The sequence below is a fragment of the Pipistrellus kuhlii genome, unplaced genomic scaffold (assembly GCF_014108245.1).
Source record: "Pipistrellus kuhlii isolate mPipKuh1 unplaced genomic scaffold, mPipKuh1.p scaffold_m20_p_2, whole genome shotgun sequence".
In the NCBI taxonomy this organism is placed as follows: Eukaryota; Metazoa; Chordata; class Mammalia; order Chiroptera; family Vespertilionidae; genus Pipistrellus; species Pipistrellus kuhlii.
In genome coordinates, this window is record NW_023425515.1 from 67,574,014 (window position 1) to 67,646,102 (window position 72,089).

A 72,089-nucleotide genomic window follows, 5' to 3' on the forward strand; every position below is an offset into this window, starting at 1 on the left:
TATCAGCTAAGTAGCTAAGTGTTAATTTTTTCTCATTGTTTTGTAATGCCAATAATTTTTTTTTCAAACTAATCATTTGGTAGCATTTTTATGATACTTTTTGCCATTTGAAAGGGGTACATTCAAAATATTTATTCTACCATATCTCTGGAAGAGAAATCTGTGATTGTTTATTTTTCTTATCTCCAGTTAAATCTTCCCTTTTTTTGAGAGGCCTGCCCTGATTTCTAAATTAGGTTAATTCCCTCTGTGTAATGTTCTGCCTTTCCCAATGCTTCTCAGAGAATTACTTAAGGTTTGTTTTCTCTGACAGACATTAAACTCCTTGCAACCATTGACCATATACCTTTATCTCTTGCTCATATGTCATGGTATGCAGGAAACTTAGTTTATTGAGTTGAGTTTGCATAAACTAAATTCAGTAGATTTTGACTGGTGGTTTATCTAAAGGTAACAATCCTTTATATATTAAAAGCCTAATATGCTAAGTGTTCGGTTGTCTAGTTACTGGTTGACTGTTAAATCAATCAAAGCGTAATATGTTCAAGATATGCTAAGGCTTCTCAACTGCTTACTATGACATGCACTGACCACCAGGAAGCGGATGCTCTGACTGGTAGGTTAGCTTGCTGCTGGGGTCCAGATGATCAGGACTGAGCAAGAAGGGCCAGACATGCCTTAGAGCCCTCCTGAGGTCCCTCCCTGGCTGGCCAACCTCATGCATCCCTCCCCAATGGACTGGGGAGGCCAGACATACCCTGGAGCCCTCCTGCAATTCCTCCCAGTCCTGATTGTGCATTGTGGGGTCCCTCAGTCTGGCCTGCACCATCTTACAATCCGGGGCCTCTCAAGGGATGTCGGAGAACTTGTTTTGGCCATATCCCACAGCCCACTCCCCTTGGGAGGGTGCCAGAAGGGTGGCTGGGGAGCACTGCTGCATTGGCCAAGCCTCTCCCTATTGGGACTGATTAGGCGTAAGCCCATGGCAGGCACAATGGGGCCAGGATGAGTGGGAGCAGCAGGTAGGAACTGCACGCAGCATTGGACTGCAGGTTTCAGCCTGATCCCCACAGGCCACCCAGAGAGACCCCACCTATACACAAATTTGTGCACTGGCCTTCTAGTAGCAATATAAGACATTACAGAAAATCAAAATCAAGTAAGCTAAAATTGTTCAAATCTATAGTTGAGTACAAAATAATAATCTATTGTTTAGCTGAGAGGTGCTATCATGGGAGTTCCCTGAAATATCAGGAGAATTTTGAAGGGGTCTGGAGTTTCTGAGGAAAGGTAAGCATAGTGAAAGAAGTAATGATTTTATGATCCTCTGTTATCTTTAAACTTGTTTGCCCAGGGAAACATTGGTAACTTAATCACAGCCATTCTGAGCTGAGGGAACTTGCTATTTTCTTTCATTGAACTAGAAAATTTAGTGTTCTGATCCCAGCACATTCTTGCTTCACATTTTACAGTTTTAAAATAAATTAGTGACCTTACAGGAATTCCAATATTCTATTGAAAAGAAGCATGTTTGTCACTAAAAATATTACATTATTAGCCAGTTTTAGAACATACTGAATTTTAAATACTGAGCAATATAGTGTATCATTTATATAAATAGTCTTTTCAAATTATTCGATATTACATAATAAGTTTTAATTTTTTTATTATAGCATTAGATTTTTCTGATGAATGTTAGGAAATGACAGGTACATCTCAATGAGCCAAACTTTTACTTCAACTGCTATCTTATCTGTATAATGGAGAACTAAAAACAATATTTCTTTCTCTGCTTTTAAGTAACGAGTTCTGTTCATGCTTTATCAGGTTTTTAAAGTTTCTTGAATGTGAATTCATTTCCATCTTTCTCGATGCAATCATTTCATCTTTTAATACTTGAATTTGAGCTCCCATATCTTCTATAGTTTTTATGATCATAGAAGATTACATATGGTTTTCATAGGCAAAACTGATGCATTTTCCAGCCTAGAATACCCAGTCTTAGACTGACTTAAGGGTTAGAATGAATTCAAGAAAGTGGAAACAGGAACTACACTGGTGTTTCCTAAAAACCTGGAAAGCCACAGCTTGAGCAGATGACACTAACCCTTTCCTCTGAATAGACCACAGTTAGTATTTCTCCCTTTAACCATTTATAGGGAAGAATTAACACAAAGATAAAAGAAATAACGTGGAAGCCCTGGCAATGCTAAAATTAAGCAGATATAAGCAACTACAGAGACCTTTTTCTAGACAGGGAAATGTCCTGGAAATGCTCACATAAATAGGAAGGAAAGATAGCCTGAATTGGAAGTCACTCTATAGAGGCACTGATGACATTGTTGACAAGTTCAGAAAGTGGTTGTCATCTTTCTTTCCATAGATATACCCTATGAAAGCCCAAAGTATTCTGTAGACTTGCTAAGAAGATATGAGGCAAGATTAATGAGGAAGAGAATAATTGCCTAATAAACACTATTTCCCTTTTCAAGTATCCTATATAATAAAAGCATAGGTAGCATCGCCACAAGATGGCCACCACAAGATGGCCGACAGGGGAGGGCAGTTTGGGTGATCTGGCCAGCAGGGTAAGTCAGTTGGGGGGTAAACAGGCCTGCAGGGGAAGATAGGGCTGGACAGTTGGGGGAGATCATGCCAGCAGGAGAGTAGTTAGGCATAATCATGCCCATGGGGGAGTGGTTAGGGGGCAGGCAGGCAGGCAGGCAGGCGAGTGGTTAAGAGCCATCAGTCCAAAACATCCCAGATTGGAGAGGGTGCAGGCCAGGCTAAGGGACATTCCCCCCACATTCAAATTTCATGCACCAGGCCTCTAGTATTGATTATAATATTGTCATAGAACTCACTTCAAGTATGTATATTTCTCTACATTCCTAACACTTTGCACATGCACAAAAGTATTTAAAATTGCTTATAAATTAAAAATATTTCTACATTTAGAATAAGAGTGTCAATAGTCTGGTTAGTGTTATTTATTATTTATTTTTCTCATCTTATACTAGGGGTGTCGAACTCAATCAGAGAAGGGGCCAAAATCTAAAATCCAGCCTAAATCGCGGGCCAAATGGTTTACTGAACAGTCATAAACTGTCATTATGATGGAAACGCAGCGGAGTGCAGTGATGACAGTGCGGTGCGGGCCACATTGCAAGGCCTGGGGGGACGGATTTGGCCCTCGGGCCTTGTGTTTGACACATGTGTCTTATACAGTAGGATTTGGGTTATGAATAATTGTGCAATAATATAAATATAAAAATCTATATTACCTAAAATTTGTGTGTGTGTGCGGGGTGAGGATGGGAGGGGAGAATCCACTATGTACAAATAATCTTAATTTGTATTTTTTTAAATTCTGAAATCATTGTTCAGTTTTGAATACTCTCATACATGAGCATAAATGAGTGGGATGAGTAAAAATGTGTATGCTATGTACACTGAATAAACTGTGGAATCTTTTACCGCATTTGTAATTAATATTGCAATAAGAATATTTAAAAGTTACTCTGTTAGTATAGAAAGGAGATAAAGGTATATAAGTTAAAATTAACTTAATTTTATAAAATCATTAGCCTTTATTTATTCAAAGCTCTGGCATCTGCACTACAAATTCAAGACTTGAAGAAATACTAAGTGGCTAACTAGTTAATGTACAAATAGTAAACTGCTCATATCACTATTTGGATAAATGACTTTTTAAACTTAGAGGAATATCTCTAGGATCAAGCTGGGCTCTGGGATAACAAGAGCATGAGGTTCTTATAGTGCTCTACATAGGCTTTTATTCTTCCTCTTTTAAAAACTGACATTTTAAATAGAGTTTTTAGAAGTTCATAAAGATAAAGCATACCTTTTCCAGCAGTAGTTTCCTATCATTCCAAAAATAGATTCAGACAAATTCAAATTTGTATTTTTTTTATCTTTCCCAAGTGTCTAACATTATAAAATTAATTGGAACACATTTCATGTTTGTGGTCAGGTAGAAGCAGTATGAAAAGTCTAGCAATTTACCACTTTTGTTTTTAAAAATTCCCAGTTAAAATAGATTGTAATTTCTAGATTTAAAGTAAAAAACAACAACAACAAAACAAAATAAAACAAAAAACAGAACAAAAAAACAACTTCTGTCAGTGTCTTCTCTATTTCTAATGGACAAAAATGTACTTATTAACTATAATAATAGTGGAAGAGATATTTTCCTAACACTCTACCAACATAAATTAAAAGTATGTAAACTAAAAGTATGTTAACTGATTTTCATCTAGGCAATTTTAAGTCAGTTTTGATATTGGTGAAACCAAAAACAGAAAGTGAGAAGACCTAAAGGCTAGAAAGTCATCATTAGCCTAAAATTAGAAAACATCTAATTAGAGGTTTAATCAGCACCACATCTCATGAATCATTAACTATATTTTAAACATCTGCATATCCAATGACAGGTGGGTCTTCATAGTCATTATCCTGGGAATTCAGAGTCTACATCAGATCATTGCCAAAATTTAGGACACTGATAATGACACTGATTTGCATATGTCTAGTGCATTCTGCTGTACAATGAGTCATAACCATCATATTTATGCCTTTGGTCAAACTGGTGGTGGAACAAGGGGCTTTGAAGAAAACAGGTGAAGTGAATAGGGCTCTGAGAAACCAAATCATTTTCCTATGTCATTAATAATTAAGAATACAGGTGTTCTGACTCTCTGGCTTTCTCATCACCAACATATTGACTGCTAAATAAACTGATTCATCAACTACACTACCTAAAACTTCTGATTTGTTTTGGCCGCACACTTAAAATAGCTAATAAGGAAAACAGGCAAAAGAAAGCACTCCACATTTTTAAATATAAGGTTAAAACTATTTTGCATTTTTAAATATAAGGTTTAAAAAAAAAAAAAAAACACCCTGACACAAAACCTCCACTTGACATAAATTCAAAGCTAGAATTCTTTATCTTTTTTGTCACAGATCCTCAATCCCATCTTTCCTCCAATCCCCAACAACCACATAACCTTCCAATTCCTTATTCTACTTTAATTAAAGAAGGAACTCATGGTATCAAACTCCGAATATCTTCTTACTGATTCATTTTAAAGTTATCTCTCTCCCCTCCCCCTCCCTTTGGTTTTGTTTGCTTTTAGTTGCCATGGTACACATTCATGTTTTTGATATGTAAGCTGTCCTTCTCTTTCTGTTATGGTAGATTTTTTGTTTTATTATCTAGAAGAATAAGAAACATCTCTGGGTTCTAATCTCAGTCTTATTTCTAAGGATAGGGAAGCAATTGAATATAATTCCCTTTTTACTTTTTATGTGTCCCTCTCTAAATGTAGGCTAATGATTTGTTGCAAAAATGCACTGAGATTAATTACAAAGCATTTAACAGCCTATGAAATTTAACACAAATTCTTTTGGAACACAAGCAGGAGACATTCTTAAACATTATCTTTATGGGTACATGTTTCCTGGAACTCTGAAGATGCTGGTTCCTGTTAAGACTTTACTGAATGTGCTTTCTCTCCTTTAGGCTGAAGTAACCTTTACAGGACGAGGTCCAATTACTCAATCATTCACTCCAAGTTTGCTTTTTGTCTTCCTTTTGACATAAATACAATTGTTTTTGATTATTAAATGGATATATATTTTTTAATGCATTATAATCTCTATTTAAATTTAACCAAAGTAAGAATCTTACTAGTGTACATTTTTGCTTGCCTTGTTTTGGGATCCAATGTAGGAAAAGTTAGTAAATGAGTTAATTGTCCTTTAAGAACCAATTTGAAAGAGTGAAAGGGGAATTGGGCAAGAAAACTATGACACCTCCCCAAGTTTCTCTGTGACTCTAACCCTTTCTCTTTCTCTTCGAAACAAGAAGATTCCAAATAAGATGAATGGAAGAGTAATATTTCAATTATATATAGAAATAACCTGCAAGATCCTTAAGGATAATTTATTTATTTATTTTATCTCAGATAATTATATCAAGTACACAGATACCATGCTCTAAGAACTAAGAAGGAATCTAGCACAGATCAGTGTTTTCCCAATATACCACATTCGATAGACATCATTGTTAAAGTGACCTTAAAAAGAGGTACGAGACAAAGCATTATTGAAAACTTATATGTTTTTAACTTGAAAAGTGTCACATATATTTTATAAATATTGAATGTGTACCATCCAAAGACCATAACATACTGGTGGATTGCACTGTTTATTTAGGTAGAGTGTGGCTTTGTTTGTTTGTTTGTTTGTTTGTTTGTTTTTTAAGGGAAGTGAGGCTAGATCAATGTAGTTTCTTATTCTCCTTACACACAAAAAGTTGGAGCTGGGATGATCGGATTTAATAGATTAAAAAAAGAAAACAATCTTATTACTGGCTTAGGTGGAGTAGTTAATCTACACAAGCACCAGAAAGAAACTCGTAAGAAAAAAAATTAAATGTAAAGCATAATAAGAATACATAATATTATGTGAGTAATGTGTTCATACTTGAGTATATAAGTTGTAAATCATTATCATTTTTCTTAATAATATGATTAGGAGAATAAAGATAAGTCTTTCATATCAATAATTAATTAATTGTCTAGCATCTATTGTAGATATAATTTTAATAACTGTTTTAAAAAATGTTCCAAGTAATCCACTTGCAAGGCCAAATCACTTCAGAAAGAAGATAATGTTCTACATTTGGTGGGATCAGGAAGGTGTGGTGTAGTATGAACTCCTAAAACCAGGTGAAACCATTAATACTGATCACTATTGATCACAAATAATCAATTTTTAAAAAATATATTTTATTGATTTTTAACAGAGAGGAAGGGAGAGAGATAGAGAGATAGAAACGTCGATGAGAGAGAAACATCGGCCAGCTGCCTCTTGCACATTCCCTACCGGGGATGTGCCCGCAACCAAGGTACATGCCCTTGACCAGAATCGAACCTGGGACCTTTCAGTCTGCAGATCAATGCTCTACCACTGAGCCAAACCGGCTTGGGCACAAATAATCAATTTTAACCACACTTTGAACATAAAATAACAAGAACGGACCAGAAGACACAGCAGAGTAATTTTGCTTCATGATAATGCACCATCACACACTTCAAAATCAGTTAAAGACATGTTAAAAGATCTTGCCTGGGAAGTATTTTTAAAGTTTTTTTTCTTTCCTGTTAGTCATAACCACTCACTGATAGTGGACATATTTTCAATACTTTATCTTTCTATTGGATTTCTTCTAATTTTCTTAGAGTTTAAATTTTGTTGTTGTTGTTTTTATAAAATTCAAAGTGTGTGTGTGTGTGTGTGTGTGTGTGTGTGTGTGTGTGTGTATCCTGGGGAATAGATTAGGAAATGAGCTGTGCATCCAATACATGATCTGCTGTTGTTGTTGTTCTCTGTTTAAACTTGCAACATATATTTTGACTATTCTGATAATTTTACTTCCTGTCTGGGTTTGTGAGCTTTGTTCTTATCTTAGTTATTATACTACTTGTATGTAGATGTTAGTTTATTATCAATATAATTAAAAGAGAAAAGTAGTGCTAGTCATTGAAATCAAGTTGTTTTATCAGTTTAATTAAAAAATAAAATCAAGTCAATTTATTTGTTTTAATTAAATTTATATGAATCAAAATATCTGCATTTGTAGATTTATACACTTCTTCAGAATTTTCAGGTTTATCTACTCACAAATTTTAGTCTATTATATCCTAGGAAGATCTTCAAACAAATAAACAAAAAATATTAACTTTTGTTTTGGTTCTTTGACCAAGAACACATTGCTTTTCTTTTAGAGATGTATTCCTCTACCTAGCTTTTTCCCAATGTCCTTGTAAGTTATATTGCCACCTACTGGCAGCCTCCCACATGGCAGCCATGCTTTTAATCCCCAAACTACATACACTTCTCTTTTAAACAAAAATTTAGGCCCAGCTGGGTGTGGTTCAGCTGTTGAGCATCAACCTAGGAACAAAGAGGTATAGGTTTGATTCTAAGTCAGGGCCTATGGCTGGGTTGCAGACTTGGTCCCCAGTAAGGGCCTGTAGAAAGCAGAAAATTGATGATTCACTGTCATCATTGATATTTCTCTCTCCCTTTACTTTCCTCTCTGAAGTTATAAAAATGTATTTAAGACAAAAACTTGGCTATTAATATTATAAGAAAAATACTCTAATCATTTTGCTAACTATATGCATGATGCAGTGAAATATATTAAATATTCCTGGACTTCTTAAAAAAAATTTGTACAAAGAGCCTCCAAACATTTGTAACTCTATTTTATGATTGATGGAATAATATTTATTTTACATCTTTCTTCTATGCACTTTTTAAATAGTACTTTATGATATAACCTGATTTGTTGATTGATAAGAAGCTTCCTTTTTCTTCTGTGTTTGTTGAAATATAAGTTGTGGGGAACAAAGATAAAATTATAATACCTTGTTAATTTTAGATTTAGAAAGAGAATATTCTAAAATATATTTAAAATAGAGTTATTTTTAATTTATAATTCACATATCTGCTTTGGGTAACATAATAATATCAAATCCAAAGGAAATTTTCAGAACAAAAATAAAGCAATTACCTCTAAAATGATGAGAGTTGTGTCAACTCTTTGAAGTCATAAAATAATTCCTTATTTTACTTTTAATGTAACGGCTACAAGGCTTAGATAATTCTGAGAATATCAAAATCCCATGGGTTGAGAGAGAAGATTGAAGTAAATTCACTTATTTTAGTTGGAGCACAAATACATTTACTCACAACCTTTAATTATTATGGACCATGAAACATTGTTCATTTTGAAAGTATCTTATTAAATATAATTAATGTGTTTAAAAGTTCTTTCCCTTTTCCCAAAAATATTAACCTGGAGTAAGTGTAATTAAGTTATAAAACTTCACTTAAGAAATCAACAAATACTTTGGAGGGTAATCTCAGAGAGATGACTTTAATATCATCCTTTCAGAGCTAGGCAAAATAAAATAAGTAGCAAGAACATAATGCAAATGCAAATAAGAATTCAGCTTTCATCTTCATTTTTAAGACAGATAATTTTTAAATAAAATTCAGAATGCATTTTCTCATTTTCCACCTATATACTAATGCACTGGCTGCTTTATTATATTCTTTATATTACTCTAAATGCATTTTTAAGAAACATCATATCTAAACAACTGTTTTTCTTTCAAATTCAACCTTTTTCTTTTAAAAACATTTTTCAATATCTGTTTTTGCTCTTTTCTTTCACTTTTTATTACAACTTTCTCATGAATTATATAACTTCTTTTAAGAAAGAGGTGGTTTCTTTTCTTGTAAAACATTCTCAATATGTAAGGATTAAAGTCAAGTAAGAAGATGTATTTAAATATAAAGTCATTTCCCTTAAACAATTCTTTTTTTTATTTTTGCATTTTTCAAAATAGGGGAAAAAGGATTCACTGTTTGAATATTCAATTATATCAGCATAAAATGCATTGAGATTAAAAAGTGTTCTGTTTGGAGAGAGTCTAAGTGATCATTTTCTTTTTATTTCTGTGTATTTTTCTAATTTTCCAACCATGCATGAATAATAGTCTCATAATAAAAAAAAGTACACATTGCTCTATTCTTTCTGCTATAATGAAATAATTCTGCTATCTGGATTACTTACACGTATATAAAAATGGTCTAAAGAAAAGTTTCAGTCTTCAGCCTTTGACCCAGTTTGGCAGTCACCTTACATTCTCTGTCTTTTTATTGACTTTAGAGAGAGGAAGGGAGGGAGAAGAAGAGAGAGAGAGACATCAATGTGAAGAGAAACATTGATTGGTTGCCTTCCTCAAATGTCCCAACTGGGGATTAAACCCCAAACCTAAGTATGTACCTGATCAGAAATTGAACTTAAAATCCCTTTTGGTGTACAGGATGACACTCCAATCAACTTAGCCATCCTGCCAGGACCACTTTCTCTTCCTTCCTTCCTTCCTTCCTTCCTTCCTTCCTTCCTTCCTTCCTTCCTTCCTTCCTTCCTTCCTGACTACCTTCCTTCCTTCCTTTTCTTTCGCCACTTAGCTGCTAAGACTCCACATTCTTCTAGTAACCCATTTACTTCCTTCATCTCTTCTCTTTATGTATGTATGTATGTAAAAATGTATGTATGTATGTATGTATGTATCTATCTATCTACTTATTTAATTTAATTTTTTCTCTTCATTTATTTTTCTGGCCCCTCCTCTTCCCATTCTCCAAATTTGGAGTTCTTTGGAATTTTATCCTTAAACTTTATCTTTCCATCCGTACTCATCTTTTAAATGATCACAATTAGCTCTCATGGCTCTCAGTATCTTTTCTAAACCACCAAGCTCTCAGTTAAAAAATCTTCAATTCCCAGGACTCCAGACATTATTTTGAACTTCCAATTCATTAATATTTAAACATCTAAAGGTTTCTCAAACTTTATTTTATTGATCTCAATTTTATAAAATGGAATCACCTGTCACCTACTTGGTTATTTAGCTGCCCCAAATTTGAGAAATATGTGGCCAGATATTCTCACTACTCTTTGCAAACAAATTTGACTCATAAGGCTTACATTTAAAGATGTACTCAAGACAAAAGTCACTCATGGGATCATTTTTATCACTCAGTTAAGAGTTAACAATGAACTTTTTCCTATATATTTATTTGCCCATTTTCTTTAAAATTTCCCTCAAAGGCTGATTTGGAGAGGATTTAGAAATCTCATCACTTTCAGGTGGTATGGTTTTAGTTCTCAAATGTTCCTTTGGCCAATGTTCAATGTAATGAGACATCTTTCAGAAGTGCTTAAAACATCTTATATTTTATAATTTACTGGAAAGAAACAAAAAAGATACACATATATTTTCATGGCCTAACTTTTCCCCAGAGTTCTATAGAGTATTCTCTATATCGTTCCTTTACATATTGTTAGATGGGACATGTAACTGGATAATATCAGATGGAGAAAGACCTTTCACCACCATTGTGGGCACTTGGGCATTTTCCTGGACTGTTTTCAGTGGTAGGCCTGGCCAGGAAACAGCTGAAAATGTTGCAATGTTGCATTTTAATGATAAGAAAACCATGTTAGCAGCAGAATCACATTTTTAATTTGGTGCTGTAAAAGTAGGTGTTTTCTATATTGTCTTTTTTAATTCTTAAATTAGAGAGTTTTTGCTTTCTAAAGGGATCATTTGAAGGAGAAAGCTTTTTTTTTTTTTGTCTATTTAGAACAAAGACTATTAATTTTTTTTCAGATTCTGTTCATGCCAAGCTTAATGCATGAAAGGATAAGGGAATCAAGATAAGGAAAAATGTCAGCAGAAAATTATCACTTTTTATATATACTTGTACTTGCTGACTGCCAATAAGGATCTGCATTATACCTTTCTTTTGTGTACCTTGTTATGCCTAACATTCCAATGCAACAGAAGTGGGATGAAGGATAGCCTAGCTTGATGCCTTTTCAAAATTACAATATCATGAAAGTCATTCCATTCAGACAGATATGTGTAGACAATACCCTGCCTTCAGTGAAATTGATGCATGCAGCCCTGAATGCAAAAATATATATTGAGTGGCAAAGAAAAAAAAATGATACTTCACATTTGAAGTTTTCATACTGCTTTTGTGCTTTGTGTATGTTCTGAATTCATTATCAAATACATTCTTTCAGAATCAACTCAAAGAGCTGCCAAGGGATAATTTAGGGCAGGGAGAAACAAAGTGAAAACACAGTTGTTTAGTGTTTAAACAATACATCATTTTCAAATAAAATGTCTATAGTAAATTGCAGATTGAGGGAGAAAATGATTATATTCTATGATTGAGTTTTTAAGCTACAGGGCTTTTATGATGAGAAAGGGCATCTACATAAAATGTAAATGAAAGATAAACGTGTATGTAATCACACAATCTTCTATTTTGAGGTGTTTTGTGTATGATTCTGAGTTTGTTTGCTGTGCGTGCATGTGTGTGTGTGTGTGCCTATTTCAGAAGGCATTGTTTTAATTGCCTCCATAACTTCTCTTATAAACCTATCTGGATCCAATTGTACTAACATTTTGCTCACCTTTCAACTTCTTTAATGTTACTCCCTGGTTTGAGACAACATAAATTTGGCTTCCTCATCAAGAAGCTCATTTAGCTGCAGCTTGATTGCAAGTAATTTGCCCTAAGTAGCTCCATCTTTTAATTGTCTGTGCCTTTTTCCAATCTATAAACTGTAACTCCAGGCAGGCCATTTTTGTCTGACTATTTCCTCCTTAGAAAAGCATATCTAATAATCCCTACATTCTGTCGCTTTAGGCGTCCTTCACCACTTAAACAGAAGGAATAGGATTTTCATGCAGCTTTAATTGATTTACAAAATAAATCCCCAAATTTTTGGTATCTGGAAAGATGTAATTCAAATATGATCCACAAAAGTTAATGTTGTATCGATATCTTCTGTTATTTTAAGGAGAATATATAAGAAGACAAAGGGAACATCGGTCTCTATGATTACTAATGACAACAGTTAGAAAGTTCTCATTGATATTATAGAAGTTGTAAGAAGGAATTTCTTTTCTTTCAAATACCAGCTTAGATACTCCCTAAATTCTTATTTTATTCTGAGACTAAACAAAGTGTTGGCGGCATTTGGAACAGGCATAATTTTCTCTAATAGAGACATAATAAGATATCATTACATATCTGGGTTTTCTCAAGTTTATGCATAAAACACTGTTTTTAGGATAATTTCATTGAAGCTCTATGATATAAAGTACTGTTTGCAAAACCATTTATTTCTTTCAACTAATCCAGCTACCTAGAATATACCATAAATAGTGTTCATGAGATAGATATATATTCAGAAATAAACCATTCTAAAAATGTAAACTGTACTTTTTTGTGATCTATACTTTTGTTTACTTTATTCTACAGCTAAGTAATAAGATATAAAACATTCTTCTTATCCTCCTAAAAATATGAAGAGCAATTAATGCATATTTATTCACTTCTTTATACTCTTAGTAACAGAAATGTTCTTACTTTTTTTGTTCTCCAAACAAGTGAGGGTTTTTTTGTTTGTTTGTTTTTTGTTTTTGTTTTACTTTTTTTATGCTTTAGAGGCCACTGCTGGACACTTCAAAGGTCTGAGCTTCATAATTCTAAATAAAGTCATAAATAGGATTTCTGTCAATAGCATGAATCTGTTTTTAAAAAGAGTTAGGATATAGGAATTAGCATTTTAACATTTTATTACAAACTTAATAAAGAGGGTTAGAAATTTTACAAGCCAAATATTTTAAAAGTTGAATAAACATTTAGTTAGCCATTCCCTAGCATATTCTTGTTTTTCTTTTTTTAAGTAAATTTAAAGAAATGCCATTGGGATAAGAAAAAAGGTCTACCTATGCTAGAAGGTCCAGTTTACCATTTTAGTTTTTATATACATTTTGAAATACCAGCCAAGTGAGAACAAGCCCTGGTTTACCTTAACTAGTTGGTTTAGACTAATAGAAAAATACTTTGAAATTTTTATTTTTCTACAAAATATCTGAATCTTAAGCTTGACAATATCAGAAACTCTCTGAATAATAGCATCAGTCTTTTAATACAGGTCCTTGCAGGAAAAATAACCAAGTAACAATTTTATTTATCCATTATTAAGTGATGAATATCAAAACTACTTTGATTTTAGAGGTGAGTTCTGAAATATTGTTCTTTTACCTAATCCAAGTGTCTCTCTCTGAGCATATTGCTAATTTACCTTCTATAAACTTATGATATTTTTCTTTGTAAATTTGGGCATTACAAAAGCAAAAGCCTATGGGATAGATCAACAAATGGATGACACATCATACACTCAAGATCATATCACTATGTGTGTGACAGTTGTGCAACTGATATTGAACTCTGCTATGTTGACAGATTAGATAAAAACTTGACAGCCTTTCCTTAAGATGAAATGAATATGTGGTTCTGTTCCAAGAGATTCAGGAAATAAGTTTCTTGGAAATGCAGTTGTTAAAAATAAATATATCATGCCCTCACCAGTTTGGCTCAGTGGGGAGAGTGTCCACCTGTGGGGCAAAGGGTTCCAGGTTTGATTCTAGTCAAGGGCAGGTATCTTGGTTTCAGGCTCCTTCTCAGCCCTACCCCTTTAGAAGGCACCAATTGATGTTCTTCTTTCACACCAATGTTTCTCTCTGTCTTTCACTCTCTCTTCTACTCTCCCTAAAAATCAATTAAAAATATTCTCTGGTGAGGTTTAATAAATATAAATAAATAAATAAATAAATAAATATATCATAACATGTAAGTATATAGTTAATAATAAAGAGAAAAAAACTCTAGCAATGCTACATATCAACATAATCTTTTGGAAAAGAGTAACCAGATTGATCATTCATTCATTCATTTAGCCATTCTAGAAAAACTTACTGTGAGCACCTACTATGAGCAAGACTCAAAGGATACAGAGTTGAACACAATAGATAGGGCTAGAAACTTCACAAGACAAATATTTTGCTGAAAAAGACTGAGATCAATTACTGATTGCATGACGGTAGCTTTGTCTGGATGGTTGTCAAGTGAATCCTTTTACAAAGTTTATTTAGGGATAGTCTCCTAGAACTGGTAATATTTCAGTTCAGATTTGAAGGGTAAGGAAGAGCCAGATAAATAAATTATCTTAGGCAAAGATTAAAAGTACACATGCTGCCACTTGCTCTACCACTTACAGAGTCACAGAGCCACCGTGCAGTGCCACTATACTGTAGTTGTCGTTATACCACACACCTTTCATTTTACCCCAAGTTGGCTTGGCGTTTTTGTTCTTTTCTGTTATTTACCCCTCTTTTTTTTTTTCCTTTGCTATCCTCTTACCTCTTCTATCCAAAATCAAATAGGTTGTTGAAAAAAACAATGATAATATTTGTGTGTGTTTTTTTTCACATCATTAAATCAATATATAATGAAAAACATTTGCTTCCCCCCTTCCTAATGCACATAAGCTGTACATGTCAGCTCAATGAGACAAGAGACCACATTTCTGCTTCTTTTGTAGCTCACGTTAATCTGCATACAGGGATGTACAGATATCACAACTCAAAGCCTACATCTTATTTCAGTGAAAAGCTATGTAAATGAACAAAAAAATGATTTACTAAATGCTATTGTTAAGAAACCATGCAGGTAATTTGTTGCTAACACACAAGAGACTTATATGAACAATCATTGGCCCTTAGAAAATACAAACTTTTTAACATAAGCAATTTCATATTTAGAACTGAAATTAACATCTGATCTCAAATTTTCACTTTTACGCCTGTAGACCATCTTGCAAACATCCTGGACAGGTTGAAATACTAGCAAAATCTACTGTGGAGAGTGCTGAAGCATCTTACTGGTAAGTCTCGCAACACAGTTATTTTTGGATAAGCATCAGATGTTTGAGGATATTATCTGACTATTCAAACAACTTAGATAACAGGTGGCAAACGTTGCAGATCTTATTTCTTATCAAGTCTGCCCCAAACTGAAATATCAGGAATGCAATAATATTTTCCTCTGGAGTCTTGTATTTTTCCATTAGTTGGAATATATTTTTTAATTTTTTTAATTCTCCAGCTCAAGGTATTTGATAAAAAAATTATTGGAATCTGCACTTGATTATGAGTCTCACTCTTGCAACAGCAAGGATCCTGTTTTCTTGGAAATATTTGAGACAGCCTCATGGTGAGCTATAAAGTTATTAATGTTGCTTGATATTTGCTTTGACAGCTGCTCTATACTCTCTTTAATCATCTTCATCATGGTTCATAGCTCTTTTTTCCCTCCATTTCACTTTTGTCTATGCTTCTTAGAAAGGAGGATGCACACAGAAACCCTGATAAGCCCCCTTTCCCTTTATATCCCTCCTGATTTTTCTATTCTACAAATTTAACTTTGTTCTTTCATTCATACATTTAGTCATCCAATAAATATGTATTCAACATCTCTTCTAGGCAAGGTCCTAAATAAGAGGATGATATAAAGATATGTTACATAAAAACATAATTCATTCTTTAAGTAAATGTATTAATAAATTAACAGGCTAAGGCAGACTCCAGACAGGTCAGTAGCCTGTGACAAGACCCTTAACACGGAGGCTAACACTGTGGGTTTTGGAGTCAAGTAGATGTAGATTTGAACCTGATTTCATGACTCACTAGCTAGGAACTACTAAGGTACTTAACAGCTTCCTGTATATCCCCAAACTTTAGTTTTCTCATCTGTAAGTGGGAATAACATAATACCTTCTTTATGAAGATTGAATGAATATGAGATTTAGGTCATAGTAAAGCTTTAATAAATTATGGTAACAAATATGGTGAAAGAAGTGTTAATACAAGTATTAAAAACTATAACAAAATTAATTATAATAATAAGGTAAGGGACCTGATAGAGATTTAGAAATCAGAGATAGTGGAACTGGCTGTGTCAGAGGAAACCTTGCTTTGAGATAATAGGCATGAACCTTCAAAATTGAAAATTGCAGAAACAAGTGTGTAACTGATTGGAGAGACTGAAAAGAGGTTGTACTTACCTTCATTGAATAACTTCACAATAAATATCCCAGACCAGGAACCCAGCATATATTGCTTCATTTAATCCTTACATCAACCCGATAGGTAACTATAGTTCTTCCTCTCTGTAGTCACTATTTTACAAATGGGCAACTGAGACACAAAGAGTTAAGTCTCTTGTGCAATTGCCCATCTAGGAAGAAGTGGAGCAACAATATTAACAAAGATTAACTTCCCAACATACTATAGGAGGTGTTAGAAGGAGGGGAAAAAAAACATTTCAGTTTAGTAAACATTATATTTTAGGGCACCTGGTAGATTATGGAATACATTGTTTTACATTCATGTTTGTTTAACAACATGTGCTGGTTGTTTGAAGAGGTTGAGCCCTGATTACAGAGTTCAAGTCTCTGAGCTTTGCATGGAAAGGAACAGAGCCTTTGTATAGAAAACTAGAAATCTTCTCACTGGTGTTCATAACAGACTGAAAAGTTGGACACTGCTTGTGGAAAGCAATCTAAAAGATATCTCTAGGTATGTAGGAGGCAAGAAATGCAGTTTCTGTGTGGGCAGGCAATAAAGGCAACAAATAGGATTGAATAGATGGGGAGATGTCGGACATTGACCTTTTCATAAACCTAGATGACCAGATGTGTTGTTAAAATAACCATGTACTGTTCAAAAACAACAACAAAAGGCACTGCAGGAGAGAGGAAGAAGGGAAGAGTTATTGTACGGTGGAGAGTAAGGAATTTTGGTTTTTAACCTGTTGCCTTTTGAATAGCAGGGAAAATACCTAATTATTTACTAAGTAGCTGGAAGTGAAGCCCTGGAGCTCAGGAGCATAGTAAGTCTGTGAATGCAAATTTGAAAGTTTTCAGTATAAAAGTGATTTTTGCAAAGCAGAAGTGATTAATTTCTAAAGGAGCTTGCATTTCTACTGTAAAGCTTCATTATTTATTCCTTCAGGTTAAGCCATATCTCAGAAGAGTGATATACACATGAAAGTCTTGGTTGAACTTTGTTCCTTGGTTTGAAACAAGCCATGAAATTCAAGTATGCTTGTGAAATGCAAAAACATTTTATTTATTCATAAGCACTCAAAATCAAGGTCAAATCCCTTATTTAAACAAATAATTGGCTGTGGATATCATAGTTTAAAGGAGTTAATTAGCAGGCTTTAGAATTTCCCTTTCCTGCTGCAGACTTTAGCTTTTATACAGCCTTGACTTCACTTGCAAAAAAGGTATTAAATACCCTTTGATTTTGCTAGTCTGAAAAGGACGCTACTCTCTTAAGTAACATGAATCAAGGTCCGAGGTTTCACTGTCTTTGCTCCTCCTCTGAGGACAAGCAAGTCTTTAAAGGAAAATTCCTGCTGTGCAACTCTGGGCTTTGCTCTCTCACAATGTTGCTGGTAAAGCCAATAAACATCTCAGCTGAGACACAGCATTTTGCCTCTTAGGGAACAGATGTGTTGCTGTTTGCATAGCTTCCAGGGGTTCTGCCAACTAGTGGGCCTTATTATGGAAAATAACACTAGAAGCTCTTTAAAACACTCTTGCTGGGAGGCAGGCTTAGTGCTGCTGCTCCTCGTACAACAGCTTTTTCTGTGTGTAGTTATATTGGGAACCATAATTATCCTGGAAACGTAATAGAATCTGTTAAACCGAGCTGTGTTCAAACAGAATTAGGGGAGAGTTTCAGATCTAATTGAGATTTCTATACACAATTTTCAGGTATTGAAAAGGAATAAGTACAAACTAAATATATCACTGCACTCATCATTATAATAATGGGGTATCCATAAAGAAAATGTTACGGTATGGTGTGTCTTAAAATGATTATGGAGAAATATTATTATATTTTTCATAGAAGATTAATGTGGCAGGATAACATTTTTAGTGAACATAGTCTCAACTTTTATATTTTTATAGTTATTAAACATTTATTAGAGAATTATGCGTTTCTTATTTTTAGTAAATTGCTACCTAAAAACACCAGGAACCAAACATTTTATGTGAAGTTCCAGGGGACTTTAGAAGACACACAAGGAATCGGAGATCCCCAGGACTGAATCCTTGACATTGATATAATGCCTCTGGCAAATAAATCCAAAGCATAAACAAAAGTTTATCTTGAACACGTGGCAACAGGTTTTGCTTTATTGTCCCAACAGTGAGACTTTGCAGTTCTCAGTGATAGCATTGTGAATCATCTACCTTTTGTTTTCCTAATTAATTTTCATTGTGCTACTCGGTAGCTAATTAATCTGAACAGAAGATAAGCTGCCCACGATTAATTTTAACTTTGACTGGCTGACTTACAAGACTGGAGTTATTAGTAAACATCTCACGTGGTAGATGGAGCCAGAATGACCTCGAATTCTGCACATTGTCCAGAACCTCTTATTCTCCTTGAGAAATGTCTTATCCTATGGCCAGATGATGGCTCTGTCCTAGTGGCTCACTCATTTTTCAGACTTTTAAAAATGATGTTCTTGGATGCACATTAAAAGATTATTAAATGATTAACAGGGAAAGGGCTAGAAAGGTTACATAAGAACACAGAGAGAGGCCTGTTTCTCATTATTCTTGGCTTACAAGACATTCTACCAAATTAAGTACATTTTATGGTCTGGATTTATTCATTGATAAAAATTCATGGGAAAACACTGTTTGAACTTTTAATCAATACACAATTTGTTACTACTACTAGTAATACCACTTTTACTACTGTGCGCCAAGAATATACCATCAACCTTCTGCCCCTGAAATCCCCTTAGAAATCACTGGGAGAAAGCCAGTGAGTCTGTGCTTAATTAGAGCCCTGTGTGCTTTACACTGCCCTCCCCCAGCCCTCACCCCCAAGAAGGAGCTAATCTGTGGACAGAGCTACTTGCTATTTCTGGTTCAGTTAGCATTCTCCCAGTGCAGTCTTGACTAAGACAGCAATAGAAGGAACACTGAAAACAACAGTTTCCTCCTATTTTCAGTTAAAGACTCTGAGGACAACTCCAGACATGATTATTTGACTGATGAAATGTAATGAGGAAGAGGAAGAGAGTGAGAAAGAAAGGTCAATCAAAATTATTTGGAAAAATCTGAAGAATGGGGAAAACAAACAAACAAAAAAACAGATGCATTAGAGAAAGTACTGAAAAGAGGAAAACGCTCTCTCCTCCCAGAAGGCATATATATATTTCCTTTCTGCTATCTAATTTGAGACCCATAGCCAGAAAAAAAAAAAAAAAAAAAGTTCACCCAAGTGTTTCTGGTCTTAAAGAATTAAATAAGAACTGTCTTTATAAAAGGAAAACTCTTTTAGAGGCCTTCATTTGGGATGAAAAAGACCTGTGTTCAGCTTCCAATGCCAATTCTTGATATTAAACATAGTTTTTTTTTTTTTTTAAATGCTTTTGAGATATTTTATTAGGTCCTAAGATAAACTACGTGCTATGCAAACGTATTTGGTTTCAGAGTCTGTTTTCTAAAATCAACTTCCCACAGTGCTCTGCCCATGTTCCATGTTCATTTCCAGCAATAGATGGCAATTTACAAAATGTTAACTAGCAGGTTACAGTGACTGTCAAATTATCAATTCCCACAAGCTAAAATAAGGTTTGTACAATATAGGTGGTAGGGATTATGTTAGGCATGTATATCTCAAAATAGCACCCTATTGCTTATGGTTGTAGTTCTGTTTCTCACCCAGAAACTTAAAACATTAGGAAATATAGAAATTTAGGGTAATGATGTTATGTATAATCAGCAATTCACCATTAAATTGGATTGTGGCCCAGGAAAGCTAGTTAATGTTCATGTGTTTGATAGAGTGCATTTATTATCTTAATAAATTTCTCATAATTCAGCTCTCAGGTTTTCAGATTTAGAATCCTGATCTCTTTGGCATAATGATCACGGACTGTTTTAAGGGTTAGCCTCACATTCACTGAAGTCACAGAGACTGGTGTTTAAAATCAGATGTCAATATCTTATTTTACAATGAGAATTCAAATTTTTTATCACAGAGACCATAATACTTTTATTAGCATGACCACATCTTTCTCTGAGAGCAGACCCTATAAAAAAGTAAATTATATTTAAAACTGTGCTTGGTGTGCACAGTGTTAAACCACAGGCTTTTAATATTAGGTATTAATTGTGGTTTTAAGAAAATATCCACTGTTGAAGAACATACTCTCTCTGGATTAAGAAAAAACAAACAAACATCCAAAGGGCAACTCATTGCCCTCTTTTACAAAGAACCACCAAGTTGGGGCCCAGAACACTACCATGTGCCACCAAGCTGGGCTCCAGGAGAACACAAGCTCCTTTGTTTGAGACCTTGACCTTTGTAACTCTTCATCTGGCTGATGATGCATATTCCTTCACATCCTCTGTAATAAATCGGCAATCTCATAAGTAAAAAAAAAAAATATATAATACTTGGATGGGGACTAGCAATATTTTTCCAACTGTCTCTTTATGCCTTGCTGCCAAGACTGATAACCTTCTTCTGAATAACTTATCTGCTTGATATGTTAACGTGTGTAATCAAGTTGTAGTTTGTTCTAAAGTTTTGGGAGCCATTCTTTATTTTTAAGATGGCTTTGCTGATCTTTTCTCTAATAGAATATATTGAATTAACTTTTAGGTCATAGGACAGTGTTAATTCCTTTATTTCCAAGTTTAAAGATGTATCTTTATGGTAAGTCAGTAAGTTCAAAATGAAAGTAATTAGCCAAAACTGGTTTGGTTCAGTGGATAGCGCTTCAGCCTGCAGACTGAAGGGTCCCGGATTCAATTCTGGTCAAGGGTATGTACCTTGGTTGCAGGCACATCTCCAGTAGTGGGTGTGCAAGAGGCAGCTGATCAATGATTCTCTCTCATCGATGTTTCTGACTCTCTATCCCTCTCTCTTCCTCTCTGTAAAAAAGCAATAAAATATATATTTTTAAAAACACAAAAAAATGAAAGTAATTAGTGCCAATAAATATATAAATTCATGTACCTACTGCCTTTTTATAAACATTGCCCTTGAAAGATAATACTTTTTGTGCCTCAGAAATCAGAACTATTTTGTTAATTATTTTCTCTCCAGTGTCAAATTCAACATCTGGTGAGCACTTTGAATTGAAATTTGTTAAATAAATTAATGTTAGTATTAATTTTATGAAGTGAGTACTGAAAGCAACAACTTTTTTTTATCGCCCTCATTATTAATTCAAAGGTACAAGAATAGGTAAAAAAAAAAAAAAATCAGATTTCTACATAAATGTAACCAAATGTGAACTTCATACTGGGTTTTGTCATGTGTCATATTTGCTTGAAGGTATTTGACATCCTGTCACTAAGAAGGAAAATTATCCTTAATAACAAATGACAGAATCAGTGACAAATTTGATATTGCTACAGATATTAATTCACCTCTCTGAAATTATTCTCTGAATTAGTTAAGTCCCCAATTTGTTTAAATTTATTACATTTATTGTATTTGACCCATTCAAATTTAAGCTTTTTGAATATAGTAACATTACTTTATTTTAATTTGGGCAGGGGGTTGTTATGGTTCCAAATGCAGTACTAGGGATATAGGATATGTATTGCCAATAATAGCTCTTTTTATAACTGAGTCTTTTGTAGTTTTTTTTTTTTTTTTGGGGGGGGGGTTGGGTGTAATATAAATCCTTTGTGGTTATAAAATGTTTGGATGACCTACATCAGCACCCTATTTAAGGGAAATGACATTTTCCCTCATTCTTTGTTTTGAATTAGTTGTGACTTGAGTCTATTCAATTAACTTCACACTACTTCAAACCTTGACAAATCATTTAGAGCATTTATATGTATGTAAATGTATGTTGAACTTTGGATTCGGGGTGTTTTTAAATAAAGTTTGCACATTTTCTTTGTCTTCTCTGCCACCCCTTCTCCCATCTGATATAAAATTGATGAATAAAGGAAAAATAAAGATGTGGAAAATGTCTACTCCACAAAAACAAGGCAGAAGGCTAATTGTTACAGAGGGGCAAAACATATCTTAACCTCTTCTATCAAGGAGTAAATGCTCCATTGCTTTCAAATTGCAAATTTACTTAATATTTAGGACTTAGAATTAAACTTTATTCAATTCTTAGATGGTTAATTAGATTTTTGGAGGGTACTATTCAATCAAAAAAGCATAAATAAACTGGATCAACATTCAATGATAGGCCTGGCTGTTAATTAATTGATCATTTTCACAAACATTAATATTTTTGTTGATTAAGAACAATTTCTTCATGAAACCTGGTTCCATATGTATGTTATGTTTTAGTTAATTATATTTAATATATTACCTCACTTTGAAACAATTGCCAATTTTGAAGTCAAAGCTCTTCATAGGCAGTTATTTTCTCTTGATAATTAAGTTTTGCTACTGATTAAAAATAGTTTTGAAAAACATATGTTATAGTCATAAGTAGGATTTATATACCTGTCTTTGTTGCAATCCCTGATGTCTATAATCTAGGCATTATTTTTTTTTAATTTTTTAAAATATATTTTATTGATTTTTTTACAGAAAAGAAGAGAGGGATAGAGAGTTAGAAACATTGATGAGAGAGAAACATCGATCAGCTGCCTCCTGCACCCCCACCATTGGGGATGTGCCCGCAACCACAGTACATGCCCTTGACCGGAATCGAACGGGGGACCTTTCAGTCTGCAGGCTGATGCTCTATCCACTGAGCCAAACCGGTTTCAGCATATGTGCAACAATTCTAAAACTGCAATGGGACTATTGTAAGGATTATAAATATTTGCTTGACTTGTTTAAACTCACAGGAAACAATCAAACAATTTCTAGGAGGGATGATTTTCTCAAATTCTGAATTCTACAGAGAATTATGTATATGTATATAACATACATAATATGTAATTCTACAGAAGAATCATATATGTATATAATACATATATGTATAATTTATATCTACATATATATGTGAAATATGTATGTGTATATGCATATTCTAAGTCTCCACATGGAAAAAGTAATATATTCATTTTTATATTTTTTGTTATTATTTTGCTTGTTTAAATATTTTCAAAAACAGAAATGATATTTGCCATTTTATCATGTACAGTAACAAATAAATAACTATTGCTATCAATTAAATGTGCATATTTATATAAATTTTATTAACAATTTCAAGATAAAAAAATAAATCTCTACAAGTGCATTTATTATTTCTAATAAATGCCCTCTAAACATTACAAGTCAAACAAATTTGATGAAGGAAGTATTTAATAAACACAACATGTGTGCCAGGCATGGGTTTCTAAAGATAGCAAAGATATACTTTGTTTCCTATGTTCCAGCCTAAAGGAGAGATTCAAACTCTTTGTGATAAAAGGAAGCTCAAGAGGAAAAGGAAGATGAAGAACTGAACAGATGACACTTCCACAGAGTGGCTCGTAGAGCAATCTAACAACGGAAGGCTCTCTGTAAAATTAGTGACTCTCTACAGTGGTTGAACAGGACTTGCTCCCTAATTTTCAGTGACCACTGCAATCCTATATAATAAAAGGGTAATATGCAAATTGACCATCACCCCAGCACACAAGATTGAAGCCCCCATGTGGCTGAAGATGGCTCCCCCCATGTGGACACAAGATGGCTACCACAAGGAGGGAAGTTGTAGGTGATTAGACCAGCAGAGGAGGGCAGTTTGGAGGGACCAGGCCTATAAGGGAAAGCAGTTGGGGGGAACCAGGACTGCAGGGGAGGTCAGTTGGGGGGAACCAAGCCAGTAGGGAAGGGCAGTTGGTGGAGACCTTGCCTTCAGGGGAGGATAATTAGGGGAGGACAGGACTGCAGGGGAGGGAGGTTAGGGTGACCAGGTCTGCAGGGGAGGGCAGTTAGGAGTAATTGGGCTGGCAGGGGAGCAGTTAAGCATCGATCAGGCTAGCAGGGGAGTTGTTAGGGGGTGATCAGGCTGGTAGGCAGAAGCAGTTAGGAGCAATCAGGCAGGCAGGCAGGCAGGAGAACAGTTGGGAGCCAACAGTACTGGATTGTGAGAGAGTTGTCTGACTGCCTGTTTAGGCAGTTGGGCATTCCTCGAGTGGTCCCAGATTGGAGATAGAACAGGCTGGGCTGAGGGACACCCCCCCCCCATGCACAAATTTTGTGCACTGGGCCTCTAGTATAAAAATATTGGCCATTTGATGAAAAATAATTAAGAATTTTAAGTTGGTAACAGCACACATGTTGTGTTTATTAAATACTTCCTTCATCAAATTTATTTGACTTGTAATGTTTAGAGTGCATTTACCAAGGACGTGCTGTCCTTCCAAGTGTGCAGCACGGTGTGACTGCACATGTCACCTGACCAAGGAGTTGACCCTGAGGTTAGATCTGCTCTTGCTAATCTTTCATACCCTTTAAGATACTTTCATTGCCTGATGCATTAATTTGATAAAAGTGGTCAGCTATCTTTGGAGTTCAAAAAGCATAGATCACCCCCAGGATGGTTTCTTGGCAATCTTTTAGCTATATGTAGGCATTGATTGGAAACTCTATGAAGAAAAAAAGACTTTCCACTGCCTTCGGATTCACTGGAAATAGAGATCTGTGAATAAAAGGTGTTTATTTTCACTCTGTCATTCTGCCATTTGATTAGGAGTAAAGGATAACATGCTAACCTATGTCAGGGAATAAAATTGATATACCAAAGAGGATTTCAAATATTCTTTACACAGCTTCCTTGCTGTCCTGTCAGTAAGAACACCAATAGATAAAGTATTATTGAAAAAAAAAAAGATGCTTTTGTGAATGCCTACACATAATGACATTATGTGTGACTATATTTTATCATTCAATAGAGTCACCTGATTATATCATAACAGTGAAATATTGCTTTTCACACTTGCCTGCAAGCAGCATTTTTCTATAGCTATTAAAAAAAAAGTGAGAAGAGATTATTTCTTGACCTAGTGATTTGTGATTGCATATTTCTAGACCTATATATGATACTTATGCATATATCAGCTACCTACATTCATAGAAGGTAGTAAAATATCCAAGCTGATATGCCCTGTTGGTTTTATGACTTAGGGAATGGCTGAAAATTCACAAAAAGTGAAACTATTTAATAAAAAACAGCCTGCTCACAGGCTGTTTGACATCAGTTTTGATCATATGCATCTTACAATGAAGAAGTTTCTTATATTCTAGGAAGTGAAATAGTTTATTTTAGTTACTAATCCCTTTTTGAATTTAAAAAGGTACTTATAGAAATAATATAAATTATGTTTCAGGGTTAATGATTTGTGAAGTCATAAAATATAATTCATTCATAAATTTATCTTTCTGTATTTTAAGTTTAAGCATCCAACTCTATAACCAGGATCATTTCTCTCTATAAAATAATAATGAACAAATATAGTTTTATCATAAGCTAAGGTTGTATATCTTACTTAATTACTGGAACAGATAGTGTTCCAAAGTCAGAGATGTACTGTAAAGCACAATGAAGCGCAACACACATTGCAGATAAATTTTCTCCTTATTGGATATAGTGACATTTAATGTGATTCATCTCCCCAAGACTTATTTGGAGTTGAATAATATAAATAAACAATTTATGACTGAGAGATAAAATGTAAATTAAAAATACCATTATATAACAATGTAACTTGGAATTTTGCATCTAATTTCTAATTTACACAAACACAAATATTTAAATCTAGTGTGCATTGTCCATGGTACTCTGACATAACTGAGAATAACCTTTGTGAAGACAAGTGTTCCCTTTCTGGTGTTGAAAAGAGGTGCACGTTTGTGTACGCACACACATATACACACACACGCACTCACATGCCCAACCAAGTCTGATAAACTTTAAACTGTCATTTGACTTCCTGTTTCATTCACTGAGAATAAATTATCTTTTCAGATAAAAGCTATCAGGTTTTTGTAAGATGATTTTCTGGAGCCCATGCCATTCCTCTTTAGTTGGTTTTGACCTGAGGATAATTTGTTCCATAATTTCTACCAGCAGAGAATCAAGGTGGAAAAAAAAAAAAAATGAGTGAAAGAAATGGTGACCCTCCTGATAAGCCCCTTTCTCCATAATCTCTTGAGTGAGCAGGAGCGTAAGAATGAGTCATTCATACAATGGCAAGAAGAGTCAACTTTGATTCATTTTGTGTAGGTGACATCTGTACATAATGAAGTACAATATCAGTTAGAGGGACTATAGAAAAAATATTCTGCTGAAATCAACTATTTGGTAAACAACAGCAACCACAAAAAATGCTTTCCCATTTTATTTTGAACCCAGATTTATTAAATTTATGGCAACATGAATTAAAATATAATTATATTTCGCTAGGAACTACTACAAGTCTTTCAAAATAGAAATAGTATTATTTAGAAAAAAAATTTCTGGAAATGGATTTATAAAGTATTTACCTTATGCTTAAAAATTAGTCTATTTATAGCATGTTAATATTAAATTTCATAACTATTCCTGACTGCTAACATTCTTTGCATTTTAAAGGCATATCATTTTAAGTTTATTTTTTAAATTATTTGTAGTGTTAATTATATGTAAAATAAAAATGTAAATAATTGCATTTGGGTTGCAGTTAAATCTCATGCATTAAAATTTGGTTCCTTAAAGTACATTTGTGTTGTTTTAAAGTATTTTGATTATGGTCTCACATAATTGTTCTTATTCCCCCATTCCCATCCCAAATCCCTTCCTAGATATGCCCCCCCAACCCATGTTGTCCATGGCCACTGGCAAGGCCCATATGTACGCACACTAGTCCTTTGGTTGATCCCTTCCCCTTACCCCCATCCTCCCTTACTTTCCCTCTGAGGTTTGAGAGTCTGATCGCTGGTTCTCTTTCTCTGGGTCTGTTTATGTTGTTCATTATTTCCTCTAGATGTGTGAGATCATGTGGTCCAAGAAATAGCCTTGTAAGAACCTAAACTGCAACAAGCCATAATGGTTATGCTGAGAGGCAAATGAATCAGTCTGTAGTGAGTTCCTTTCTGGGCCAAAAAATCAATAATAAAATAAAAATAAAATAAATGTTCTAAATATGAGAAAATAGTATAATAAATATCACATACCTATTACTCATGGTTAATAAAAATGACTGGGTTGCCACACGAGCTCCTGAATTTTTAAAATATTTAAATAATACAACGCTCCACTCATCATTACAGATAGAATACCCAGGCCCAGGCGCATTGCCTTTCTGCCCTCCTCATAGGCAATCATTTTCATGATTTTGCTGTGTGCACTTCCATTCCGTATTTTACGTAATTTAATAAATACATTTGCATCCATAACAAAAATAAAGTATTTTGATTATGATATATTTGTATTCCAAAATAATTTTAAAAATTTTTACCTATCATCATATTATTTTTAACATTTAAAAGTGTAAAATCTGGATCTGGAAAATATGTTTAGTGAAATAAGCCAAAATAAGCTAAACTAAGAAAGACAAATATCGCATGATCTCACTTATTTGTGGGATCTAATGAACAAAATGAACTGACCAACAAAATGAGACCCAGAGCAGGGAGGCAGGGAGCAGACGGACACGCCTCAGTGTGGGGCTAAGGGGACGAGAAGAGATAAACCAAAGACCTTACATACTTATATGCAGAGCCCATGGACACAGGCAATGGAGTAGTGAGGACCTGGAGGGAAGAAGGGGCTGGGAGGATGGGGAAACAGGGGGCAGGGCAGAGGTAAGAGATATCTGTAACACTATCAACGATATAAATTGTATTCTGGAAAAAAAAAAAAAAGGCAAATTTATACAAGGCTGTTTGTACCCTTTCTAAATACATTTTCTAAAAAGATCAAGATAATTTGATATGATACGTTTTAATAGGATACTGCACATGTGTCAAACACAAGGCCTGCGGGCCAAATCCGTCCCGCCAGGCCTTGCAATGTGGCCCGCACCTCGCTGTCATCACTGCACTCCGCTGCGTTTCCATCACAATGACAGTTTATGACTGTTCAGTAAACCATTCGGCCCGCGATTTAGGCTGGATTTTAGATTTTGGCCCCTTCTCTGATTGAGTTCGACACCCCTAGGATATGGTATGAAAATAAAGGATTAGTTTCTCAAAATCTATATAAAATCTGATAGATAAATGTACATACATACACACATATAGACACACATAGTAGTTTTCTTTCAAAGCCACTCTACCTACAATGACAAAATAGAGTCCATGTTTCTTCTGATGAATTAGAATCTGGGATGGAAAATTAGTGCAGTAGTTGTAGTGGCATTCTTCATTCTCCTCTGCTCAGCAAGTGACTACACTGCCTCTGTGAGACAGTCCCCAATTTAAGAAGCAGTAACTATCTCCCACCAAAGAAGCTGAACATATAAGATTTTGAATTCTATTTTTATTCCAACAGTGAGAAATGAGTATATATTATAGATTCCCCCCAAAATGGCCCACCCCAGAAATGGAATTACAGGACCAGGAAAATGCATTTAGGCTATGAATAGCCTCAGTGCTTCCATATACTAATAGGATTCGTTTTCAGAGGCACCAATAACATTGTTCTGGGGGCAGCTTCTAGTGCCATGGTGAGTGATGTCAGCAAGACAAGCTACAGTAACTTCCCAGGTGTATTGGCAAGACAATCTTCTCTGAAAAATATGATGATTTGGGACATAGATCCTGTCTACAAAATTTCCAAGCCTGCTTTATTAGCCTTTTAAGAAATGAAGTGGTTTTATCACTATCATTTAAATAAGCCAAATCGCATTTACAACTGGGTTCTTTCATCTGCTTTCAAATAAAGAAAATTCACTGATTTAAAAATTGCTATCAGTGGGAATTATAGCAATAGATCATCAGGAACTGCAGAGAAATTTCACTTGGTTGAAGACAAGTGAAATAACCAGCTATTAAGGAACAAAACTCTAAACATGAAGAAATGTGACAACAATGGCACACTCCTTTTAATGATTTTGAACAATTTAAGAGAAAGAAGATGAAAGGTATACTTTTAAATTTATTGCTAAGAACAGAACTAGTAACTGTCTCTATTGTGTAGGGAAAATATAGTCCATTATTTTATGCAACTATAACTCTCTCAAGGTTAGAAAACCAAAAATATTTTTTTTATTGTGGTTGGTAAGACCACCATGAAAGCATAATTTTGGGATCTCCCCAAACTCCTCCTAAAACCCAAAGAGATTAACCAAGCTAGCAAAAAGAAAAATTCCACAGTTAACATCTTCAATGAAAACAAGAAACAAAGCATTTCCATGAACTTCACTGAGCTGTAGAACTCTAAAATTGTCACTCATCAATAAGTAAGTAAGTAAGTAAGTAAGTAAGTAAATAAATAAATAAATAAATAAATAAATAAAATAAAACCCCTCATGGTGGAAAAACAAACAAACAAAAAAAACTCAACTTCAGGTAGAAACCTGAGTGAGTCCAAGGGCATCAGGAAAATCAGAGCTTTTTTCTGAGCCATAATTTGCAAGTAAGGGCAAACAAACAAAAAACCCATTTACTTAGAAGTTTAAATAGTGCTGTGGTTTTCAAAAATATCTGGAAAGTATTCCATACTATCCGACTGTGCTTAATTTAGGAGGGATATTTAAAAAAAATGTAGGAGAGAAAGTAGGTTCTGTTTTAATGAGTCAAGGGTATTGAAGCCCAGAAATTAAAATAACTTATGAAAGTGGGAAAGTGGTTTGGAAAACAAGGCCTGAATGAATCAGCTCTGAAGAGAAGGCATTCCTAAATCTGACATGCGTGAAAGACAAAGAAATGGTGACCTGTAGAATTGACTATACAATCCTGAAACCGATTTCCCAAAATGAGATTCTAATATATCAGTAATGTGAGACTGCATTTCAGTAGGGAAAAGGATAGTTTATCTACAAATAAAATGATACTGGTTATTCATTTAAAAGACTATAAACTTGGGACATTATTAAACCACTTACAAAATCAGTTCCAGATGAATCAGAACAGAAAACAAAAATCAGTGATGCATGCTCTATTGTAGGGAAAGCTAAAATCACAAAAGCCATAAAAACGAAAAGGACACATTTGACTGCACAAACAGAAAAAGCCTTTGTGTGGTAGAAGATACCATACAAAGTCAATAAAAATGATAGATTTAAAGAACTGTGCAGCAAAAATTATGGAAAAAGGTATGAGAAATTAGTTTATACATAAGCCAATGTAAAATTGTGCAAAGCACATGAATATCAAGTCACAGAAGAGCAAATGGTGAAGTAGAAATAAGATGAACAATTCACTATAATGAAAATAAATGCAACTAAAAAAAAGAGAGAGATTTTTTAATTTTTTTAATTGAATTTACTAGAGGCCCAGTACACAAAATTCTTGCACAGCGGGGTGAGTCCCCTCAGTCCAGCATATACCCTCTCCAATCCCCTTGGTTTAGGCTCAATCCCAGTCATCAGGCCTAAATTGGCAGTCTGACATCCCTCTCACAATCCTGGACAACTGGCTCCTAATTGCTCACCTGCCTGCCTACCTGCTTGCCCCTAACTGCCCTCCTCCCCCACCAACTGGATCACCTAAAACCACCTCTGCCTATCAGCCTAATCACCTCTAACTTCCCTCTCTGCTGGCCTGGTTGCCCCTAACTGCCCCCTGTTGCTGGCCATGTCACCTCCAACTGCCCCCTCCCCACCAGCCTAGTTGAAGCCAACTGACCCCCCACACCCTTGCTGGCCTGGTAGTAGGCAGTCATCTTGTGAGGGCATGAGGGTCAATTTGCATATTATCTCTTTATTATATAGGATTGGGGTGACATAAATTGTACAGGTTTCAGGCACACAATTCTACAACACATAACTTGTGTACTATATTGAGTGTTCACTACCCCAAGTCAAGTCCATCACTGTTTATCTCCCCTATACCCTGCTCTACCTCCTGACACACATCCCCCCTTGACAATTACCACACTATTGTCTCTGTTCATCAGTGTGTTTTTACTTTTCTCTCTCACTCTTTTTACCTTTTTTTTTGCTCAACCCCTTTGAAATGTATGAATGATGCTAAGACAAGCTTGCAGATAACCAATCACAAGGTGATGGGGAATATGATACATTTTGGGGGGGCTAGCAATTGATCTGTGCCAGTAACCTACTGTACATTCTTGATAGCCTATAATTAAATCACTGCCCCTTTCTCCACAATCTGGTATAGTGGGATCTGTTTTCCTGATTGCTCCTGATTTGCAAGGGGGCCATAAACATAGACTGTAACAGCTTAGCTACAGGGGAGGTCACTGACACCACCCAGCATTTAGATACACTCTAACTTCCCCATTTTAACCTACTCAGAAGGGGCTGTGGAAGCCCACCACAAGAGCCTGGTAGTTAGGAAACAGATAGAGATCAAAGAAACCAAAGGCTATAAAGGGACAAGCTTCCTCCATATTCACTCACTCAGGGTTTGGAGAACTGACCCTAGAGTCACTGTACTAATACATATGAAACATCTGAAAATAAATGGGTTTATCCTGGATCTTCGAGTACTCCCTGTGTATTTCCCGGTCACCTGGTAAATTATGTAACAAAGGTAGTAAGGGTTATAAACCAATCTCCAGGATGTTGCTAAGGCAAAATTATTTGAAAGGATCAATCAGGAATTAACAAGCATATATACAAAAAAGCCTGCCTGCTCCCCCAGAACACTAGATTTTTGGTTGATGGCAAGAGACATGCTCCCCTGAACCCACATGACCAGGTAGGACTCTACACATGGATAAGTAAACCTAAATACCCAACAGTAACATGGAAAGGAATCCCAGCTGCACCTTTTCCAGGACTAGCTTCTCTCAATGAACTTTGGTTCCACTAACCATTTTTGTCCATGACTTCATTCTTCAGTTTCATGAGATAACAAATTCTAACTCAAATACTCCATATTTCAGTTTCATAATATAGCTATTAATAAGAATAAATTAGAATCCTATAAATTGGTAGGCTAAAGGTGGGAATGGGTCGAAATTTGTAAAATCTTATAAAAAAGGTAAAAAGCAGAAATATTTGTATGAAATAATCCTAATTTGAAAAGAAAAAATATGACAAAAACACGTAATAAATTTACATCTATATCATCCTATATAATAAAAGCCTAATATGCAAATCAACTGAATCTTGGAATGACCAGTCACTATGATGCACAATGATCAGCAGAGGGCAAATGCTCAATGCAGGAACTGGCCTCAGCTTTCAGGCCCAAGGCCAGCCAAGGCGGGTGCCAGTGGGGGCCTCCTGATCGCCATGCTGGCTGCCCCACAGGTTGGTCCTGATCACCAGCCAGGCCTAGGGACCCCACCTATGCATGAATTTCATGCATTGGGCTTCTAGCATACAGTATGTATACTATATATATATATATATATATATATATATACACACACATATATATATATATATATATAAATTTTGGTTTATTAAAATAAATTATTCTTAATATCTTAGAAATTTAAATCAAAACAATTCTATTATGTAATTTGGACTAAAATAAATAATGAATTCATTTGAAAAATTGACATGTAAAACTAGTTTCACATTATTATTTCATTACATTTGTTGGTCAGTATTTCCACAAAGAATTGAAATAAATAAATTTGTTAGTTTTTTTCCTGAAAATTAGTTCTGTTCTATGGAGCATCAAACAAAAAGTGTAGGTAGATGGAGCAGATACAGCTTTATACTAAATGGATACATCCAGTTATATTTTTCAAGTTCTTGAGCTTGCTCATTACAATTTCCCTTAAAATGGTTATATCTGCTTGGGGAAGATAATGTCAATAATCAAGTTTATTATATGTGTATATAATTAAAGTTAATAGTCCTTGAGCAGGATCTTGAGGGCACTTCAATGAGGGAAGAACATGAGATTTTAAGGTTTAGACTTCATAAAATTTCTTTTGGTTACTCAGATACATTTTGTACTTCCTTTTCATTTCAGGATAAATTTGAAGGTACTTCAAATGGAGTGCTATTATAGTTACATGTACAAGTTTCTTTTTTTATTGCCAGTAAGTGTACCTTATTAATATCTCCTTTAAAATTCTCAAGTTATATTGAATGCAGATATAAAATATATAATATTTTTAGTATTTAACTTAATAATTAATTTAAGAATATTAAATTAATATTGAGTAATATAATGAATTGAAATACCAAAAACTTAAAAGATTTAAAAGCACAGTTTAGAACTATGCCCTGGGGTAATATTTATAATTTTACTAAAATTGATTTGATCCCATTTTATTACATTGAGATTGAATCAATTCTGTTTTATGCTGATAAAAATACATGAACTTTCTCATGTAAGAATAGTCCTTCACTTCATAAATTCAGTTGTGGAATTTCAAAACATCATTCCAAGTTTTAGGAAGCAGCAATTTCAGACTTTCAGCCCACCCATTTCTTCACAAATGGGCTAAATTCTGGAAGATGCTTACAATAACAATTAATTATTTAAAGGTGCCTGTGTTATTGGACTATCAAGAGGTGTCAGTATAAGGCAGGATTCCCAGTTTCTGGGCCTTACCAGAGTTTGAGAATAATATTTATAGTACTTCAGCAAACTCTGGGGACCACAGACATTTCCACACCTGGGGTATGGGAAATTTTGCGAGACTGTTTCCGGTAATATCTGTCTAAATGCACTACATTTGACTACCAAAAATTTTTGCATGGGGCAAGGATTATAGACATCTTTACCATCAATCACATACACCTTTCCCTGCATCTGGTGTCCCTTGGTCAGCATAGCAGCACTCCTACTGTGAGAGCACACTGACTACCATGAGGCAGCTTCTATATAATATAGCTGCTGCCATTTCTGTTTGGATTTGTTTACCTTCTGTAATTGAAACTTTGTAGCCTTGAGTGGAGGCTTAGGCTGGCTAGGGCAGGTGGAAAGCTTAGCTTCTTCCATTGCCAGAGAAATCCAAGCCTCCCTCCTGCTCTCTGTGGCTGCAGCCATATTGGTTGGGTTTAATTTGCATACTCATTCTGATGGGCTGGTGGGCATGGCTGGTGGGCATGGCTTGTGGGTGTAGTAGAGGGTTTTGGCAAAGGAGCTTGATTTGAATTTCAATTTCTACCAAAAAAAATATTTGAAAGGAGCAAGAGAAGGTCATAGGACTTCTACCCCAATTCCCATTATAAAAAAAGATTTGTTGATGAAGGAGGAAGAGAAGTAGAAGAGGTATGGTCACTTTGCATATTTACTTTTATTAGATAGAATATATGTGTGTGTGTGTGTGTGTGTGTGTGTATATATATATATATCTCCTATCTAGTAAAGAGATAATATGCAAATTGACTGTCACTCCAACACACAAGATGGCTGCCCCATTGAGGTCAAAGATGGCCACCCCCATGTTAACACAAGATGGCCAGCAGGGGAGGGCAGTTGTGGGTGATCATGTCTGCAAGGGAGGAAGGTTGTGGGTGACCAGGCCTGCCTAGGAGGGCAGTTGAGGGTAACCAGGCCAGTACAGGAGGGCAGTTGTGGATGACCAGGCCTGCAAGGGAGGACAGTTAGGGGTGACAAAGTGGTAGGGGAGGGCATACAGGGGTAACCAGGCCAGCAGGAGGACAGTTAGGGGAAATTGGACTGCCAGAGGAGAAGCTAGGTGTTGTTTACATTGGCAGGCAGAAGTGGTTAGGGGCAATCAAGCAGGTAAGCAGTTGGGAGCCAGCAATCCTGGTTTGTGAGAGAAATGTCCGACTGCCTATTTATGCCCAATCCCACTGGGCAGTCAGACATCCTTCGAGAGGTCCCAATTGGAGAGTGTGCAGGCTTGGCTGAGGGACACCACCCCCCCTGCACAAATTTTGTGCACTGGGACTCTAATAAATAAATAAATAAATAAATAAATAAATAAATAAATAAACAAACTGCATATATTATTATGATGATTTTCTTATACCTTTTTTTCATTTATTACACACTAATGGCCCAGTACACAAAATTTATACATGGAGGGTGTTCCTCAGCCCAGCCTGCACCCTCTTTAATCTTGGACCCCTCGAAGGATGTCCTATTGCCTGTTTACAGAAATTGGGCCTAAACCAACCCAACCATGGGACATCTCTCTTGCAATCTGGAACTGCTGGCTCCTAACTGCTCACCTGCCTGCTTGCCTGATTGCCCCTAACCACTCTGTATGACAGCCTCATCGCCTCCAACTGCCCCCTGTGCTAGTGTGCTTACCCCCAAATGTACCCCCTGCAAACTTGCTTGCCCCTACCTTCCCTCCTCACTAGCCTGCTTGCCCTCAACTGCCCCCCTGCTGGCCTACTCACTCCAATCTTCCCCCCCACTGTCCTGATCACCTTCAATCAACCCCCATTGATTGGCTGCTTTCCCCCAACTGGAACCCCTGCTAGTCTGCTTACCTACAACAGCCCCGCCCCCCACCAGCCTGATCACCCACAACTGCCCTCCTGTCTAGGCCTCCAACTGCCTCTACCTCAGCCCTGCCATCTCGGCTTTGTCCAGAAGAACGTCTGGAAGGTCTCCTGGGAGGTCTCCCAGTCAAATTAACATATTACCCTTTCATTAGTATAGATAGAGGCCTGGTGCATGGTTGGGGGCTGGCTGGTTTTCCCTGAATGGTGTCCCGGATCAGGGTGGAGGTCCCCAAAGAGTGCCTGGCCAGCCTGGGAGAGGGGCTGACGGCTGTTTGCAAGATGACCAAGCCCCCCAGAGGGGACCCTCACCCTATGAGGGTGTGGCCAGCCTGGATGAGGTGCTGAGGGCTCCCAGTCCCTCCATTTTTTTCAGCACCTCCTTGTTTGGAAACCAGGTCTGGCTGGAAGTAGGTACCTGGGATTTATTTATCTTCTATAATTGAAACTGTGTAGCCTTGAGCAGAGGCCAGGGCCTACCCAGGCTTGCAGGGTGGGTGGGAAGCTTGGCTTCCTCCATGGCCAAGGGTAACCCAAGCCTCCTGTTTGCTCCAGCTCTGTGGCCACTGTCATCTTGGTTGCGTTAATTTACATACTCACTCTGATTGGCTGGTGGGCATAGCAGAGGTACAGTCAATTTGCATGTTTCTCTTTTATTAGATAGGATAGCATTGGTTCAGTTAGAATTTGTTGAGATTTTAGAGGTTATCCAATGTTCTTCTAGTTAAACTGATTTCAGCATATACATTTTCTTTACAAAGTCATTTTAATTTCAGTAATTTTGCATTTGTTATTTTCAATCACTTATTTAATATAATTACTGAGCATTTAATATGTACTATATCCTAAATTTATATTTGGAGACTATTAGAATTAAGACAGAAACACATCGCTTAGCCCTTGTGATTTTATTCTCTAAAGCAAAACATAGTTAATTAACCAGAAATCACTACATGATAAGGTAGGTAAAATTACTGAAGAATTTTCAGGAAAAATATGATATGATTTGCTTTTGTGTTATATAAAGATCAACCTGGATTGCAATATAAAAGATGGATTAGAGGAGAGCTAATAGTAAATTAGTGGGACCAGCTAAAAATTACAAGAAAAAAGCAAACAAAACAAGCTCTTATTTTTTTTTTTTTATTAAGGTATTACATATGTATCCCCCACCACTCATGCCCTCACCCCCCTGGTATCTGTGTCCATTGGTTAGGTTTATATGCATGCATACAAGTCCTTTGGTTGATTTCTCTCTTTTACCCCCACCCTCTCCTACCTTCCCTCTGAGGTTTGATCCATGTTTCTCTGTCTCTGGATATATTTGTTCTCTGGATATATTTGTTCACCAATTTATGTTGTTCCTTATATTCCACAAGCTCTTATGTGTGACAAATAGTGTCAGTCGATCTAGATGGCTCTAAAATAAAAAGGGAAGACTCCTAAATGGCTAACTTGATAATTTTATTCATGACACAGGAACATAGAGCTAGGAGCAAGAGGACACTGATGAGTAAATCTTAAGAAGTAATGAGTTTGAGGTACCAATGGCATATTTTCATCTGAATATTCAATTTAGATATAAAGGCCTAACTCCCAGAAGTTAAATTTGAGCATAAAATTTTTAGTATGAAGGACCATATGGTAGTGTTATAGTTTATAGATAGACTTTATGTGGAGAAAGAAGAAAAACAGGTTAAACAGATATTATTTTTTAAATATAATTTTTGAAAAAGTGCTTATTGTGAATATGCAAAAATTTTTTACTAAGTTCATAGGTTTTAACTACTTAATTTAAAGAAAGATCGCCTAGAAAATGTTGATAATTCACCAGTCTCTATTAACATTTTTAAAAAATATATATATATATTTTTTATTGATTTTAGAGAAGTAGGGAGAGGGAGAAAGAGATAGAAACATCAATGATGAGAAAGAACCATTGATCAACTGCCTCCTGCATGCCTCACACTGGAGATTGAGCTGCAACTTGGGTATATGCCCTGACCAAGAATTGAACAGTGACCTTCTGGTTCACAGGTTTATGCTTAACCACTGAGCCATGCCAGACAAGCTCTATTATCATTTTTTGAGGGTAACTTTAAAAAAAAAAAAAGATTTTATTGATTTTTTTACAGAGAGGAAGGGAGAGGGATAGAGAGTTGGAAACATAGATGAGAGAGAAACATTGATCAGCTGCCTCCTGCATAGCCCCTCCTGGGGATATACCCACTACCAAGGTACATGCCCTTGACTGGAATTGAACCTGGGACCCTTCACTCTTCAGGCTGATGCTCTAGCCACTGAACTAAATCGTTTAGGGCAAGGGTAACTTTTTAAAAAGTTTTGAAGCCATCCCAGTCTTGTTTGATCTCTCCCCTCTATATTTTGTCAGTCAATATGGCCTATACAAATATATACATTTCTAATATTTAGTACCTCTGCTTTTATTGTAACTTTGGTTCTTCATACCTGGCAACACTTTTATTGAGATAATGTCAGATTACAATTATTCTGATTGTAATTACTCATCTCTTCAATACTCTTCATGCCCAAATCTTACTTCTTTTGTTACCTAAATTTTCTGACCAAAGGCTTCAGTGACATTTTTATTTCTTTTTCATGGTCAAAGCCAATGAAGTAGCCTTCAGTGCACTTCACAGTCTAAGCATACCCTAACTATCTTATTTTCTCCCTCAGACAGTGTGCAAACTCATTACATCTTGCTCAACTTTACACAAGTTCCTTTTGTATCCTGAGGTACATTTTCCCCTGGACAGCATTCTTCCTACCTCAGTCCTAATAAAATTCATTTTTCGGGATTTAGTTCACATTCAAAGTCTTCTACTTTCCCCCCTGCCCATTGTACACCATTATCCATCCCTTCTTATTCTAAACTTCTACAGACCAATGATCATACCACATATGTCCCAAAACTTTGAACAAATTTAATGTTTAATTTCAGGATAGACTATAAACTCCTGAGGCAAGGGCTTATATAAATATAATAATAAGAGCAACAATAGCACTCATATAGCATTATTGGTACTTACCATGTTCTACTTATGCATATTATCTCTTTTATATCTTATAAAACCCAATGAAGTAGATGTTATTAAATAATTTCCCATTTTATAGCTGAAGAAATGAGACCCAGACTTAGTAATGTTCACAAGGAATACAACTGTTGAATGGCACAGGATACAAATAGACACAAGGGGACTGACTCCAGTGCCTGCATTCTGACTCTGATCTTATGCTAACATTTTATCATCTCCCTTGCACAAGTAACATGCTTGAATATTTTTGACAAAATAAATTTTAAAATCTTAAAGTAATTAATAGTCAATGATTTCTAAGGGTCTTTTACATAATTTCAACCGCCTCTTAAAATGAAACACCTTGTAATTTATTGGTTTTGCTACCAATTTTGTTTCTTCAAACTCCTATTATCCTTCTCTTCATTTGCATGAATAATTTTCCAATAGCCCAAATGCTTTTCTTTCTACAGATTTAATGAAACCGGCAAAGCTAAAACACCCCGAGTGCTCAGCAGTGACAGCGTCAGTAAGCAATTAATCTCCAACAGTTCACCTACCTTGTGTAAACTTCAGAGCTCAATTCAGTACCTCACACAACTCCATGTCCTAATTCTCTCCTGGAGGAGAAAGTGTATAAACCAAAAAATAGAACATCAGAAAACAGTGAGAAATAAATGATGCAGATAAAAATAGTTTTTCATCTGTAAAAAATTATGAGCACATTTTTCATGGAGAAAAATAATTCTGATCTTATGATCTTGGAATTTTGGGGGGGTTGGCTAATTTAAGGCTTTCTCCATTTTCACTCTCTGCAAAACAGGTTTAATGATATGTGTGCATTATAAAAGGACATTGTAGGACTTAATTAAAGCTTATAAAACATAGAGGAGACCTCTTTATAATTACCTTGCCATTCACCTTTGTCATTTAACTTTCCTCTTGGGGACCATGCTTTTTGTCAGTTGTAATGTAGAAGAAAACCATCAAACACCATGTAGTGTAATTAGGGAAAACAACTTTATACAGCCATAAGTAAATAGCAACATAAGGCAAAATAAATTCCAAGCATAGAAATGCTGCAAAAATATAGCAACAGACTGTCACTGTGTACGCTTACCAATCTGGAGCCTATTTTTAATATAATAACACTTTAGTACACCTTTAATAATATAACATCATCAAAAAGTGGTAAATATGTAAAATGATGTATGTGCTAAATCCATGGAGGTAATCCTTTCACAATTTGCACATACACTGAGTGGCCAAATTATGATGATTTCTGAACACATAATAATCTCACCACTTAGTGTGAGTGTGTGTATGTGTGTGTGTGTGTGTGTGTGTGTGTGTGTGTGTGTATTAGAGGCCCAGTGCATGAATTCGTGCATTGGTGGGGTCTGGCCAGCCTGGCCAGCGGGAGGGGACATGAGTGGTTGACTGACCTGCCTGCTGGTCAAAATCCTGGTTGAGGGGACAATTTGCATTTTAGCCTTCTATTATATAGGATATACACTGAGTGGCCAGATTATTATGTGTTCAGAGATCATAATAATCTGGCTACTCAGTGTATATCAAATCATCATTTTTGTATACTTTCCATATCTTACAATTTTATTTGTCAATTATACCTCAATGAAGTCATAAAAATATGACTAATGATGTAATTTTGCTTCTCAAACTCCCAGTAGATTCCTATGTCACCCAGAGTAAACGCCCAAGACCTAGACCTACAGGAAGTTCCTTACAGAAATGTGGACTCTTTAGTCAACCTCTCTAAGCACAGATGCCACTCTCTCTAATCAGACTGGTTTTTTGCCGGGCAAGCTCCTACCTACCTCATGGATTCTGCCCTGGCTCTTTCACAAGTCCCCAGTGCTCTTCAGCCAGATCTCTGTATGGCTCTTTTTCCTCCTCTCTCCTTCTGTTTCTCACACAAATGATACTTGATAGTGGGTCTTGTTTGTGCATCCTATCAACAATGGAACCCTGAACATTGTATGCAATGCTGCTCCCTACTCAATTATTTCCCAAGTCTTTATCACCACAAGACAGATTATAGATGTAAATTGTTCATTTTCTGTTTCTCTCTGCTAGATTGCAAGTTCCATGAGCATACAGATATTGAATCATTTTGTTTACTGACTTATTCCCAGTACCTAGAAAACTGCCTGTCACAATGTTGGTTCGCTGAGATAAATATTTATTGAATGAACAAATGAGATGGAAAATTTTCAAATCTCAGAATGGAAATGTAGTCGCATGAAATATAGTCAATCAGGAATTTTCACAAGGGAAAACATATCTGGGTGAATTTAAAGATAAAACATTTTATGTATGTTATTTATTGCTATATTTAAAATCATATGATTTGTTAGGCTTTCACATAATTTAATATTTCTTTAAAAATTTGTGCATTACATCTCTAATTTATGGTAAATAATAAAAGAAAAGGTGGTCCTGTATCTCATAAAGTAACCAAGAAAAATTAATATTTTTCTTAAAAACTGGGATATCTTGTTGGGTATCATCCACACTTGTCTTCCTGTTTTATGACTTTACTCTTCATGCCACAAAGAAAAACAGAAGAGAGAAAGAGAGAGGTAGAAAAGTCAAATAGACAGAATACAAACAAAAATATATTGATTTTTTAAAAAATCATGTTAAAAATGAAGAAATTTATTGAAATAAATATGATTAATTTAATAATTATATAATTATACCAATAGGGAAAAATGTAGATTTATACTCAGAGTACTGCCTTTGTTTATATGTGTCACAATAAAAAAATTAGTGTTTAAAGGGAAAAGTGAGTAGGCCCTGGTAGCATTTAAAATCCTGGTGTGTGAGGTAGACAAAGCAAAGAAAAACAAAACAAAGCTAAACTAAATAAAAAGAAGAGTAGGAGAAACCAAATCCCCATTAAATACATTTCCTATTATGAAGAAGATAAATTAAACTTGTTCTTTTGGTCCCCAAAGCAACAGACAGGGACAGATGAAGAATAACATCCATGCAAGGAAGAGTGTGTGGTGAGAGAACTTCCCAGTCTACATCGGCATGCCAGACAGGTAGTACATTTTCTGCCTTAACACATACTAACTGGGTTAAGTACTAGAGTTGAAGTAATATGACAAAAGAAGATAACCTTATATTATTATTAACTCCCTTCAAATTTAAATACAATTTATCTACACAAAATAGAAATGATCCGAGGCAAACACCAGAAAGAAAACACAGCGATGGCCAGATTTCCGATGTGTCATTTAAGACCAAGTTTACAATTGCGTTATGAGTTTATAAAATTTTGTAAAACATACCCATCAATTCCACTTTTGTAAATGTATCCTAAATTGTCATCAAGATATACACTTAAGCACTGTTAATGATAGTGAAAAGCTGTAAACTATTTGTATTTATGAAAATAGTGGGTAGGTTAAATGGTAATTCATGGTGTATCTAAATTTTTTACTAATAAATTGCTAGTTAAATTATATTATAAGAGGAAATTTTCATAACATTTAAAAATGCATGGATTGCCCTAGCCAGCTTGACTCTGTGGCTAGAGCGTCAGCCTGCGGACTGAAAGATCCCAGGTTCGATTCCAGCCAAGGGCACATGCCTGGGTTGTGGGCTCAATCCCCAGCAGGGCGTGTGCAGGAGGCAGCCGATCAATGATTTCCTCTCATCATTGATGTTTCTATCTTCCTCTCTTCCTCTCTGAAATCAATAAAGAAATAAATTTTAAAAATTTTAAAAATAAAGATGCACGGATTATATGATTTCATGTTTTAAAATGTATAAAAGCTGTTTGTATAGTACAGCTAAGTTGGTGGTAAAAATTTGCTTATATATTAATTCAAAATTGTCTACAATGTTACATTCATGATATATAACTTTTATTTTATTATACACAAATGTACATATTGGAATAAAATGAAGAATCTAAAATACTGAAAATCAACATATATTTTCTCACTTTATTTTCTATTTCAGATTATGTAAATTTATGTTTCTAAGACAGGTAATTGAAGAAAAAGAAATGACTTCTTTAACTTTTCTGGATAACTTCATACATACATTTTGTTTTTGCATAATATTTTGTGCCAACTTATCTAGGAATAAAAAAAATTAAACAGAAGAGGACTGTGATTAAATATTCTAATTGAACATCTTTGTTTCACTAGTTAGTGGTTAGATTGATATAGACCTTATAACCCAAAGATACAATCTAATATGACCATTACCTAAAAGTGCTTGTGATAGAATAATAGAAGCTCACTATTTCATTACTTTTGATATGTTATTCTTATATTATTATATTATTATAAAAATTTACTTCAATACTTCTCTAACAAACACAAAAATGTTTAAAAATTTCTAGTAGTTTTCTTTTTTTTTTTTTTAACATATAGAACTATTTGTATGGAATTAAAAAAAAAGCAGGGGGATGTAATTTCCAAAGGGCTTACATAGTTCAACTACATTAGGTTCTTCAAAACTTCTGACAAGAAAAACATGAGAGAACATCATTACCTGTTCATCATACCTCATTCATGCTTGTTTTCCTGAGAAAGACAAATTTTTGAAACTATCTTTTAGAAAGAGCTGGTCCGGTAACTGTTTTAAAATAGAGCTGAAAATATTAGAAACACCAATGATTTTGCATTAACGGAAACATGTCACTTGATATTTACCTCCATTTTCAAAGAAAACACCATTTATTAATTTTATTGCAATATTTACCAGAATGGACATTTTTACCTGTTAAGAAAACACAATTCAACCAAGTAAATTTGAAGATCTAACTGGCATTATTTATTAAGTGGTTGATGAATCAAGCATTATCCCATGTAACAACTAGAAGGGGCAAAATGGAAAGTTTTTAATAGGAAGAAGTGTGAGGGAAGGGAGCAATTAACAAAAGAAAACACACACACATACACACACACAATTATATTTAGACTAGCATATCTTCATTTTCTTGTTGTTGTTTCTGTTAAATCCTCACCCAAGGGTACTCTTCCATTGATTTTTAGAGAGAGTGGAAGGGAGGAAGAGACACAGGGAGAGAGAAACATCACACATTGGTTGCCTCACACAAGACATGTGCTTCCAAGCTGAACTTGCCGGGACTGCAGGGAAGGGTTTTTATCATATGCCCAGAGGCATGGTGCAATGGTGGGGTCCCTCCATCTGGCCTGTGACCTCTTGCAATCTGGACCCCTCTGGGGATGTCAGACTGCTGGTTTTGGTTCATCCCCACTGTAGTCTGACATTCCCTGAAAGATGTAGTAGTACACAAAGCAGCAGCCGGCCAGGAAGGAGCCCAAGCCCAGGATGGGCACTGAGCTGCTTCCACTGATCCCAATCCCACTGTGCCTGCTGCAGCCTCAGCTCCACATCACTGACATGGAGGTGGGACAGGCTCACACCACCACAGCTGTGCTTGCTAGCCATGAGCCCAAGCAGCTGGCACCCATCAGTCAGCTGAGCAGCACTCCCACTGTAGGAGTACACTGCCCCCTGGTGGTTAGTGTGCATGATAGCAACCCATCAAACATACCAGCTGTCAATTGGTTGACCAGTGCACAAATTTGTGCATGCGTGGGATCTAGCTGGCCCAGCCCTAGTCAGGGCTGATCAGGGCAGGGCCTATTGGGAGGAGGAGATGGAGGGAGGGTGACTGGCAGGCCCACCCTGATCATGGCCTCATCAGGCCCAGCCGCTGGGGGGAGGAGCCGTGGTCAATTGGCTGGTGGGTCCAAACCCTGATTGAGGGGGGGGGGTTGATTGGGAGAGGGGCTGACTGTGGAGAGGGCCTGTGGGCAGTGGGTCCGCCAGCCCCAACCCCAAATGGGGTGTAGTGGCTGGTTGGGGGCAAGCAGCCTGGGGGAAGGGCCATGGGTCCTTGGCTGGCTGGCCCAAGCCCTAATCAAAGTGAGTGGGGGGGGAGGGCTGAAGAGAGACATAGATGGCTGGGGGGAGAGGTTGGGGGTCGATCAGGGTGGTGGGGGCCCATCGGGAGTGGGGCTGGTTAGAGAGAGCATCCACAGGCAGTTGGCTGCTGGCCCTATCCCTGATTGGGGTAGGGGGGCCGATCTGGAGTAGGAGCTGGGGGGTGTTACAAGAGGTTGGCCGGTTGGCCTAACCCCCCAATTAGGCAGACTTTCTGGCCACAGTGGGGGTCATAGCAACTGGCTGTTCCTGTTGTTACAGCATTCCGGTTGCTGGATTTATATATAAGATATATATATATATATATATATATATATATATATATATATATATGTGTGTGTGTGTGTGTGTGTGTGTGTGTGTGTGTGTATGAAGATGTATATATTTATATAAAGATAAATATATATAAATATATTTATATAAAGATAAATATATATATATAAATATATATATATATATATATATATATATATATATATAGAGAGAGAGAGAGAGAGAGAGAGAGAGAGAGAGAGAGAGAGATTGCCTCTCTTTCTATGGGTGATAGAGAAGGCGCTTGTAACAGGTTACATCATTTACTAGTATGTTGACTAGAAAATTCCAAACTCGTTGATTAAACTTTTATTTCTAGGAGAGGTTAAAACAGTACTTAAGTAGGGTATTAAATCTACATTTTGTATTATGGACTTTAGCATGTGATGCCATTTGGAACTTGTAGTTTTCTTTTTAGATGCTTTTCAGCATTAGCCTAGATTAGAAAATGGCACTTCAAAAAATTGTTTCTTACAAATCAATGCACTACGGAAGTGGCATTTAAATAAATTTTGAAGAGCATACAATGGAAGTTCATCATAGTCAATCCTTTGAGAATATAATTATCAGAATGTTTTTTACCATAACTATATTAATGGCTAATTATATTATACATAGAGAAGTTTCATTGATTTCACACTGACAACAATATGGAAGAGATGAACCTAAAACAAATTATTTATTTTTGTAAGTAGTGATTGACATTTTCTACATACAAATGAATAAAACTGAAATTATCAATTTATCTTACTAGTGAAATTGCATTATTAATTATAACATGTGAAAAATAACCTACTCCTACTATGTCAGGATATATTTAAGGCAAACCTGGCTTCTAAATCCAATACAAGTCTACTTAAAATATCCTTAAGACTGTCACCATTTTTTGTAAGGTCTGACATAAGTTATCTATGCATTAGATATTTTTATAATCACATATTAGCAGCATAAATGTACACATATACACACAAACACCATATACATATAGACACAAAACACCAAACTATACTACACACACACACACACACACACACACACACGCTGTTATATCACTGATCAATGGCTTTTATTATTTCCTACAAGGCCTTTGGTTGACCTGTCTCCACTTATTGATTTTGGGCTATTTCACTTAGAAGGAAATAGGTAGCAATTCAATTTCCTATTACTCAATTTAGAAGTAAGGAATTAGTGTCACAGTGAGGAAAAAAGAAATCATATACAGTGTAAAAATGAAATATGTTATATTTTGTGAAGGGAGATGAAGAGAAGAGACTGTTAAGAAGAATGGGAAAGATCTAAGAAAGGTAAAAAGCTTGATGAGAAAAGGTAAAGAAATGACAATAAATATGACCACATAGAGGAAGAAAGATGGGACTGAATAAAGAAAGGAGATTTGGCAAGCACAATCTTCACTGTTTGTGTCAGAATGACTTTCCTTTCTCATAACAAGGGAGAATATTTGCAAAAGGAATGAAGACACATCCATTTTCCTCTGGCATTTTCTGAGATTGATTCTGCTTCTTCTCTGCTAAATCTTTAAGTATAATGAGAAAAGTAAGCTGACAAGGCTTCAGAATAGGTCAAAAAGAGAATTCAATCATTTGGCATACTTTTAAGGTTCAAGAAAATTTCCCTTCCACCATCACCATCTCTAGCCAGCCTCTAGTACCAATGAGTAGCTTAGAACTTAGCTGACCTAAAGGATTTCATTTCTAAAAAATATATTTTTTAAATTCCACCATTGTTTTGCTAATTCTTTTACTCTTACTTTGTAATAAAAAGTCATTCATTTCCTATGTTGGTCAGGTTTAAAAATGGTAACTGGTAAAACAGTTTATTAATTATCAGAACTGATCTGCTCTTTATTGTTTTTATTGGATACATGTGGCCAGGGAGCAGAAGGATAAAGATATTTTATTTCTCTTTTTATGTGTATTTATTTCACTTTACAACCATCTGGCACAAACCTGAAACTTGTGGCAAGAGTCCCATTAAAAGGAGGAATACTAAGACATGGACAAGGGTTGTTTTCATAACTGAAGATTGAGACTGGGTTCACATACTTATGGAGGCTTTGATAGATCTAGTGTGATTGCATATTTCAGAAATCTGGACATTAGTCTGTCATGACTTACAAAAAGAAAAATAAATTTGTGCACTATGTACCCTTCGGCCTTTCATGATTTCTTTATATAAAGCCTCCCACCAGGAACCAAGCAAAAAACAACTTGTGCTGAGTTTAGATTAGTAAATATAGCTCCATATGACAGCAATGCTAAACGAGGCACTTTTACCAAGATTTTTTAAATATACATAATGAAAACATATTTATTCACCACATTAATTTATCTTAAGAGATTATCATATTTGTTTTAGATCACTTTTTCTGAGTCTTCTTTTTTTTTAATCTTTATTGTTGAGATTATTACAGATATCCCTCTTCCCCCCTACCCTATGGTTTCCACCCCACCCCAGGCCCTCACTTCCCTATTATCCGTGTCATAGGTAATGCATACATGCATATAAGATCTTTGTCTAAATATCTTCCCACACTGCCCCACACCCCCCTTTCATTTCCATTCACCAGTTTATTCCATTCATCAGATTTTTTATTCATTTGAGTTTTAGATTTACGTGCTAATAGATATGTATTTGTTGTCACTTTCTTGTTCATAGTTTTGTATATTTACCTTTTTCTTTTTCTTCCTCTTCTTAGAGAATGCCCTTCAGCATTTCATATAATACTGGTTTGGTGGTGATGAACTCCTTTAGCTTTTTCTTGTCTATGAAACTCTTTATCTGACTTTAAATTCTAAATGACAGCTTTGCTGGGTAGAGTAATATTGGTTATAGGTTTTTGTTATTCATCACTTTGAGTATTTCTTGCCACTCCCTTTTGGCCTGCATACTTTCTGTTGAGAAATCAGCTGACCGTGATATGGGAAATCCTTTGTAGGTAACTAACAGTTTTTCTTTTGCTGCTTTTAAGATTCTTTATTTGTCTTTTGCCCTTGGCATTTAATTATGATGTGTCTTCGTGTGGTCCTCTTTGGATTCTTCTTATTTGGGGTACTCAGCGCTTCCTGGACTTGTAAGTCTATTTCACCAGGTAGGGGAAGTTTTCTGTCATTATTTCTTCAAATAGGTTTACAATATCTTGCTATTCCTCTTCTTCTGGCACCCCCATAATTTGAATGTTCATACTTTTGAAGTTGTCCCAGAGGCTCATTACACTACCTTCATATTTTTTGATTCATTTTTATTTTTGCTCTTTGGGAGGTTGGGTATTTTTTGCTTCATCTTATTTCAAATCATTGACTTGATCTCAGGATACTTTAGTCTACTGCTGAGAAAGGACTGGTTATTCATATGCAAAAGCTGCTATGCACAGCTTGGGTGGGGTTGTAAATTGGTTTGAGTGGGGTCTCAGAGAATCACCAGGGTAGAGCAAACAGAAATGGCTGCCAGTCAGCCCCGCACTGTGGAGGTCCCAGCACAGGAATAATGACCACTGTAAGCATCTCCTTCTGGAAGAAAACTGCCCCTGAGTTCCTGACCCAGTGCCAGACAGTCCAGTTTCTTTTCTTATGTGTCTTGTCCCCCAGAGCCTCATCTGGCACTAATGCTGAGAGCAAGTGGGAGCTTGTAAATTCAGTTCAAAGTGCCAGCCTTTTGAGAGGAACAGCTGGGTATCCAGCAGCCTGTATGTTATTCATCCCCAATCCACACTGGTTTTTACAGTCTGTAATTCTTATTGCCCATAGAGACTTTTCCCCCCAGCTTTGGAACCCTGGGCTGGGAGTCTGGTGTGGGACTGGGTGTACCACTTCTTCTAATCAGGAGGGAGCTTTCACACCTCTGGGCAGTCTCTGTAAAGGCAATTTCCCTCCTGATTAAAGAAGTGGTACACCCAGTGCTAGACCAGCCCGTTCCATAACTCCACATCTCCTACCAGTATCAGTGTACTTTCTTTTTTAGCTCTCTAGTTGTAGTACTTTCACTCAGCCAGCTTTCCCACAGTTCTGGTTGATAGTTATTCTGTATTTTAGTTGTAATTTGATGTGGCTGTGAGGCATCAAATACAGATATTTACTTATGTCACTGTCTTGGTTTTTCTCCTTTTTACCCAAAATTTAAGTAAAGTAGCATTTCCCTGGCTCTGGGTCTTTGAGGTGCTGGTTCTCTGTTTCTAATCTCAATGATTTACAGAACATTATATTTTGTCCTTCATTCGGCTTTCAAAGGTACATTGTGCCAATAGTTGGTCTTCAGACATATTATGTCAATGATGCTGCTTTCTTTCAGCTTCAGAACGTCAACAAAACAACTAAATTCATGATCAACAGTAACAGATCAAAACACACATGTGTGATTGGTTCCAGCAAGAGCTTTATATGTATCATGCATCTGTAAGTCAACATTTATTTTTAAATTACCAGTGTGCATCATATGTACCAGTCAGTCTGTCAGACAGATGGATGGTTGGTCACATAGCCATATGTATATATACTACAACTCTGAAATCAAACCGGTGGGCTCCTTCTGAGGATTGTGAGGAGAATAGCTTCTGGTAGTTTGCTGGATATCTCAGGCATACCTTGGCCTGTAGATGCATCATAATCTTTGTCTTCATCTTCACGTGATGCTCTCCCAATATTTAACTTTGTGCTTATCTTATCAAATGTCTTCTTTTTATAGGAGACAATCATATTGGACTAGGACCCACCTTAATGACTTCATCCTGATTTGATAATCTGCAGTTTACCCTATTTCTAGATAAGGCCATGATTATGGGTTGAGGTAGAACTTTTCAGAGCACACAATTAAGCCCATAATGGGCAAAAACAGCACTTACTTTGCTCTATAAAGTATGGTTTTCAGAGCACTCTGTTTTAGATCATCACAGCTGAGGGCTCTACACCATGTTGCTTGCCAGTGGTTCAGTGGGACTGGCTGCATTTCACAGGAGATCATTTTTAGTTCCAGGCTGAAGGTACAGCTGATGTAGGAGGGAAACTCTTCTCATAGCAAAAATGTAAATACAAACAGAAAGTCCAGGTGCTCAAACCCATCTTAAGATCTCTTCTATGTCACAGCCATTAGCACCCCATCCAGAAAAGCAAATCACATGGCTAAACCCCAAATCAAGGTAGAAGAAAATACTGTGTTCCTGTGGGACACATTTAAATAATACATGGCCAAAATTATAGCTATAAAAAAAATGTAAAACTAAAAGCAAGAATTTAGTCTACCAGATGAGGCAGTGGAAAAACCAATACATTCATTTTTCACTTATTATGTTTATCTCTTTTATTTTCATGCATAATGGAAATTTAATGCTTTTTTAAAATATAAGTAAATAATATAGGAAAATAATGTTCCACATATTACTTTTATATTTTGCAATATTAAAATGCTTACTTTTCTAAGTTCTTGTATATTACAAGTGGCCTGGCGTATGAAATTCATGAACATTAAAAGGGAATTAATTAGAGGAAATATTTTTATCTTGCTATTTGCCCTTTCTCTATAATAGAAGTGTCAGAGATGAAAGAAAATCTCCCTCCTGTCAGAGTCTGGGGTGTGTTGCGGGACCCAGAGTCAAGTCCCCGCCCACTACCTGTACATGTTTTGAAATCACAGGAGACCCAGAGCCGGCTGGCCCCATTCGCATCAAGCCCCGTTGGACTTGGGATGCAGCCTCAGGTCCCCCATCCTGGTGCTAGGTAGGGGGTGCAGTCTCAGGTTCCCCGTCAAGCCCTGATGATCATTTGGTGTGGCCACATGACCTCCACCAAGCCCTGACAGGCAGGGGGCACAGCCTCAGGTCCCCCCAGCCTGATATTGATACAGAGGGTGTGGCTCAAGGTCCCCAATCAAGCCCTGCTGGGTGGGGAGGCAAGACCTGAGATCCCTCACCTGGGCCAGGCGCCATGCAGTCTCAGGTCCCTGCTGTTGGTAGTTGCGTGATGGTTTCTTGGCCTATTTGCATATTTCTTTATTATTAACATAGCTTTTGATATGAAATAATACACTTAAAAGCTATATCATATATGATTTACTCTTTTACATTTCAGGATAGATTCTGAATTGTGAATAGACTGTATAATAGATTTTTGATTGTGTTATGAAGATATTTACTAAATATATATATATATATATATATATATATCCCATGCAAATATTGACTTTGACAATAGAATTGTTCAAGGTTCTCTCACTTTGTGACTTAACAGTTATTGCCTGTATTTTAACTTTAGTTATTCTGTAAAGTGTTGAATAGTTATCTTACACATGCAAAATAAAATAAAACTGAAATATACATATTAGTATAAAAGAGATGAAATGTGTTTTGTTCATGAATTGATACCATTTTCCAAAGGAAATATTTTTGACTCTGGCTACAAAATGTATGCAGAATTAGGCTGCTTTTATCACTTTCCTTTTGGTCAAAACTAATATCTTCACTTCCCTAGGTATTTAGCATAGTTCCTACCCAGCAATCAAAGTGGGCTTTAAAATGTCAGATCACATCACAACTTTACTCAGAACTCTCCAATGGTTTTTAATTTGACTTAGTATTAAAACAAAAGTCCTTATTATAGCTTCCAGACATGAAGAGATCTGTCCTGTGACCACTTCTATGCCATTCATGCCATCTCCTTTCTGACCTCTTTGTCTTCTCCCCTACTCCTTCCACATCGGTCTCATGTGTTATTTCTAAAAACTGCAGGGATGCTCCTCAGAGCCATTCCATTACCTAGAGTTGGGTTGCTTTTCCTCCATATATCCATACAGCTCTTGCACTCATTAGTTTTAAGTCTGTTCAGAGGTACCTTTGCTAGGAAGCTTACCCTCATTTAAAATAGTTAAAATATTAACTCCTTAACTATCACTACTCCCATTTCATCTGACCTGCTATTTTCTTTTTTTGTATCTTTTTTTCCTTTATTGATTAAGGTATTACTTATGTGTTTTTTACACCCCTCCCCCTCATCCTATACCCATTTGTGTCCTTCACCCCTTTGGTGTCTGTGTCCCTTGGTAATACGTACTAGTATGTGCATACATATAAGTCCTTTGGCTGACCTTTCCCCCATACCTTTTCCCTCCTCTACCTTCCCTCTGAGATTTGAGCATCTGATTGATGCTTCTCTGTCTCTGGATCTGTTTTTGTTTATCAGTTTATCTTGTTCCTTATATTCCACAAATGAGGGAGATCATGTGATATTTGTATTTCTCTGACTGGCTTATTTCACTTAGCACAATGCTCTCCAGTCCCATCCATGCTGTTGTAAATGGCAAGAATTCCTTCTTTTTTACTACAGCATAGTTTTCAATTGTATAGATAATCACAGTTTTTTAATCCACTCATCTGCTGATGGGCACTTAGGTTGTTTCCAAATCTTAGCTATTGTAAATGTGCTGCTATGAACATAGGGGTACATATATTCTTTCTGGTTGATGTTTCTTATTTCTTGGGATATATTCCTAGAAGCTGGGTCACTGGGAAAAATGGGAGTTCCATTTTTAGTTTTTTGAGGAAACTCCATACTGTTCTCCACAGTGGCTGCACTGGTCTGCATTCCATGGACATATTTTTAAGCTATGGTGAGAAGGTTAACTTGAAAGCAGGCAGACAGGGCCAGAGTACAGTAGAAAATAAAGGCAGGTGAAACATAGGCAGGGCATACATGGCAGTCTGAGCAAGCCTAACCATAGAAGCCTATCATGCTGAAAAAGGTAAAAAGTTTTTGGATACAGAGAGTCAGGCATGGGAAACCAAGGGAGGCCCTGTAGTAATGAGGTGTATGTACACACAGCAACAAGCAGAGGGATATGTGAACCTAGAGCTCAGAGGAAAGATATGGACTGTAGACGTGAATTATGAATTACTGAATATATAGATGGTATTTGAGTCTGAGAATCTGTAATATAGCCTAAGGATAAAGTTCAGAGAGCAGAGGAGAAGTTAATTGAAAAGGAGATAGTGTATATAGAGGAAGCATGGAAACCAAATGGTGCAATTTCATGGAAATCATGACTAATTGTATCAAATGTTACTTAAAATTCATGTAAAATGAGACAAAACCTGAAGTAACATTAATGGATATTTTACGCAGTCACTCACTTCTCACTCCAGCTTCTGAAAGTGTTGCTGATTGACAGCTCTCAGCTGTCAGCCTTTTTTAGAAATGGCTGACAAGCTCATAGGTATTCTTCCTGAGTAAGCCTGTAACTAATGGCTGAGTTATATAAGGTTTATATGTGCATTACTAAGAATCTTCCCCAATAGAGATAAATAAAAAAAAAGTCACCTCACTTTCACAATTCCTTGTTGTGCATCCAAGCTAAAAATTTAGCTTTTGAACTAAATTATCTTTCACTCTAGGTCTGTTTTCTTCACTCGAAAGATATACATTCTCTAATTTCTTGTATTTCAATTTCTATCTTAATACCTGCTTTCCAAGTAACTGACCTGTGATTCTTCATAATGGCAGTGGGCAGACAGAGTGGACATCAAGCTGAAATTTTAAAGCTAGTTCAGGAGCAAGCCAGATGACAAAGAGAAAATTGTCTGCTGGTAGTGGAAAATAGATAGTCTGGCATAGCATAGAAGTGTAATTATTAAGATTTTTTTTCTGGGATGAAATATTCTGTGGAGGGAAATACACTAGCAGGCCAAAGGTATAATTTTATATATATATATATATATATATATATATATATATATATATATATATATATAATGAAATTGAGGGTTTTTGAATTGGATAGCTTTTGCCAGGAGCACTTTTATGAACTTTGTGGATGATGAAAGTCTGGAGGCAATTAATCAGTAATTAAAGGCTAAATATGAAAACCTCCTTGGCAGCATATACTGAAGATATTGTAGTCTCCTGCAGTTAGGAAGCAGAGAAAGCTGAGAATCATGTCCAGGTTTATGCTTTTGACTGGAAGAACTTCAACAAATATTAAACTTTCAGTTGTGCAGGTCTAATGTGTCAAGGTCAGAACTCTGACTGGAAGTGAATGCAACCAAAATCACCAAAAGGACACATCTGGATTAGTGCATTAACTTCTCACATTCTCCAAACTCTCAAGTCTGTAGAAGAGTTATTATAGTTCTCCCTCTTAGGGGCTAGCAAACATTCATCTTCTTAAAGAGGATGCACATGTCTCTGACCTTCAAGAACACAGCCCACTCCACCAGTCCTTCCCAACTTCCCTCAGACCACTAAGCCAATTACTAGAATTAAGTTACTGCCTAACCCTGTGGTCAGCAAACTGCGCTCTTGAGCCACATGCGGCTCTTTGGCCCCTTGAATGTGGCTCTTCCACAAAATACCACGGCCTGGGCAAGTCTATTTTAAAGAAGTGCGTTAGAAGAAGTTTAAGTTTAAAAAATTTGGCTCTCAAAAGCAGTTTCAAGATGCTGAATTGAAGGAAGCAGAACATAAAGGTAGATAATGGACAATTTATCAATATGGGAACAATTTTTCAGATATAGATTTTAATAATCTAGGAAATATTTCCAGAAAAAAAAATCAACAAACTGATAGGACCAGGAATATGGACCATTTAAGGACAAGTCTCTGATTCACTCCACCAGGGGAACCTCTGATACCAATAGATGCACTAACTGAGACTAAAGAGAATCTAGGCTGGGTAATACAGGAGAGATTAAGTATCAGGTATGGCATCAAGACCATTTGTTCCTAGAACTTATGCTAACCAAGTGAATCTGGGTAGTGCAAGTGGAAGATTATGACGGATACTCTGCTGAGACACCTAGACACTCACAGGTCTTACCTTCCTTGGCTGCTGAAAGTCTTGGTTATAAACCCTCTCAGGAACTCTGCTCAAAATCATACTTTTCCCCCAAGGCTAACTACATGTAATGACTGTTTCTTTTGCAGATACAAATTTCCAAAACCCTTTCTCTAACTGTGGGAAATTTTAAAACTTCCTCTTGCAAATATTTATCTATTGAGTTGATCCAAATATTTTTTCTTTATACTGTTAATATGGTACATTATATTATTTTTTAAACATTAAAGCAACTTTAATATCTGGGATAAATCTTAGTTGTTATGAGGTAGTGTCTTTTTTTTTTTACATACTAATAGTTCTGTATTTGATAAATATTTTTTAAAAGATATGTGTCTCATCATAAGTAGTATTATAATACCATTGTCAGCTATTGTTGACAGAAATATGCTGGTCTCATAAAAGAAGTTGGTTATATTCCCTCATAATGAAATTTGTGTTATATTTTTAATATTCCCTACTTAAGTGGATGATAAAATTCATAATGCCATCTAAAACTTGAATTTTCTTTCTGGTAAATATTAAACTATTAATTTAATTATTTAAAGAAGTAGGGCTATTAAAATGTACTACTGCTTCTGTGTAAGTTTTAATAAGTGTCTTTGAGAAAACTTATTAATTTAATCTAATTTGTTAAATTTACCATCATAAAATTGTTATATTTCCTATTATCTTTTTAACATCTGTTGCATGTCACATTTTTATTCCTGATATTAATCTGTGTTCATTTTTTATTGATTAATCTAAGTAAAGTTTCATTAATGTATAAATATTTTATAAAGACAACATAAAACTTGATCATTTTCTTTAGTTTTTACTTTTGTCATTTATTTCTGCTTTTATTTTAGTATGCATTTTTTCCTATTTTTCAGAGTTTATTTTGATTTGTAGGATAGATTATTATGATAAAAAGATCATTAAATTTTTAAAATTTGTATCTTTTTTAATATTTGTAAAAGCTCTTTTTATTTACTGCAGACAGGAAGAAAGAGAGAAACAAATAGTTTTTGACAGATACTCTCGTCAATGATGAGAGAGAATTATTGGTTGGCTGCCTTCTGCATACTCCACACTGGGGATTGAGCCTACAACCCAGGCATGTGTCCTGACCAAGAATTGAACCATGATTTCCTGGTTCAGAGGTCAACACTTACCACTGAGCAACACTGACTGGGCAAGTTTGTTTCTTAATATAAAGATTTTTAAAGTTACAATTTTTTTTCTAAAGCCTGCTTTGACTGAATTTGAGAAATTATATTGGGCATTTTTGTTATAATTTAGCTCAAAATATGTCCTAATTTTGCCTGTGACATTTTCACCCAGGAGTATTTACTGAAGTGATTTTATTTATTTTTCATTTTTTAAATTTATTGATTAAGATATTACATATGTGTCCTTATACCCCAATTGCTCCTTCCCCCAATCCCCCACTCATATCCTCACCCTCCTGGTGTCTGTGTCCATTGTTTGGCTTATATGAATGCATACAAGTCCTTTGGGTGATCTCTTCCCTTTAACCCTGTCCTCCTCTTCTTTCCCTCTGAGTTTGAGCATCTGATTGATGCTTCTCTGTCTCTGGATCTGATTTTGTTTATCATTTTATCTTGTTCATTATATTCCACAAATGAGTGAGATAATGTGATATTTATCTTTCTCTGACTGGCTTATTTCACTTAGCATAATGTTCCATCCATGCTGTTGCAAAGGGTAAAAATTCATTTTTTACTGCAGTGTAGTATTCAATTGTATAGATATACCACAGTTTCCTAATCCACACATCTGCTGTTGGGCACTTAGGTTGTTAGCAAATTTTAGCTATGGTAAATTGTGTTGCTAGGAACATAGGGGTGTATACATCCTTTCTGATTGGTGTTTCTAGTTTCTTGGGATATATTCCTAGAACTGGGAACACTTGGTCAAATGGCAGTTCCATTTTTAGTTTTTTGAGGGAAATCTATACTGTTCTCCACAATGGCTGCACCAGTCTGCAGTCCCACCAGCAGTGCACGAGGGTTCCTTTTTCTTTGCACCCTAACCAGCACTTGTCATTTGTTGATGACAGCAATTCAGACAGGTGTGAGATAGTACCTCATTGTTGTTTTGATTTGCATCTCTCCGATGATTAGTGACTTTGAGCATGTTTGCATATATCTCTTGGCCTTCCTTATGTCTTCTTTCCCAAAGTACATATTTAGGTCCATTGCTCAGTTTTTGATTCAGTTGTTTATCTCTTTCTTTTGCTAATTTGTATGAGTTCCTTATAAATGTTGGAGATTAAACCTTTATCAGAGATAACTTTGGCAAATATGTTCTCCCATGATTCTCTTTGAATTTGTAGATTGATTTGGGTAGTATAGACATTTTAATGATGTTGATTCTACCAATCATGAACACAGTATGTTCTTCCATCACTTTATGTCTTCCTCTGTCTCTTTTTTCAGTGTCCAGTAGTTATCTGATTATAAGACTTTTACCTCTTTAATTAAATTTGTTCATAGGTATCTTAATTTAATTTAATTTAATTTAATTTAATTTGGTGCAATGGTAAATGGGATTTTTTTTTAAATCTCTTTCCTTAAGTTCACTATTTGAGTATAAAAATGCCATAGATATCTTGGCATTGATTTTGTATCCTGAATATTGCCAAATTCATTTACTAAGTTAATAATTTTTTATGGAATTTTTAGGGTTTTCAATATATTTTATCATGTAATCTGCAAATAATGACAGTTTTACCTCTTCTTTTTCCAATGTGGATGCTTTTTATTTCTTCTTCTTGTGTGCTATAGCTAGCATTTCCACTATCATGCTGAACAGGATTGGTGAAAGTGGGCATCCCCGTCTTGTTCCTATTCTTAGGTGAAATGGTTATAGTTTTAGTTTTTGCCCATTGAGTATGGGGTTGGCTGTAGGTTTGTCATATAAGGCTTTTATTATGTTGACGTATGATCCCTCTATTCCCATTTTGCTGAGGCTTTTTATCAAGAAAGGGTTTGGGATTTTGTCAAATGCTTTTTCTGCACCAATTGATATGACTATGTGATTTTTATTTTTTAATTTATTTATGTAATGTATTAGTTTATTACTTTGCATATATTGTACCATCCTTGTGTCCCCAGGATAAATCCTACTTGGTCATGGTGTATGATCTTTCTGATGTAATGCTGGATTCAATTTGCTAGAATTTTGCTGAGGATTTTGGCATCAATGTTCATGAGAGATATTGGCCTATAATTCTATTCCATTGTGTTGTCTTTATCTGGTTTTGGTATTTAATACTGGCTTCATAGAATGAGCTTGGAAGTGTTTTTTTTCTACCGACGTGACTTTAGATTCCATACTGTTAATATGGTACATTTTATATAATATATATATTTTATAAAGCTTTTCTAGTAATTTTGTTTTTATCAACTTCTAACTCATTATTTTTTATAGTTATGGAAATATTTTCTGAATTATTAATCTTTTAACATTTATTTTATGACTCAAGATAATATCTTTCTTCATAGACAATCTAGCAATACATGAAATAACAGATATACTGAGTGACTGTAGTGCTTTATTAATGCCAAGTTGGTCAAAGGCATTGGCATTTTCAGTTCTTTTATATCTTCATTTACTTTTTTTCCTATCAATTTTGTAGAGAAAGGGTATATATCTACTTATGATTTTTTATTTGTCTATATCATCCCTTTTTTCTGTCAGTTTATGAATCAGATATTTTGAAGCACTGTTTTGGGTTACATTATTATTTATTGTTTGATTATATGAGTTGTTAATTATTAAAGTGAGCCTCGTTGTCAGTGGAAATATTCCTTGACAAAAAAAATCTGTTTTGTCTGATATTAATATAACTACTATAACACTATTATGTACTATTTTTATAATATCTATTTATCATTCTTTTAATGTATTCCATCTTTTATTTAAAATTCATCTCTTGTAGACCTTGTATAGTTTGGCATTATTTTAATAGTTTGATAATCTTTGTCCTTAAATTTGAGTGTTTTGTAAATCTATTTAATGCAATTTAAACATGATTGTATTTAATTCTGTTAATGATTGGAATTGATCTATTTTTCATGTACCTTTTACTTGATTGTTTGTAAATAAAATATGTTTTTTCCTGCCTTTTTATATTTTGACTATTTTATATGAATTATTTTATTTATATCTTCAGCATTATTTTATTTTGCTTTTTAAAGAAATTATACTATGCATTGTTATCATACTCTATTTAGAGTTTTATTTATTGGTTGATCTCAGAGAGAGGAAGGAAGAGAGAGAAAGACTGAGATAAAGAGACAGAGAAGTGTCATGTGAGAGAAAAAATATTGATCTACTGCTTGCCACGTGCTCTCAGACCAGAAATTGACCACAAAACCTGGGTGTGTACTCTGACCAGGAATGGAACCGACCACCTTCTGGCATATGGGATGATGCTCCAACCATCTGAGCCACACTCACTAGGTAGAGTTAATTATTTTATTTTATTTTTTATGTAAAATATTTTTAAAATTACAACTTTATATTTCAAATTAATTTACTAGCCCTTTGTGCTATTGATATTAAATATGATAATTTATTGCTGCAATTTTTGCTTCATATTATTATCCACATTTTAAAGGATATTTCTTTTGTATTCACCCACATATCTACCATTTCCTTTGTTGCCCATTCCTTTAGATACTATGTTCCACTTCATTCTTGTTCCTTAGACTAAAGAACTTATTTTGGCACTAATTAAAAATGAACAAACAAAACAAAACAAAACAAAAAACAGATTTTGGGAAAAAGGATTCTCTTAATTTTATCCATATATATTTTTTACATTTTGAAAAGTAAAATATATTTGTGTACATTTTATCTGGATGCAGGATTCTGTATTGACAGATTTTTTTGTTTTCTCCCCCTAGCCTTTGAATATGTAATTCCATTGTTTTCTGGCTTTCATTGTTTCCTTAGAAGTTAAATGTAGTGTGTATTATTGCGATGTTTCCTCTTTGATTATTTTCAAGATCCTCCTCCCTTTACTTAATTTCTAGTATTTGATTATTTCAGTACTACAACTACCGTATTTTTCGGACCATAAGACGCTCCAGACCATAAGACGCACCAGTTTTTAGAGAAGGGAAATGAAGAAAAAAGATTCTGAAACAAATAGTGTCCTAAAATATTTTATGTGCATTAAAACCCAACATCACAGTCATAAACACATGTAATCAACCCTGTAAAGTAAACAGCAGCATTTAGAACCATTTTAGAGCCGGGCAAGCACACAGAGACCACACAGAGCCGGGCAAGTAAAAAAACTTCTTTTTTAAAGTATATGTGTAGGATATATTTGGACCATAAGACGCAGGGACTTTTCCCCCCCACTTCTGGGGGGAAAAAAGTGCGTCTTATGGTCCGAAAAATACGGTACATTGTAGTATCTGTGATTTGTCTTCCTTGAGGTTCACTAAGCTTCTTGAATCTGTAAATTGTATCTTTTTTTTAAAACAAATTTAGAAATTCTAGTCTTTCATAATTTATTTCATTGGCCTTTTTTTCCCACCTGTCCAGTTCTCATTCTCTTTCCTTTCAACTTCAAATTTCTGTGTGCTTGTCTGATATTGCTTTATTGCTTACTGAGACTTAATTTTTTTTTTAAATTTTGTGGTTTTCAGATTATATTCAAATTCACTGATCCTTTTGTCTGTTATATTCCATAGCATCATGATCCTTTTCAGAAAATATTTTTATATAATATATTATATTTTTAATAGTAAATTTTCCATTTTTGTAGCTTTAATACTTGCTATGATTTCTCTTTTATTCATTTCATCAAGTATATTTATGTTATACCCTTGAACATATTTATAACAGCTACTTAAGCTACTTAATAATCTATATCTATTAATTATATCTTATACATATTGTCACTTTCCATAGACTCCTTTATTAAGAAGAAAAGTTTCCTTGTACATTTTTCTGCTTCTTCTAAAATCTAGCTATTTTTCATTAAATGCTGAAAATCATGCATGCTAGTGTGAACATCTGTTACCCTGATTTAAAGAGGCTTCTGCTATTTTCCTTTGTTTTTTCCTGGCAGGCAGCTTTTAACGTTAGCGCAGGTTGACCCAATTGAGGCATGTTTTAAGCATCATTAGGGTAGGTATTGAGTTGCATGTACTCTATAACTAGGTTATCCCTACTCATAAATCTCTTCTAGTGTGTCAGCTGAGTCCCCCTGGAATCTAATGAGGTTTCTATGCTCTAATTAGAAATACTACTATGTTTTCCATGCAACTTCTAAAATCTCTTCTGATCAGAGTTTTCATGTACCTTCTTCTTTCAGGCCTCCAGGAACCTTGCTCTGTTTAACTTTAAGTGTTATAAGACACAGACTTAAAAGGAGTCAATAAATGTATAGAGCTTCTCTTCATAGCTTCCCCCTTTGTAATATTTTCAGAAATGTTAGCTGCTTGGGAAGTTCTGATCTTTGATCTGTTCTCTGCTTGGCTCTGTATCCCCTAGCTAGCATCCAGAATGTGATCTCTTGCAGAAACCTGGCACACTCATATACCCGTTTTTTCTTTTTTTCTTCTTTTGATGATTACAGTTCCGCAGAGTCCATTATCCGATGTTGGAAAACACTCATTTCACATATTTCCACCAGTTTCATAGATTTTTATATATTAAGGACTAGATAAGTAGCAGTTAGTCACAGCCCAAAGAATTGAATTTTGAGATTAGTAGAAACAGCATCAAATGAAACAGGGTGAAAAAAGAAATATGGGTATGGGTGCATTTAGGCTTATCGTTTTTTATTGCAAGGTAAAGCAATCGTATCACATGGATTCTAGTTTCTTAATCAAGTGTGAAATCTATTACTAAAGAAAGATGGTGTTTATGTTATAGATGAGAAAAATCATGGTAAGGGGAGGTGGAGAGGCAGGGAGCATGATTTCTTTAAAAAATAGGAAAATAAATGTCTTTGTTATTTTGAAGTAGTTGTCTGCCTTATTATGTAATCTATAATAATAAAAGTATTATATGCTAATTAGACTGAATAGCTGGATGACCTTCTGGATGAAGCCGGGGCTGTGAGGGCCTGGGGCAGCTGCCATGGCTGTGAGGGCCAAGTCGCTTGCATGAATTTCATACATTGGGCCTCTAGTGATATATAAGAATAGAGGATAAAGAAATAAACCTTAACCTGGAGAGTAGACTGTGGAGATCTCAAAGTTGTTGAAAATTTTCTAAATATTTCCTGAATATAATACTAACAATATATTAAATCAAAATGCATTATCAACATATTGACCTTTAGAATAAATTGATTAAAATGAATTATAGCTTTATATGCACATTTAATGACAAATAAGTGTAAATAACATTAAACACAGATCATATGACTGACTCCTTGTCCTATGCACATGTAAAGAAATAGACAGACATATAGGCACACATATACAATTTAAATCATGAGGATAATAGAAATCAGAATGAATTCAATAACAGAAATATAAATCAGTGATTTATGAGTCTTAGGAATTTTGGAGCCACTTAAAAATTTCTTGGACTTTAGAATGACATCTATACAATAATAGTTTCAGTAGTAAATATATAATGTTTGTGACCTCTATTGCTACAATAGTAGATAACAGGCATTATTACAAATGCTCTTTGTATGTATAGTGAAGAACAAATGAAATATAATGTTATTTGAAAGCATGATGTGAGTTTAGGGAAATAATAGAAAAGATAATATTATAGTGAGTAAAAAATGTAATAAAACAGAAATGTGCCATTTGTTGTTATTTTCCCACTGCTTTTTACAGTTTTTTAAAAATATTTTTTTATTGATTTTTTTACAGAGAGGAAGAGACAGAGATAGAGAGTTAGAAACACGATGAGAGAGAGTCATCGATCAGCTGCCTCTTGCACACCCCCCTATTGGGGATGTGCCCGCAACCAAGGTACATGCCCTTGACTGGAATCGAATCCGGGACCTTTCATTCCGCAGGCCGATGCTCTATCCACTGAGCCAAACTGGTTTCGGCTACCCACTGCTTTTTATCTGAGAACCACAAAACTCTGACTCACAAGGAGAATAATTTATTGGTGACAGTTATAACAGTCATTTTTTTTCTTCCCACCAGGTGCTGTTTCCATTTAATAAAAATGACATAAAAATTAAATTAGACAAACAAGAAAAGTAGTAAGCAGGGTTCAAAGTTTCACCCTACTTTTCAGATTTATTCATTTATTTAAAAATCAATTGACTATGTGCAAGACACTAAATTTGACTATGTGGATAGTAGACAAAATATCTAAAGTTTACTCTCATTTAACTTAACTACTGATTATTATAATAGAATATTAAACTGAAAACAACCACAAAGTGAAAAACATGAGGGTCAAGGTAAATGCAAGGATGGTATTACTCCCAATTTCCACCCTCCCAATATCTGAACTCTAATTTTGCATCAAAATCACTCCTCTCTCTCTTTTTTCTTTTTTTTTTCTTTTTTCTTCTTTTTTTTTTCCGTTCTTTCCCTTTTTCTTAAGGGCCTTTCTATTGCCATATGTCCCTTTTCTGCTGAATTATGTGGGGGTTTTTTCCTCCCACTATTAAATTATTTCCACCAGTATACACATGTGGTCTTAATCCACATTCCTCTCTGGTGTATCTTTCTCCTTTCTTTCAAAGAAAATCTAATAGAAGAATTGTCTACAGGAATAAATCTAATCAGGCTCACATCATTATCACTGAGTCCACTCATGCCAAAACTAGACATTGTCACTAATAGAGAAATGTGAAAAGGGAATTTGGAAGGCTGGTCAACCTTATTTGCTCTGAATGGTTGGAGCTAATCACTCATTGTTTAGTTGAGACATTAGTAGTTAAAGCAACCTCCACTTGTTAATCATATGTAAATTATTGCTGATTATCTATTATTGGAATTTCCTGCCAAAAGGATATTGGTGTTTTTCATAGCCTCAATAAAAAGGATAGCAAGGCCTGAGCAATGATAGTCTTCCCCCTAGAAATGGACTCCCGCCTGGTCCCCCATTTTCCCAAATTAACTCTTTTCCAGTCTCTTTTCATTTGTGTGTAGACTTCTTCAGAAGACAGAAACCCTGCAGAGGAACCTTGAACCATGCGAAATGTGGAAGGGGCTCCCACACACTCAAATTGTCCTTCATTTCTATAATCCCACTGAGTGTTCTCTTCTCAAGTTTGTCATTATCTGCCACATTCTTCTTAATGTCTGTGACCAATTGGTAGCATTCAAATAAGTGAGCACTGGTTAATGTCCTCTAGGACTTTGTTCCTATCTTATGCTCCAATTCCATCTACTATCACCTTTTTGCTTAACCTCTATGATCCAGCAGCTCTAGCCTCTTTCAAATTCTTCAACATGCCATCATAGGGCCTTTGCTTAGGCAGTTTCTTCTGTGTAGAATTCTCATCCTTCTAAAATTTGCATAGCAGACTCCTTTTTGTTTTTCAGATTAAAATGAAAGGTCACCTCATTTAGATCTTTCCTAACTGCTTAAAATAAAATAGCCATGCAGGCAATTTCTATCAATCATTTTTAATTTCAATTTTTTCATAGCTTGCATGGTTCTTAAAGGTTAACTTACTTTATATTATATATTATCTACATCCAACATTAGAATATAAACTTCATGAAATCAAGAGCCTTGCATGTTTTATTCATGGCTATCATCAGTACTAAAGCCCTAAGACAGATAATCAATGATTAATTTACATGGTTTAAAATAGTAAATTAATAAATGATCAGGAGAACAAATAGGAAATGTATCTAACTCAGACTGAGGGATCAGCAAAAGGTTTACTTCAAAGTTCAAGATGATGCTTGAACTGAGCAATAAGGGTTAGCAAATGTTTATCAGTAAAGAAGAGAGTGGATGGGCTTTCCAGTTTATGAAAATCCATGTTGAGAGAAAACCAGGACTTGGTACAGATGAGATAAATATGATTTTCCATTCCTTATCTATGTTACATAAGTTGGGTACATTTATTAAGTGTATCTCTGTTCATTAGTATTCTCACTTATAAGTTGAAAAAATAATGTATCATAACATTATTTTGTAGAATTAGATGATAAGAATAAACTTATTGTATTAATGCATACATAATATAATTTAGTATGTGATAATTCCCATATTGCAGGTGCACAATTTTTCCACTCTTTCTCAATGTTCTTTAGTAATATATTAGTGTTCTATGCTAAGTAACAAATTACCACACATTTAGCATCTGGAGACATTGCACATTATTATCTCAGAGGTTGGGTAGGTCAGGAATTTGGGCAAGGCCTAAATGGATCCTCTGCAAGGTTGGAACAAAAATGTTGGCAAGGGCTTCGTACTCATTAGAGACTCAACTGGCAATGCATCTACTTCCAAGCTCACTGAGGTGGGTGACTATTAATTTTCCTGTGGCTATGTGATTGAAGAGCCAGGCTTCTTGCAGGCCATTAGGCCTGTCTCGGTTTCTAGAGACTATCTTCTTTTTTTTTTTTTTTTTTTTTTTTGCCATATACAGGATCTGTCACAACTCTGCCTCTTCAAAGACAGAGAGAGACAAAGAGGGTGAGCCTCCCAAGACAAAATATTACATAATGTAATTCTAGGATTTATATCCCATCACTTTGGCCAAGTTTGCTTGATTAGAAGCAGTTCACAGATCCCACCCACACTAAAAGGGAAGCAGTTATACAAGAATGTAAACACCAGGAGGAGAGGATTATGGAGGCCCCCTTAAAATCTATCCAGGATTCTTGTAAACCATGAGAATAACAATCCCAGATCTTCAAACTAAACTATGATTAACTCCCACTTTTTATGCTTCTTCCTCCTTAGAAAACAAAATCTAAACCAGAAAGTTTCCCCAGTTTTCAAATATTTTAAATTCTGACAAAAGTATTGTTTCCCAAATTGTTTTAGGGGACCCTTGGCACAAATCCTTTAACCAGAAACTACAACCTATTAGATAAATGCTGCTTTTTCCCATTGCCACTGGCCTTCTTCAACTTGTAGCTGATACTTTTAAGACAAAAGGTTATAATATGCCCTCCGTGTTTTTGGTTTAAGCTATTTTTTAAGTGAAGTTACTACCACTGCTCCAATATTTTAAGCTTCATATTTAGTGGAAAATTTCATTCACTTGATGTTTTTCATAGAACAGTCTTCCAAAGTGCTCTAATAGGCCCGGGTTTTCACTTTAAAATTACCCTGCTCTTTATAAGATGTGTATCATAATACTTGGCTATTAACTGGCTTGAATCTCCTTTAGCCTGTCCCACACAAAGCACGAGTCTTGGGATTTAGCGACTAATTTGTCAGAGTGACACTTCCTCAGTTTTACATCACCCCTGGACCAACCAGTGACAAGTTCCTCAGTTTTACATCACCCCTGGACCAACCACACTGGAGGATCATTGCCTCCATTTCATTACATGTAAATTTTCCTCTACCCAGCTCTATTTCCTCCCATCTTTCTACAAAGAATCTCTCTTGTTCTCCAGGAAGGTTTAATTACTTTTATTTTTTATTTATTTTCATTTATTTACAAGTGACCCTAGATGGTATTATAGGAAATAAGCATATCAAAGTCAGGGAGAAGAAAAGGAACCTGCAAGGTTTTCTATCAAATCTGCTCTACTTAATAAGTAGACATTAGTGTGAAGATAAACAGTGGCCTTGGGAAAGGGGCAGGAGGTCACACATGTACTGATAAAGTCTACAGAAATTGGACTACATAATCATATAATCATGGTTGCTACTTCATAAAACATTACCCTTGGCCTTATCTGAATACTACCAATCAACTTCCTTTTTAAAAGATTTTTATTCATAATTTAAAAAAAAAAAAATCAATTAGTCCATTGTCAGAAAAGACAAAGGAAAAGCAGAATGGCAGATTAAGGGGGAAAATAACATGGAAAAAGTTGTAAGAAAATATGTTTAACCCTTGATTTGGGATTAGTTGGGTCTCATTTGATATAAGTGGATGGATTACTTGACCTTAAGGTGTTTTAAGCATTTTTGTCTTATGACTCCATTTGTATAAATAGAAGCTTTGAGGGAAAAGTAATTCATTCAAAGGCTAGGAAGAGAAACTACCTAAAATGACTTGTAGTTGTATTCTTGGAATTTTTTTTGTAAAGTCATATATATTGCATTTAACAATTTTTTTCAATCTTTAAACTTTTAGAATATAGGACCTACATAGTAATTTAAGAACTTGGGATTCCCTAAAAAAATTGCATTAATTCCTACCAGGAGTGATGTAATCACTGAATCTTTAGTAACAATAGTTTTATCATTTTATTTAGAACTAAGTTGTTAGAATTATTTTCCTTTATAATATATTCATTTGGCAGTTCACAGGATTATGGAATTAATCAGTTAATATTTAGTGACTATTCTTAGATGTAAGGCAATATATGTGGAGATTATGGGTAAGTGAAGATGAGAAATTGGTTCAAAGAATAGAGACACTAATGAAATTTAAATTAGCAAAATGTAATTTGCAGTACCTTCTGTCATCAGAAATGAATGGTGACAGAAGCAGGTCTGCCCCAGCACACTCTGGAATGTACAGGTTCTTGATTTCATGCAGGAAAGAACTCAGGTTTCGAGTCCAAATGATTACATTAATTAAAGCTGGGGACAGTGAAACAAAGAAAGGTTTAAGATAGAAGAGGCAAGATTATAGCAGCAGGAATGAGCCTAGGCATAGCTGCCTTGGCCCTTTGGAAGCATGAGGAAGAGTCAAGCCTAAACAAGGCTACCTTGGCCCTTAGGAGGAAAGAAAGTCACAGAGGCAGAACTGAGCCAGCAGGCTGCATAGACTCAGAAAACAAGTCACAAAGGCAAAAGGAGGGCCATTGGAGACAGGTTCTAGGGATTAGCACATGAAAAGCTGCCACTGTTTCCAAAACAGGTTTGGCTCAGTGGATAGAGTCCCAGGTTTGATTCCGGTCAAGGGCATGTACCTTGGTTGTGGGCACATCCCCAATGGGAGTTGTGCAGGGGGCGGCTGATTGATGTTTCTCTCTCATCTATGTTTCTAGCTCTTGATCCCTCTCCCTTCCTCCCTGTAAAAAATCAATAAAATATATATTTTTAAAAAGAAAAGTTGCCACTGCCCACTACTCCCCTGGTTGCAGTTCTCCTGGGAACCTTTAGACCAGTGGTTCTCAACCTTTCTAATGCCGTGACTCTTTAATACAGTTCCTCATGTTGTGGTGACCCCAAACCACAACGTTATTTTTGTTGCTACTTCGTAACTGTAATTTTGTGACTGTTATGAATCATAATGTAAGTATCTGTGTTTTCCTAAGCCTAGATGCTTAGGCTCTACAGCAGCAGTCTCCACCAACCGCTAGCAGGGTTGCCTAAGACCATTAGAAAACACCATTGCAATCCTACCTCACTTCCAATGAGTTCTGTACATGAAAATTGATTAATATTCAAGTCAAAATTATTTTAAATTTTAGATTCTTAGTAAGGAATGCTATTTTTGAATATCATATGGAGATAAATAATAATATAAGCTAATTTTACACTGTAGTGAAAATGTGGGAGAATGTCGCCCACCTGGAGGGCAACAGAATGGAAAACACAGGTTGAAATATCTTCTTCACACAAAACCTGCATAATTCTAATAAAGGGGCATGAACATTTATGTTCTAAAAATATTACTCTCAGAAACATATTATGCAACCCCATTTATAATTTTAATTAATTATTTAGACTAAAATTTCTCAAAAACTTGTTCTTAGTATTTTAAAGTCTCTCTCTCTCTCTCTCTCTCTCTCTCTCTCTCTCTCTCTCTCTCTCTCTTTCTCTTTAAATATTTTCTGGTTAATAGAATCAGTTTTATTCTAAATCAGTAATATTTTATTATAATTTTTAGTAAATTGTTTTTATTACTTTTGTAAGCTGTTCCTTTTGTGTGTGTTATTTTCTATTAGAAAGTTTATATTTTAACAATTTTATACTTTTTGGTATATTTTTGGTGTATGTAAGCCTGCAAATACATACCTTAGAAGTAAATGACATTTTATCTCTTAATTTTGTATAAGCATGGGCACTAATATTGATTGTACCTATGTTGCTTTATATTAATTGTTGGAAATTCAAATTTGATCTTTTCTCTATGCATCTTTGTTACAAGTATTTTGTGTTCCTTGGTTACTTAAGATAAGACCTTAATAAAACTCATAAGTTGTTTGTATAGTTAGATTTTAAATATTATATTTTGTTTTTATATTTACTAATTTAAAACATCAATATAATGTTGAATAACAATGAAGAAAAAAATAATTTGTCTTGTTTCAAACTTTAAAGTAATTACATACCTCAAACATTTCATGCTAGTTGATAGTTTATGAAAGATACTTATATTAAACATTTAATTACCAATTGCTGTGAGCAGACAGGGCATGATTTGATATCACCATTTTATAGATTTTTTTGAACAAAAAGGTGGGCTATATAATAAACCTGATAACTTCAAGTGGACTGCATGGCTAACCTTAAAAACTCTATGATTAAAAGTAACCACATAGGATAGTCTGATGAAAAATTCCTATCTGGGTAGTCACATCCAAGGCCAATAATTTCCTTAGAGAATATCAATCTTTACCTTCAATGAGCCCTGTCCATTGTTCTTATCTGCTTAGGATAACAAACCTTTGAAATGTCAGAGCACTTTTCTTTTCTAGGTCCTTCAATGGTACAGCCACTGGCACCAGAGCACAAGACCACTATAGTGTGAAACCAAGAAACTCCTCATTCCTTATTTTGTGACCCACACACCATCTGTGTGTACTATAAGTGTTATGTGTTAACTATACACCACCAACAATGTAAAGAAAGCATATATATCTATTGTATCTCTGTTTTGCTTTTTATCCAATCCTCACTTTGGTTTCTCCCACCTCCTTAATCTGCCACCAACATGCTATAGTAGGCAGTTAGCAGACATGAGCAGAGTAGAAATAGTAGGCCAGGTAAAGAAGGTCACTGGAGCAGAGAGGTCCTGGGTACCTCGGAACAGGCAGAACTGGGAGGACAAGTATTACAGGATAGGGCCTCACTGTTGTGGGGTCGAACCCTGGATTCAAAATAAGACCACCGGAGGCTGATGATTGATTTAAAAAAGCAGGCAAAGATTTATTGGAAAAAAAAAAAAAAAAAAAAAAAAAACTGGCCAGGACAGCCACAAGAGCACCACACGCAGGTGGACTCCACACGGCTGCACCATTCCAGGTGTAGGCAGTCCTTTTAAAGGTCCAAACCACAAGAATTTTCCTTTGTTCTAAATTCTAAATAATTCTAAATTCTAAATAATTCTAAATTCTAAATAATTCTAAATTCTAAATAATTCTAAATTCTAAATAATTCTAAATTCTAAATAATTCTAAATTCTAAATAATTCTAAATTCTAAATTCTAAATTCTAAATTCTGAATTCTGAATTCTGAATTCTGAATTCTGAATTCTGAATTCTAAATTCTAAATTCTGAATTCTGAATTCTGAATTCTAAATTCTAAATTCTGAATTCTAAATTCTAAATTCTAAATTCTAAATTCTAAATTCTGAATTCTAAATTCTAAATTCTAAATTCTAAATTCTAAATTCTAAATTCTAAATTCTGAAGGCTGGGAACAGCCTGCAGGGTTGTTCCCAGTCACATCCTGCTGGACATTGGAATGTGGCCCTATCTTGCAATAGCAGATAATACAGAAGCAGAGCTCAGCAGTTAGTCCCTAAAGGTTATCTACAGTTTCTACCCCTGAAGCTACTGAATCAGTGGGAATCAATCTCCTGTAGTTCTGGTCCCAGGCAAGGGAAAATTGCCTTAGCCTCCAGGTCTCCACCTGGAAGCTGAGGTAACTATTCAATATCTTGTGTTTAATCAGGTGCAGGAGCCAGACTAGAAGGGTTAAAATTCAAACAGCAGTTTTTACCCAAGTATGGTTGCTACCATATTTCACTCACCCCCAGAGTGACATTTTCTCCCCTAGCACATCACTGGTCATGCCCTAACCTTCAGATCTCCTAACCTTTAATATTGCCGATCACATTGTTCCAGCCCTCCCTGACTTTTCCTCTCCTGGCATGTTCTAGCCACGTGATAGACTCCCTCTAGAGGAGGAACAGGGGAATGAAGAATAGCCTCATAGGACTCCCATACAAGTCCTCACACAACTTAAGCATTAAGCCCCCAGGACATGTGGTTCTGACCGATGTCAAATAATCTTAAGAACAGCACCTCAGGTCTGTTAACCACTAGAAAGTCTTGGTCAAGATCTAAATAACATCTAGGCCTCAGTGTGTTTTAGCTCCAGGATATAAAAGCAGCAAGGCCAGGAGTGGTGACCCCATGAGTGACAGCACCAGCTTTAATGACTAATAAACTCCCTGCCCTGAGGCTGACCAGTAAGTGGAGACCATGACCCTGAAAGGACACACCTAAAAGGCTGATGCTATTCTATTGAGATCCTCCCCTGAGCCCTCCAGATAAAAGCTCTTAAGACAAAGGACTCATCATGTTTGTTCTTTCTTTGGAGCATACCTAAGACTTTCCTCCTCTCTGTCCCCAAAGCACTTCTCTTTGCCTTTCTTTTTCTTAAGCTCCCCCCCCCCTTTTTTTTGCCTCTATGATTTGTTTCCTGAGTCCACACAGCCCAGATGGCTAACTTTTCCAAGGGCTCACTTCTTCTACCCCTGCGACTTTCTAAATGAACATTCACTTCTATTTGAGTTCCTTGGCTCAGAATAATTTTCTTAGCCAAACTCAAGGGCCAAGGTCTAACATGTGGTGCAATTCACTATTAACAAACATATTTAATGTAGCCTTGTTTTATTCCTTC